The sequence below is a fragment of the Scleropages formosus genome, chromosome 20 (assembly GCF_900964775.1).
Source record: "Scleropages formosus chromosome 20, fSclFor1.1, whole genome shotgun sequence".
Lineage (NCBI taxonomy): Eukaryota > Metazoa > Chordata > Actinopteri > Osteoglossiformes > Osteoglossidae > Scleropages > Scleropages formosus.
The window spans coordinates 12,469,761-12,529,089 of NC_041825.1; the positions used below are offsets into that span (position 1 = coordinate 12,469,761).

Below are 59,329 nucleotides of genomic sequence, written 5' to 3' on the forward strand. Positions count from 1 at the left end.
GGGTATCAGTTTCAATTGATTTCCACTGCAGTGTGTGTACGGATACATCAGCATCATAATAAACAGAGCTGAGGGGCAGCCGAGGAAGGCGCTGTAATAAATGCATTGCCACGTCACCCCGGATATCCCTGGCTGAAGATACATCTACATTGCCAACCCCCCAGCACCTCCTATCACTGAAAGCACACCAGAAGCATCAATATTTTATTACCTGTTCTCATAGTTTTGTATTGATCCTTCCCCTTCCACGACTTGCTCATGTGTGGGTTACAATTGACTCTATTACCTGCGTTCAATGTTGTAATGTCAGACATCGGTGGGGAGAGAATTAGGGGAGACAGAGTTGGAGCTCCGCATTGACTGCTGTTGAAGTGTTTCTGTGGTAGAGATGAATGCCTTGTGTCAGTGGCAGGGCTCTTACTCTGTAGTCTACCGGCAGCTATGATCCTCTGTCTTCCCAGGAATGGCTGTGGGGTTGGATCACTGATGAATGGACTGCCGTCAGAATGATGTCCAGCATTAGGTCCACAGTTTACATTCAGTCTGTGCTCCTGAATTCAATATGGTGCATAGCTACAATAACAAAAATTTTTTATACACTCTCCATGATTAAGAGGATTCAATTTACTGTATCTAATTTCCACTGCGTTCAATCTGAAAAACCTGGAAATTTCCTTAATATGATATCAAGTTTATCTTCAGTTGCCAATAAATATAGGAAATGGTCAAATGCTGAAATTAAGTTTTGCATAATTTCAAAGTAGTGATTGAGTAATTAAGGCTTATGGACAAATTTGTGTTTTCTTTACAAGGCAGCCCAGACAGGGTGGACACCAAAAGGCAAAAAGGGGGTGAATGAAAATAACAGGCAGTTGGAATAAGGGCAACCAGCAGATTAAGGCAGCTGTGCTGAAACATAAAGTTATAGCTGCATGGCACTGACTTAATGGTCAGAACCTTTAATTGCATAAAAACCACTAATGCGCACAGGGGGTGAGCCAGACAAATAAAACTGGCCCCAACGGGCTGGGCACCATCAGCAATTTGGGAGGAATGCGACAGAACTGCAGGGCTGCAGGAGAGGTGTGGTCAAGGAGGTTCTGTAAGACAATTCTCCAAGTCTTGCCTTATTCATAGCCTGAAACCTTGAAGTTTTACCCACATACAACATAGTTCTCATGCCAGCTGCTCAAATTTAAAAACGAATAAAGTAGTGGTCGGCTTCCAATGCTAGCAGCAGCCCAAGAATAAATTAAGTGGCACTTTTTCTGTTTGTGTTGCTATAATTATTCCAAATGTTTAAATCATACTCCTAACTAAGATCTTTTGGCTCATAGCTTCTGGGATGTGGGTTCATAGGTGGGTTCAGATTTAGCTCAGTCACTCCATGTTCTGCATGGTTTTCCTCCAGGTGCTCTGGTTTCCTCCCACAGTCCAAAAACATGTGTTTCAGGTGAATTAGTGACTCTAAATTCTATGTGGTGTCTTACTCTCTGAGTGTGTATGTTGCTTTGCTCAGATGTGTGAATAGGTAGATACTTGTAAGTTGCTTAGTGTTGTTTATTTAGCTTTGTTAGTCACCAACCAGCTAATGTCTACAACCGCTTGTCCCAAGCAGGGTCGCGGCGAGCCGGAACCTAATCTGGTGACGCAGGACGCAAGGTCAAAGGGGGAGGGGACGTACCCAGGATGAGATGCCACTCTGCCACAAGGCACCCCATGTAGGGTTCAAACCCCAGACCTGCCACACAGCAGGCACTGGCCAAATCTGCTGCGCCACCACACACCCTTCCTTTGTTGGTCACATTGGACAAAAAAAATCAGCTAAATTTGGATGAATGAAATATTAATATCATGTAACTGGAACAATTAAGAATTTTCATCTAAACATCAGAACTGGAGGCTTTTACTTTCTTAACAAATTCTTCCATAATATAGATACTATGTCCCTGCAATGGACTGGAGTCCTGCCCAGGGTGTTCCTTATAACCTGTGCTTCTAGGGTAAGCTCTGGAGCACTGTGACCATGACTTGGACAAGTGGTTATCCATGGTGAATGAGTGAGTGGATTCTCTGAAATCCTTATGGATTTGCGAAACTCAGTGTGAATAATTTGATCATCTTTATATATGTTGTCTTTTTTGTATGCCATGGGAGCTATGCACAATGATTTCAAAATTCAGCTTTTTATGATTCATTTAAAACATTTCAAAAATAGATTTGGTCATTCAGTAAAAGCATTTGCATTTCCAGCATTTTCTGTAATTCCTTTATTCTCAGCACTAGACCAAGATGTAGGCTGCACATAGGTGCTTCGTTACAGACTAAAGCTACAAATCCTGGACGTCCTCACAACCTCTACATAACGATTTCTCGAATTTAGCGCTGTGGTCTTCGGTGGCAAAGCTGGACTCGGGGGTCTGTTGCCTCCCTGGCTGTTTCCGCTCTACCTAAACATGTGGGAATTGCCAGCACTTCCGTCTCTCACAGAGCCACAGGAAGGGAAGATTTGTCTCAGATCGGATCACTAATCACTAGAAATTACACTCTGATGCTGGCTGAGACCTGTTCTTGTCTGACTTCATCCTTTCCCATGCTTTTTTCTGCCTGGCTACTAAAATATTGAAATGTGCAAAGAGGCGATCATTAATTGATAAATAAAGTGTCAGTAGATTATCACTTTATTTATTTTTTTAACATTTAGCAGGATACTGTATTCTGGCCCTAAACATTCTAGGATATCCTATAAATTCAGATCTGGTTTATAAAACCGTTCTTGCTAAATCCTCTGACACCAAGTCATAAATTATTTTGGTAATGTATAGCAAAAGAAAGAAGCTTAACTGGTTGAATGATGCCATCGTTCGGTTTTGTGCAGTACTCCTTGAAAGCCTTGATTGGAATCATGGCTCGGGCCGTAAGCAGAATGACCTTTCCCATAATGGCAAATCACAAACCGAGAAGCAATTCCAGGTTTCCTTCGGGGGACAGAGCCCAACCCTCCTGCTGAGCAGGAAAAACACCACCACATAATAAGGGCTAGGTCTGAGATACCCCATCAGCATGGAGATGGACATTCTGATTGGATTCTGCCCCAAGCTGTAGAAGACATCTGCTAAGTGGGGTTGCGTTCAATTTACCTTTGGGGCCTGGGTAGTCCCTGCTTCCCGACAGGGGGGATTGCGTCCTTTGAGTGGACACCATACAGGTGGTGAGCGTAGGCTCCACAACTAGCCGCATAATCACAACCAAAATACATGGATGGGGTAGAGTAATCAGCACTGTGGGGAAGCGGGCCGCTCAACCGTGGTATGAAAGAGTGTGCAGCGGCTATTGTTCTTGCTTTCTGCCTATTAGAATAGGCAGTCTGTCATCGGGAATTAGTAATGCCTAGGTTTCTAGGATGAGCATAGGGAGTTTATTTATGGGCTACTGTAGGAAGGGGGTGCAGAGACTCATCTCCACCTCCTGTTCAGGCTCATTTGCTGCTAATGACAGGCCTGGAGGGCAAGTCATCTGCTACGTTTACTTCCGACTTCTCCTTACTTGGAATGATGAGGCCTTTATCATTCCATCATTAACGATAAGGCTTTTTCCCCCATTCTGCTTCATGCTTGCCACCTCTGTTCACCATCACACACTGCCCATGGTGCCTTTAACGGTGACTCAGTCAGTACCAATAATAATCCTGAGGTTAAGTTTGAACCCATGGACTGACCACTGGTGGCCAAACTTTGCATGAATGATGGCAAAAGGAGACGAATGAGATATGTTCACAGAAGGAAGCACTAAGCCCTAAAGGCAGTGAAAAATTATTTAGATATGTAAATGGTTCAAAAGGTTTATTTTTTTAAAGAATGAGCAGATGTTCCTTTCTTACCTTGTGCTCTCCATGCACAAACAAGGATGCAAAACTTATACTGAAGGAATTTAAGACTGCCAGTGGTCTACAGTCAAAGGTACTGTTCAGATATAAACTTTAATCTGCAAAATTTGTTGATACAAGTCTACATGTACATACAGTAGTGACTCAAAGAAGTGTCACCCAAGTAGGTGAGAACATTTCATTTGTTATGGCACGTTTCTACATTGACATCCTAGATGTTTTGCCATTGCCATTTGCCAATACTGCGAAAAGTGGAAATGGTTCTCTGATTCCTTGCCAAGTGATGCAAGAACACAACACTTCTTGAAAAGTACCGCTAGAGCTTGGATGTAATAGCTGCTGGTATAACCAAGAACAGTGATACAGTCAAAGCCGGTTGCCCCTGTATTTTTTAGGAACTCGGAAAAAATGTGCAGTCACCTCTTTGCTCATTCCAGAAGTTAGAAAACCATGCTACAGAAAAGACAAATTTCAACATCAGCAAAGCAATAACATGTCATATTATTATTGCAAAACATGCAAGCACTTGCTCATCACCTTTGTATCTTAACTGTAAAGCATAAGCTTTATATGCCTGATGAACTCTTCAGCCTTGGTCATCTGGCAACAGTTATTTTGGATGAATGAAATATTCATCCTGTAACAACAGTGCTAAAGCATATACAAAATTGTATTACTGTAAATAACCCCATCCTTCATTCTGGCAAAGAAAAATTTCCAGAGCATGATTTGAACGTTCATATTTTATGGTTTGGCAAATATTCTGTTAAAGGCTGCTTGCTTCTCATAGTTTAGTAAGAATATAAAGCATGCTTTAACAATCTCTCAGTTTAATTGTTGTATAAACACCCTTTTTCTGGTATGTGCACTTTAAACCTCACTTTCCTCAGACTAACAATTGCCTGAATGTATGTGACAAAAGTGAACACGGGCAAAATGGTCGGGAATGTTCTTCCACTATGACCTATTGGTTCAAACCGAGATTAGACACTCAGTCTAAAGAAATTTACTGGACAGGGCAGCAAGACAGTTGTTCGGGTCAGTGTGCAAAATATGTGTGGCAACACAATCAGGGATAAGAATGGACATATTCTTCAGCGTGGGTGGTCTGTAAGGAAGCAATGATGCAAACTCGATCCACCAATCTTTTCCCCATCAAAAAAATATAAGAGAAATGGAAAAATAAAACTATTTTGTCCAATTTGCAGGTCAGCAATCACTTTATATTTTGAGCTGAGGATTTCTGGGAAAACAAAATATTAGCCATAACTAACTTTGTTAGTTCATTTTCTGTTAAAAATGCATTTTGCTGTTTTATCTGAAGTGATTTATCTGCAGGCCCATCATCAATATTGTGAACAATAAAAGGAAAACAAGTCGGTTTCCCACAGTGACTCAATTTTTAAAAAGATCCATGCAATAACTCTATACATTTGAGATGTATAGATGGTTTATTAGACCAGCTATGATATCAATCTTATTTTTCCATTTATTAGCTGACTTTATTCTGGATCTCTGGATTTTTAAAATCAGAATGCTGTTCATATTACTTTTGCAGTGAGGAGAACACGTGTACTTTTCTGTTTCTGCTATCTTAGATGGACTAGTAGATGTGTTAATGTTACACCCTTGTGACTTCTCTTGGTTACCTTTATAAATGCTGATATGGCAACTGGCAATATCATAACATCTGCACTTTGATTTATGGATAGTATGAATCTCTGAAAATCTCCAATGACACCCTTTGAATATGATTCCTACTGTTGGCGGGTTATCTAACATGACGCTTAAAGAAGAGAAAGTTATTCATTCCAATATATATTTACACAATTGTAATTTGGAGCAATACAGAAATGCCTTAATTATGTGACAATGAAAAGAAAATCTGTATTTCTGATATTCCAGATCAATCCTTTCAGAACATCTACAGAGCGCTGTGACTGTCAGGCACAGTGGTTTCTGCACTGTAAATTTTGCATTACCACATCAAGTCTTTGTTCATCAGCGTAGAGCCAAGTCTGTCTGTTACAAGGCTGATGAAGCACATGGCAGGTGGACAATCTAGACATGGCTATTCCCCTTTGCCATGAAGGCCAATACTTGACCTTCTCAAAACGAGGTTAGCCATTAGTTTCAATACAGTTGCTCGGACAGATTTAATTAGACTACGGACAGGTTTGCTTGAACCCAGGAGGTCAGGCAGCCTCCTGCAGCGACCGAGCAGCGTACTGTCACCCCGAGGGCGTCTCTGTAGGTTCAGCTTTCACAGTGGCTCAGAGTAGCTCGGCTCGACTGAATGCCGCATGTTGTGCTATTGCTGCAGCAGCAGCTTTAGCGAGGAATGAGGACGAAGACCTGTTTCACAAAGGGAGGCTGGCCTGCAGACCCCAGGAATGCCTCTTTGCATATCAATACAGACTGGCCTGAATGCAGGCACTCAACTGATAAATAGGATCACTATCTCAATGTTCAGGCCCCTGGACCTTCCTTACAATGGATACTTTAGCTAGAATAATAACACCCCAAAGAGAGGTGACTTCAACACCCTTCTTTTCAAGAAAAATAACTTTTAAAAAATACAGTTTTCCAGCCAGTTTTTCTTAAGCCCTTTTCCATCTTGTTCCACCTATTGCTTATGCTATGTGGTGTATGGTCTGTTTTAATCAACGTAATATCAATTAATTTAGGTCGCAAAAGTAAAATTAATCCAATGTCTTAAAATCTTAATTTCAGCTTTGAAAAACCACTAAATAACAATTCAACAGCTTTGTCTGAAAAACTGACTGGCCTAGAAAAGATGCTTAATTATGATTCAGCAGGTCAATTTCTATAGAACATATGTGACTGTAATTAAACATGAAGCATTTTGTCTGGACACATATTAATCTCAACTTGCAGAGTACTATAATCTTGCCAAAAATTTAAAACCAAACTATTAAACATTCAGAAGAAAATCCATTGTAATCTAACAAGACTGACCTATAAATATTTTATGGTGTCTGGAGGGAGTTTTACCTCCGGCTTTGTGGACACAAAACGTCTAGTGGCCACTGTTACCCCTAACATACTCAACATAACCCATTTTATTACTTTTTAAAAATCTTGCATCTGTAAGATTTTTGGACCTCCAGAATGTCTGCAAGTATTTCCTTGTGAATAATTATGCATAAATACTCATTCAGTGTGGAGAGATACACATTTACATTCCATGCACTGTATGAATCCTTTTCAATGTTCTGTTTGGGACCTCAGTCGATATTAATCACCTATATATATATAATGCTTTAAAAAATGTTTTACAAATGCATAATAAACTTGGGTTTGTGTAAATCAAATTGACATTTGTGTATAGTATCTATAAGCATATATTGCACGGCCTATAAACTCAGGAGGCAGTTATCGATTCAGTCATTTCCCTCCAGCCTGAACCTGTGAGATGACTTGGCAATATTAATGGGTCCTCAAGAGGAGAAAGCTGAGCAGCTCATGTAGTTCCTGCCAGTGGTCAGCAGTTTACAACACACAGGTCAAGGAGGAGATAAGGGCCAAAGGTTGCAATCCCAAAGGTCTCAAATGACCCTAGCAAATTGATTGCTTACAAATCAGAAAGGTTCTTTTATGAGTTAACTTCAAATTTAGCCTTGTAGCCCTGACCCTATTGCTTACCTGGCTTCTTACTAAGCTCTGCTGTCTGCGATATCCAAAAATGTATGGCTCAGTGTATACATACAGTAAGTGTACATGGAGTATTTTTCTCCTGACTATGAAATAAAACATTATGCGCCCAAAATTAGCCATCTCCTGTTTCTATAACCTTTTGAAAATCAGAGCGTTTATAGTGGCCGTTTTTTTCTTCTTGTGAATTAATTGTTAAATCTGTGATCTGTGTCGATTTACAAGTTTTCAGCAAAGCCATGCTGCTATGAGACTAATCAAAGAAAATGGGGATGTGCATATTACAATGTACCTTTTACAAAAATCACCTTTATACATTAGTGTTTGCTACCATTTTCATGACATCAGATTTGCTTGTAAATGTATATGAAAGAGGGGGGTGCGGTGGCGCAGTGGGTTGGACCACAGTCCTGCTCTCCGGTGGGTCTGGGGTTCGAGTCCCGCTGGGGGTGCCTTGCGACGGACTGGCGTCCCGTCCTGGGTGTGTCCCCTCCCCCTCCGGCCTTACGCCCTGTGTTGCCGGGTAGGCTCCGGTTCCCCCGTGACCCCGTATGGGACAAGCGGCTCTGAAAATGTGTGTGTGTGTGTGTGTGTGTGTGTATATGAAAGAGGGGGGTGCGGTGGCGCAGTGGGTTGGACCACAGTCCTGCTCTCCGGTGGGTCTGGGGTTCGAGTCCCGCTTGGGGTGCCTTGCGACGGACTGGCGTCCCGTCCTGGGTGTGTCCCCTTCCCCCTCCGGCCTTATGCCCTGTGTTGCCGGGTAGGCTCCGGTTCCCCGTGACCCTGTATGGGACAAGCGGTTCTGAAAATGTGTGTGTGTGTATATGAAAGAATAAAGGAATAGCTTTTAATATATAAAGAGACCAAATTTTGAGCATGATTAGCTTTTAACAGTATTAGTCCTAGAGAAATTCATGATTGGGCTACTTTCACACAGATTATAAATATGCTTAACCATATTTTCATTTAATATACGTATAAATAACAGCAGATGATTTACAGCACAGACAAGCATAAAAATCTTTATTTTTACAATCTTATAGCGTCACACAAGGTTAAGGCAAACTCGAAAGCCCAGCATTAATCCCAGTCTCTTTTGTGTTTTCATAGAAAAACTAAAGCATAGGAGAAGGCAGAAGTGTCTCAAAACACAGTATTACTAAAAGTAATCCTATGGAAAATATCTTCAGCAAGGACGTTTTGCCACATTTATTAAACTGTACATACCTGAACCAGACAAAAATATATAAATTAAAATGTTTCTCACCTTTGCACAGAATTATCCTATAACATGTTCCCATTTTTCCAAATAATTTAATTGAGAAAATTTTCCCAGTATGGTTGAGTTATGTATCAAGAGTGGCTTATTGAAATGATCTTGGTATTGAAAAAAACCCTTCATGGTGTGTTCTTAATAGTCATGTCTAAATACTGTGTGTAATCCACACATTTATACTACCACCTTTAGATTACTGTACTGCCACCTGGACCAATGACAAGTATTTAATCTGTCCAGTGTAAATGTCACATCTGGTTTAACTGCATACTGTAGATATACACTTGCAAAGCCCCAGAAACACTTTCCCAAAAGAACTCCACAAACAGTTTCGGAACTGTAACTGATTTCTATCTCCTATTAAAAGAACTTTTTAACTTATTTACTTTCTATAGTCCAGATTGTAGGAATTAAATAACTCCTGATCCAAATGAAGCCCATTCCTTTTCATTTACTGGGATTATGTTTGTAAAAACGAGACCGTGTGATCCTACCCAAGAGGAGATTAGTGACGACTTTAGTTGCACCAGACTTGATGTGTAATTACACCTATAATGACTGGAAGTTCTTAAAAGGAGATGAGCGGGAGACATTGAAACCAACACGGTCAAGTTGCAACCCAGGCTCTTTGGGAATTTAAAACAAAAAAGTCCCCACAACCTTAAGTACAAAGTTAGTGACATCATTTCAGTCAGACTACTTTGTGTGTACTTCTGTGGTTACTGCATTTAAAATCAGTATGCATTTAGTAACTCCAATGCAGGATGAATCACATGTGGTGAACACAGCTTGCCACTGTAATTTATTGCTTCTGTTCCTTGAAATTATTACCATTAAACAGCTGTAGATAGTTAAAGCTACCATAATCTGCAATGTATTAATTTGACCATCTTGTTATAAGACAAGGATATCTTCCCTTTTTTAAAATGGTATCCAAAATGTCGATTAGCAAGCAGTGATACTAGTTCATTATGATATTTCTTCACCATTATTTATGGGCTATTGTACATTGTTTTTGGTATTTAAAATCATATGGGGGTACAAAAAATTCTTACAAACACTGATTATATTGAGTACCTCTGGTCAAAGAGATGGACTCAAGCCATGTTGTAGCCTTCGTTCTACTGGAGTTCTCATTTCAGGTGTACTTCTTGAATACATTCCTACAACTACTGTGTGAGCACATCAGATTCTGTCACATGTCTTGAACATTTTGATTACAGAACAAAATTTTTTTTAAGTCAAAATAATGGAGACACTGTATTCTGATCTGAAACAATAATGGGACCAAAGGGATTTCCAATGGGCCTTTAGCTACTTACTAAACCTCTATAGCTTCTTTGAGTTTCCTTTCGTGTGGCATTTTCCCAGCTATTTTCCTAATAACGGAAAATCCATCCATTCTCTGTCAGTCCGTTCCACAGCCTCAGTCCCAACCAAAATCCTGGCCCGTCATTTGGTAGAACTTGAGGTTGAAGGGTCTATAGAAGTCTCTGAGCCTGAGCAGCACCTCCGGGGGGATGTGTGGATGGGGGCGGCCTTTGGACTTGCCGAGGCAGCGTGGACGACTGCTCCCCTCTGGCTTCTTCAGGCAAGGGAAGCCCTTGGTCTCATTGAAGTAGAAGTGCTTGTCAGTGATGACCCGCTTCAGGCCCAGGAAGTCCTGCACGCGACCGATCTCTCCAGCTGGGTCGGTCACCAGCCGCTCGCCACTGACAAAAAGCAGACTGGAGAGCGGGAAGTACTGTAACCAGTTCTCTAGGTGCTTGGCATAGATTCCGATGCGCACAGCACTCCAGGAGGTGTCCACCAGGCCTCTGGTGGAGTTTCTGAATGCCAGGTTCTGGAAGGTGGGCAACCCCAGGTTTTTAGACAGAGTTTGTGTGTAGTCAGACACTGCCCTGGTCACAGGGTCACGCACCACCACTATCAGTTTGGTGTCACGGCTCATGTCGAAGACCCGACGTGGGGCCTCCTTAGTGACAAAGTAGCTGGGTGTCTTTTCCATGGTCACCTGTCCGTCCAGTGTCCGAGGCATCAGATTTCTGACATAAAGAGAGGAAAAGCATAGGTTTACAATCAGATTTTCATATATGTTTGAAGCTCTGTGGCTCTGTGGTGGGTTTTATAGATGGGATGATATCATTCATATATCTGCCACATTCTGCAGGTCATTAGCAAAAAACTGTGTGGTTATACTTCATTATTAGAGAAAGCTGTTCATAACTTTGAAAGCAATAAATATCTGAATGATTTTAACTTCTTGAGATTCACAGAAAAATGAAGCAAGCCTTTAGAGTATATTAATGCGATATACAGTATGTGTCAAATTACACGAGGGTCGGGAAAATAGTGATGGAGTGGAACTCAGCAAAGAGCTACTGACAAAGTCCTCAAAGCCATTTCAAGCAGCACTTCTTGAAAATGTCCTCCCTTATTTCCATGTTTGTGGTAGGAAGCAAATGCTTCATAAGCGGCGGAGCTTTCTGCACCATGTTTCAGCTGAGGGGTCTCACAATGCCAGGACTTGGAGGTGGTTCAGAGAGATATGGCAGAAACGCAGTTTTTCCCCTCATCAGACGAATACGCCTTGTGGTGCACAAGTACACATGGTTTAGTGCTTTGCTGTTGGGATTACGGGCTTCCTTCAGCTTTCTTCTTTGATCTGGAGAAGAACAGCTGTCCCAAAAGCTCTTTCATAATCTCTTTTGTAAATGGTCTGATGCATCCTGTTCCTGCGCAATCTTTTATATTACCAGGGCTGTTGTTCCCATTATCTAAAAATATACTTTTATTATGTAGTAAGTAGGTGGCACTTCCTCAGGAGCTTTGAGTGAGGTTTGTGGACATCAGAGACATCATCGACATTATGAGGCAAGTGATATATTCTAAAGTCTGCTTTTACTGTGTCATGTTGGACATTGGAAAAAATTATAAGAGTTCCAGTGTATGAATGATGAATGATAATCAGCCAAAACATGCATCTTTTTCTCTTTAAAGTACTATATAGAAAGGAAGTTATTAACGTTTTAAAACCTGAGTCCAGAACTGTAATATTCCATTAAAAAAAATAAAGCTTGGTGTGCCTGATGCCTCCAAACTTTGAGACTTGGATTTGAATATGCTAGTTTTGGCGATTGCTAAACCCCATTAAAAGCCTAATCTAAATTGTGCTGTTTTCATTATTTCCTCAATATGCTATTTTTCTAATACAAAAGAACATGTGGTCAAAACCACAGACCACAGCCTCAAAATATTTATCTGCAGATGTAAAATGTTTGTGAAATTTTAAAAGCAAGCGCTTGGTCTTAAAATCAGGGAACACTTTCAAAATGCCATATGTTCTGTTTAGTCAACTTGAACATATTTATAATAGTGCAACGTATTTAAAACAATTATGATTTCTAAAAGTGTTCATTTTTAAAACAAAGTCCAGTGATATTGGCTCTTAGACTCATTGTGCAAATATGACAGTTGTATAATGGCCCTTATGCAAACACATATTCCTTTCACTACTGAAAAATCTTGTAAATGCATCAGAAGGATGGAACAGTAAGAGAGTGGCTGACTACTTTTAGATAAATATTTCTATATTAAAATGAATGAAGAATGACTGCAAACTGTATTTCGAGGGAAGGGACCAAGCATATACTGTAGCATGATGTGTGATCTTCAGCAAATCTCTCAACAAAAGACAAAGTCCTGGACGTGAATTTAATGATGGAACAATGTTCTTTATGAAACCAAAACTCATCAGTCCGAATCAGGAACACATCATCCTTATCTCATCAGTTTCTTTCCATTCTTTTTTTGAATGGACTAAACTCTTTGACTCGACTCAAGGCTGGGCATCATAGAGCTGGGCCCCTGTGGACTGACCAAGGTTTCACAGGGGGTCCGTGCTGTAAAGATGTACATAGCCTACAAATGTACATCAGTTGAGTGGAGACCACAACACGAGGAGCCAAACACTCGTGAACAGGAACATGCAGGACATCACCAAGACAGAGTATCTGCAAACAGGGCCGCAAATTCCACTGGTGTTCAACCTCAGGATTTACGTCAAAGTTTCAGAGTAGTTGATCCACACTGCTGCAATGTCTTGTGGATCGATAGGTTTGAAGCCATAAGGAAAAATATGCTCTTCTTAACTCCAATCTAGAGGTTGCTCAACATGTTGTATTTTACAGAGCAACACTGCCGGTATATGACGTAGTCCTTGGAGGATATTTTTCCCATCACGTTATCCACAAGCAAAAGGTCAACATTAAAGCTAAGATGGTCACAAATTTACAAAACAGGCAAACACTGTCTTTGGGCTGTTCTGGTCAAAGCTTTGCTACGGTAACAGCAGGATTAAAGGTTGAAAGTGGAAATGACCCAGCAATCTGTACGACACCACCATAACAAACACAAAAAGCATTAAGTTTTCTTTTTCTAGATGAAGCAGATACGCAATCCAGCTTTTCAGAAAGTTAATAGCATCCAGTATTTTAATGTAACTACTAATATGTGTGCAACAAGACACTAGACATGATTATTACAAGATACTGTAAAGCCAATCCTTTCAACATGCTGTGGAGTCTGGATTGAAGTTTTATTATGGTACATTCCTTTAGGCAATAATTTCTCAGTCTCTTGGAAAAGAAATCTTCCAGGAGTCAAGACATTTTGGAAGGCAGAGAGTATTGGAGAGAACGTTGCAATTTCTGTGGATTCACCCAAATGAAGGAATGGCACTGTAGTCTTGCCTATTACAACAATTCCTTGTTCCCTAACACAGTAATTCTCAACAATCTTCAAAAAATAACAATGTGAACAACTATTTAGATAACTTTGAGGGCTTGCCACTAATACACTGGTAAATTGCTGTGGGTCTTACGGTGGCCGAGGTTTGAGTCTTGACACCATTCATCTGTGGCAAAAAGGCTCTGGGAGTACAAACTGGAGTATTTCCCCTTGGGTGGCCAAGACAGCCGGGGTTTCCCCCACCTCCTTGCTCAGAGTGACCTTCACAGTGTAGCTAAGGGGAAATGGGTGGAATCCTACTCTGTCCTGTCTTGTCCTGTACTATACTGTCAGTAGGAGAGCCAGTAGTGTAGTGGTTAGAGCTACTGTCTTTGGATCTAAAGGTTGTAGGTTCAATCCCCCCCTCTGGTTGCTCTACCCTAGAGCAAGATGCTTACCCTGAATTGCTGCAACCTTAATACTGTGAATTAATTTGGAGAGAAGTATTGAGTAAATGTAAATCAGGCAGGAAGTATTTTCTTCATACTTATATTGTCCCATGAAACTTGCAATCCTTGGAATGAAAAGAAAAGATCTCACAGTGGAAAGCCTTTGTGTCTCTGTCTGCTCCTCCAGAAATGATAAACTTGGCAATTAGTCATTGGCTAAACTGTGACCAAAAATAGTGAAAAAGTCTAAAATTGCATCTGAAAATTGATAGCTTTTCACCATTTTCCACTCACAGTTTGACCAATGGGCAGTTACTCGGTTCATACGAAGAACGGCTTTCGTTGGCTGTTGTACTATGCAGAATAGTTAACACTCCGCTGGACTAAGTACATGTATGCAACTAAGTGCATGTGTAATTCAAAGCAATCAAGGTAATGGAAGCCACGCTGGGTAGGACGTGCACACTGACACCGTGTTTACATTCTGGAGCGCCGGCCTGTAATCACGGAATAGTCTGGATGATATACAAACCCAGCAAGGAGGCAACTTGCTGCCAAAGGCCAGCTGTGAGGAACAAACACGCGGCATTGGGAGACCTCCTTGGTTCCATCCCAAACACGAGAACAAGACCCACATCGCAGCGATGGTCAACTGTGGTACAAGGCATGCCAGCAGAACTGTTTGTTCTTTATCGGCAGCGCTGGAAGGCTTCTTTTATTGCTTTTCAGGGAGGCCTGCAGTGGGGACTCCTGTTTGGCTGTTTGTTTTAATCGCACTTTGCAAGACACAGTTGTGTTATCGCTGCTCCGTGCTCTATACAGCATGCTGCTTACTCGCCTGAAGTAGGACTGTGGGTGGTCTCTCTTAAAACAGTCTCTTAAAAGGATCCAGGTTGGCATTTCCACTTTAATTTACATACTTGTAAATTCATCAAAAATCTCTTTCCCTGTAATTTATTCCATTTTTACCCTAGCGTTGGTAGGCGTGCCATAGAAGGATAAGAAAACAATAATTAAAGTGAATTTGGTTATGCTAATTCTGGTTTCATTCATTGAAGCATATAAATGTTTAAAGTGACACCCTTTCTCCACCAAGATGTTCATCTTTGCCCTTCAGACCATCTAGACCCTATGTCTCCAGGCCTCCATGACTGAGATCAATATGTCCATCTTGAAGGGGGGACGGAAGGATAATGGAAGGGGTGCACCGGGCTCCTGTCTTTGTACTACGTCTCCCAGCTTGAGTTTCCTTCAAGGGGGGTGTATGTCCCCTTTTTAATTACAGTTAAACACTTTAAACTGTGGTGGGTCTATGAATTTTTAATGATATGACCCTTTCCTTCCTCTGCAGTCTTGTCTTGTTTATTGTTTTAGTATCTCCTTTATTAAAACAGAGAAAATTCCATTCATTAATGGTAAAGCACCATCCTATTTATCCCTTTCCAGCACTGACACGCAATCAATAATAATAACATTTCCTGCAAGCCATTTTGGAAGGAAAAACCACACACACACACACACACTTTCAGAACCGCTTGTCCCTTACGGGGTCACGGAGCCTACCCGGCAACACAGGGCGTAAGGCCAGAGGGGGAAGGGGACACACCCAGGATGGGACGCCAGTCCGCCGCAAGGCACCCCAAGCGGGACTTGAACCCCAGACCCACCGGAGAGCAGAACTGTGGTCCAACCCACTGCGCCACTGCGCCACCGCACCCCCAGGAAAAACCATATTTCAAATAAAATTTTACTGAAAGAAGTTTCAAAACAAAATAGGTAAAACATTTACAATATGGAACTGCTACCTGGCCTTAGGGTTAGTGAGTGAGTGAGTGAGCGAAAGAGCGAGTGAGGGAGTAGGTACATAAAAAAGCATAGCTTGCATCTCAAATGACATGAACCTCCATGAATGTGAGTTATGCTGAGCAGTGAAAGTTAATGGGGGGAGCATGATCTTCCTGTCAGCAAGTCACCACTATATGGTGCCACCTGTCTGTGTATGTTCCCTGTATATGTTTTTTGTTTCCCGTGTCTATCCTGAGTGTGCCCTCTATGTGGGTGGCACAGCGGCACGGTGAATGGATCATGGAAGAGGACGTGGGTTCGATCCCCGCCCAGCCTGTGTGGAGTTTGCATGATCTCCCAGTGTCTGCCTGGGTTTCCTCCGGAAACTCTGGTTTCCTCCCACACTCCAAAGACATCCTGTTCAGGTTCCTCCATAGTGTGTGAGTGATGGAGAGAGTGTGCTCCACTGATGTATGGATTAGTGACCCAGTGTAAGTAGTGTATCTAGCAGTGTAAGTCACCCAGGTGAATAAAGTGTGTGGGCTCATAACACTACATAGAGTTCACTGGAAGACGCTTTAGAAAAAAGCATCTGCTAAATAAATGTATCTTTTGCATGTGCGGTTGTGATATTTTGCTTTGAGAAGCGACACCAGAGCAGTCGTTGCCTGATGAAGCCTGTAAGCACTGCGAGTGGCTCCACTCCATGCCACACATTTCACGTTTAAAATGAATGGATTCCTTCATAAACTGTTCTCGTGAGTCTTCTGAATGATCACACTGCTGCATGCAGTAGGTCCATACAGAACGAGGGATACTCAACTCAGGGAAAAACATACTTCCGCACTTTACAACTACAGGAAAGCGAATGCATTTAGCAAATGCTGTTTTAGCTATCATAGCTAACGCTATGCAATAGCAAATGCTATTTTACAACTAAGTAAAGTATTTGCTGTATTTTAGAAGGAAGGTTGTTCACATGTGCAAGGACATGCGGCATCCCTGTGAGCAAGGGCGCTGCGCACGGTGGGGCCGCCTGTGGGTATGGTAAACATGGTGGCCATTAACCTCAGCCCATTTGAGAGCTAATGGACACCCCACACACCGAGAGGGCCGCCTCAGGCTTTTACAGCTGTTTGTCTGCTGAATGCTGTACTTAATTTCCCCACAGTAGGTTGCAGCTCAGCAGCATGATAGTGTAAATAAAGGGCAGAAGTTTTAATTTACAGACAGCCGCCCTCTCTAAGGAACACACCGTGACGCCCATCAGGCTGACGGATCCGACTACCGCTGAGCTGGCTGCCGCACAGGACGCGTCTGCACGCCACACGAGCTGCAAGCCTAAACGACACGTACCCATAAATGTGTACGTACATGATTTCAACATGCACTTTAATCCTTTCCAATGTATAGAGATTGTAAGACCATACCCGCAAAAAACTGTCTTTTTATTCAGTTCCAGTGTCAGTCATTTAGCGAGAAAAATCCAAAAGCACAAAGTGTTTTGTATTTATTGACTGTAAAACCTTCTTTGGGTTAGGACTCAGAGACTTTTATTTCATCGAACATAAGAGTCAGTTATTAAACAAAATCCTAACATTTTAGGTAAACAAAGATGAGCCTTTTTGGTGTGATCCCTTTTTTCAACCAATCACACACACATTTTCGGAACCGCTTGTCCCATACAGGGTCGCAGGGAACCAGAGCCAACCCGGCAACACAGGGCGTAAGGCCGGAGGGGAAGGGGACACACCCAGGACAGGACACCAGTCCATCACAAGGCACCCCAAGCAGGACTAGAACCTCAGATCTACTGGAGAGCAGGACTGTGGTCCAACTCACTGCGCCACCGCACCCTTCAACCAATCAGTTTCAGGATTTCTGTTACTCTGAAAACTTTTGAGGAAAGTCCTGCTTTTCCCTTTACCTAAAATCTGGCGAGTGTTAAATCAATGAACGGAGGCAGAGCAGGTTCAAGGGTATTTGCCTGTTCTTTTCACGGGTGATTCTCAAGCTGATCATTCAGCACATGGTGCCTTCATCTACACTTTAAAGAGTCCTTTAAAAATGCTAAAAGGACATTCTGAATTACCCAACAAGTGTTTCCTGTATTTCATATATCTCAAAATCAAAATTACAAAAGATATATGGTTTTACTTGGAAAAATCATCCAGGAAGGCAATAAAACTTTGGAATGTTGCAGGCAGCCAAAAACAATATACAAGTTGAGGTGCAAGAAAAAAAAAAAACACTGCTAAGCAGCAGTTAATTCACAACTAAATCACATTTCTATTTAATAAGAAGAGTTAACTGGGAGAGTAACTACATTTTAAATGATTTTGGCATAATAGCTAAAGTTTGTAAATATGAGAAAAGTTTATATCGTTTTATATTTGTTGTTCGCTAACATTTACTCTCTTGCTGTGCTGTAAGATTAAGGAAATAAAAAGGCATGTGTGCTGTTTCGGACTGTACATTTTATGATGGTTTTGTGAAGGTTTTTCCTGCAGTAGCTATACATGTATTCTATGAGTTATAAATAAATTATTTTCATTTCCTTTCTTTCATGATAAGCAATAAGGTCCTGAAAAGTTGAAAGCAGTACTTGAAACATGGGGGAAATTATATGAGCTATTTTATTAACACAGTTCATGAGTCATATCTCAAGAAGTTTTAAGAGGACTATGGAATTTGAACATAAATATATAAAACATACTTGGTAAGGAGTGTATTTTTGGCTATTTTGATGTATCAAACAAAACATATGACAGCACCTGCTTTCCATAGCAATCTCAAAAAAAAAGCCTGATTTTAAAAGTTTGACATGTTAACATTTCACCTTTTATCTGTACATGTGAACCCCAGATTCTTTTCTTTTAGTTTAGTTGGTCCTGCGCATGAAAGGTAAAGCACGGAGGTTCTGAGTTATGGCTTCGTTGTGGTGGAACGATCTCCCCCTTTCACTCAGAACTGCTGAAACTCTGTCCACAGTTAAAAAAGGTCTGAAAACTAATCTCTTCCAGACTTACTTCATCCAAGATCTCTTAAGATCATGTATGGTGTAAATGTTCATGCACCATAACTTTATGATCGTGCCCAGATAAACATTTACGCAGCCGCTACTCCTGTAGTGTATGTAAATGTTTATATGTATCTCAACAAAAAAAAAATTATTAAGAAGGTGATCAGGAATCGTTGATATTCTGAAAGTTTTATGCAGCTACTCATCTGATAAACATTGGTTCGTATGGTGGAAAGAAACTGACCATACTTAAGAATTACACATCTGTAACTATGTCTCCTTCTCCTGATGTAATGCACACATTGTATTTTCTACGAGATGTATGTCACTTTGGAGAGAGGTGTCTGTTAAATGAATAAATGTGTAAAGTGTAAATGTAGTTCTTTTTTATTTGGAAGTTTAAAGTTGCGTAATTAAAGAACTACCAGAATAATGATATTACTTTACTTTTGAATCAGACCATGCAGCTACATTTTACATCCTATAATCATGCAGAAACACATGAACTAAGGACAGAATAATGGGAAACAACTGACTGGACTGGACAAGATTCAGAGGGAGTCCTTTCGAGTTCCTCAAAGCACAATAAAAATCGGTCCCTCGCGTTTCCAGCAAAGCCATATGTGAACTGACTGGAGTTCAGTCTTTCCACCATCAGGGTCCTGCACATCTCTGTGCCATTAACAGCTTGGTGTCATGGTCCAGCCTGGAAAACATATATAGAGGGGGATTGAGTGCATGTGTGGACTTTGGAGAAGTGCCTTTGATTCGATGCTCTGGTGAAAAGAAGGCCTGTCATTACTCAGAGCAAATGAGAGCTCTGCGAGTCTGCGGGAAGCAATCAAAAGGCAGCTGGAAGCAGCAGGCTGCCCATTAAAGGAACCCAAACAACCAGCTTGTCCAGCAGGCTGCCGGAGGGGGGGGGTGTGGGCTACGGCCAGCCAGGCCACCTTGAGCCAGCCTCCCTCGTTCACCCCGTCCCTGTGAGCACAGAGGAAAAGCCTAGATGTGCAAGCCTGGCACGCTGTCGTCATCAACAAGCAAAGGCTTTATTCATCACGGGCATTTCCGAGCTTCCATAATGAACCCTTCTGGGATTATTTTTGGAAAAGCAGTAGAATCTCTGCTGCAAAATAGCAGGAAAAATGACAGCAGGACTGATAATAGAGCACATTCACATTCAATGACCAGCATTTAAAACAAAAATAAGACTGAGAGAGTGAGAGAGATCTTTATGTTGGAGAGTCTGTAATTGCCTCTCAGCTCTATCGGATGGGAAAATCTTCCATGTCTTGCCCCTGACTCAGCAGCCTCGGAGAAACGATGTGGGTTTATCGCTGGGATTCAAAGCACTGTTGTCCACGCCCAGAGATGAACAGACAAGAAGAGGAAGCCCACGGTCACACTGCTGGGGGCTACATCCTCATCAGTCCTCACGGCTGCTACGTTCCCCTGTCAATTTCCTGTCCGTAAATCCAGCCGACCCCAGGAAATATTAAGCACAGCTACGGTTTAATGCAAGAAGTTTCATGAATACCTTAAGAGACATGTGAATGGAAGTGTCATCTACTGCAAAACTTTAAGGTAAAAATAATAAAAAAAAAAATTAAATTTTTTTTGCTATTTAGATTTCTGCAGCTTTAATTTAGGTTTGATAGATTTAACGCTCTTTAACTTAACATATCCAGTAATTTCGGAGGTAGGTAACTAATTAAATAGTTAAATCTATCAAACATTAGCCAAGTATGTCAGTAAAGCAAACTGACTTAGCACATCTTTACACTGACTGACTGTGCCCTTGGGGGCTGTATTTAAAAACTGTTCTTTACTGTTGAGGGGTTTTGGGGATGTGGATGTCTGATATTTACACTTCAAAAAAAATAAACAAAAAACTAATAAAATAAAAATGCACGCATGTTTCTTACATGAAATTGTATAGAATATATTGAGGGAAAAGAGAAATACATCTGGGTATTACTTTCCAAACTAAAATTACCCTTGAATATTATTTTCTAGGGGATATACTATATTGAGGATTGTATTTATTCAAATATCCTTTCATTTTGCCGAGAGAAGATTTGGAAGGTTTTCTTTTGCTTTCTTACGTGGCTAGTAATTAAGTAAGCAAGGGAAGTGTTGTGTGGTTATGGGCTTTTTCAAAAACAGGTCAGTGAACATCTTTGAATCCTGTACTCTGATTGGCACCATAAGGCCACCACCACCCCTCAGCAGTGCACCATTAAGGATGTTGACCGGAAGTGACACCACACCACACCTCCCAATCCACGCAGCAACTCACTGTGTGTGTGTGTGTGTGTGTGTGTGTGTGTGTGTGTGTGAGATAGCAGGAGAAATGTACTGGAAAACTCCTAGGCTTTGACTCAGAATGCAATCCACATCCCAGAAATCACTCTGAAAATTTTTTATGGAATTCTATATTTGATCCTAGAAGGTCAGTACAGGGTTGGAATTGCTGTTGCGTTGTTTTTGAGCCTTTACTAAGTGAATTTTATGAGCGTTGTATGACTTCAGCAGGTGTTCCCAACAAACAGGAAATGGCCATGTCTAGAGAGCCAGGACTGGCTGGTAAAGACAGAGTAAATTACATTTTCTGATGTTTCCCCGGAGTATTGCTGGAGTTCTACAGGGCCAGTTGCTTAAAGACTTAAAGTACTGCAGAGCACAAATTCCTCAGTAAGGCCAAGCCATTTATCACTTTATATAAAAATACAAATTTTAATTCCCAACACATTTAGATAAAATCATTCAGCTGGTTTAAACAGCCACAATTTAACCATTGTGGTTGCTTTTGATTTGACTTAAGATTACAACATGATTTACTGCAACAGATATTGTTTCACTAAGCAATCCAAACATTTGGAAAGAATTACCTAGTTAATTAAAAAGATACGTTTCACTCTTCAGCATTCGGTTATTTTAGTGTGTCCCCATCTAGGTTTATCGGTGACAGGGAGCTGATACTGGAGAATTCCGATTTTATTATACTCAGAAAACAGCAAATTGCTCCAAAAATGGAGCAAGACAAATGAGAAGATGGATAGAGCACGGACTGTGGAGGCCTCAGTCCCTGTTACACTATATTTGACAGCACTGCTGGACCACTGGGATGCGATCATTCCAAACCCGCCAGTAACCACTGTGCTTCCCAGTCTGTCTTTAGGTGCCCGTTTGGCCCCAGAGGTGTCAATGACGGTATATAGACAGTAAGAGGAAGCCTGTGGTGGTGGGACATACTGTACATCTACATACAGTCAGCATCCATCTTGCAGGCGCAATGGGAGCTCAGCATCCTTAACAACTTTCAGCTTCCTACTGTAATCTGAATCTAAATGTAATGTGGCACCTAGCTATAATACTAAATAAAACGTTTTGAAAAATTATTCGGAATGCGATTAGGAACTGTCGATGTTACAATAAAAATTTATGCAGCTACTCGAGTGATGTAGGTTGGTTCATATGGTGGAAAGAAAGTAACTGTACTTTAGAATCATGCTTTGCATCTAAGTCTCTCTTTCTGCGAATGTAACGCACTCATTATATTTTCTATGAGATGCACGTTGTTTGGAGAAAAGTGTCTGCTAAATGAATAAATGTACAAGTGTAAATAATAATAGTAAGTCTTTACATTTACCTGACACTTTTCTCAAAAACAAGATGATTTTTTTGCCAATTTTACTAGTGCAGCTTAGGGTAGGTACAGTACTTAAGGGTACTACAGCAAGACATGGGATGTGAACCAGCAACCTTCAGGTCTAAAGGCAACAACTCTAACCACTATATCACCAGCTACTCTGATGCTTTTATCCAAAGATGCTTAGAGTCTTTTCTATTTGATACACTTGAGTATTTTTATTGCAGGAAGTCCAGGTAAATAAATTACTCAGTGGCGTTATTGCAGTAGAGGGACTCAGAGAAACCACCTTCATGTTTGAAGTCCTTGTCCATAACTGCTCCGCCCCTAAAAGAAAAAAGTAAAACAGTGGAATTCGGCATAACTATGTTTACTTCTTCATCAGACAGTGGAAGGATCATCGATCGTTTGTACCATTTTAGGAATATTGTCACATGAAAATTAATGTAGTCTGATCAATAATCTGCCATGTTGAATATATCTGTTTAAAATGTACTTATTTATAAGTAAGGATGTAATATTCTGTACAGAATACTGACTGTGACTCAGAAATAATACATCTGCTAAGGATTTCCACATACAGTACTGTATAACAGTTTTAGGCAGTTGGTTGGGGAAAAAGGCTGTAAAGTGAGAATGCTTCTGAAAATAATGCTCTTAATTAATAAACATCATACAAAGCTTAGTAACCACCCATCATCAATAACTGTGTGGCATAGTGGGTTTGGCTGGATTCTGCTCTCTGGCAGGTCTGGGGTTCGAGTCCTGCTTGGGGTGCCCTGCAATGGACTGGTGTCCTGTCCTGGGTGTGTCCCCCTCCCTCCAGCCTTGCACCCTGTGTTGCTGAATTAGGCTCTGGTTTGCCATGACCCTGCTTGGGACAAAAAGTCTCAGACTGTGTGTGTACTTTGCTTTTTTTAACAACATACAAAACCCTCACTGTAATACTGTAACTTTTTCCAAAAGGAATGCTTGGAAATCTAGAATGTGATCTTTCCCGTTGACACTAATGCAGAATACATTAAATAACCATCTAAAACAAATATTTTTGTGAAATATCTAAGTGCCTAAGACTTTTGCACAGTACTGTAGATTAAACAGAAGATATTTCTATAATTTAGAAATTGCCTATTCCAGTATTTTTATGCTGGATTCATAAACACACACACACACAGTCTAAAACCGCTTGTCCCGAGTGGGATCGAGGGGAGCCAGAGCCTAAACCGACAACTCAGGGCGAAGGGCTGGAGAGGGAGGGGACACACCCAGGACGGGACGTCAGTCTGCTGCAAGGCACCCCAAGCAGGACTTGAACCCCAGACCCACCAGAGAACGGAACCCAGCCAAACCCGCTGCGCCACCGTGCCCCCCTGCATTAATAAACACTCAGCCAAAAAAACTAAATTTTTTTGAATACCTTTGCATGTCACTTTTGTGCTGTTCTATTGAAAGACCGAATGCTAATTAGAACTTCTTCAGTCATGTTCACTTACACTTTTATTCAGTGCAGCTCTTTGTTGGAGATCAAGCAAGTGGAAACATGGAGTGCCTGCAAAGTTCAAAGGTTAAAAAGACTTTCCTTGAACCTTTTTTCAGCGTCCAAAACATACAAATCCATCTTCTTTGAGCAATGACGACCCAGTCAAAGATTTATTTTGTTAATTGCAATCTAGTAGGAAAAGACAGCTGATGTCAAGGGGTAAAGGTCATCCAATTGATGAGCTGTCTAAATATTGATGACTGAGTTTGTGGATGAGTTTTTCTTCTGATTGAAAGTCATAGCGACCCTGGGCCTTTTATCGAGCCATTCTCAAAATTACATGTACATTTCAGAAGTACATTGCTAATGCAGATTTTACAAAATTATATGCATATGTATTTGTGCATTTCTAAGCAACTCTAATTAATTTATTAAAGTGAATGTATAATTCAATATATGAAATGTATTAAGTTGAAGATTCACATGTTTTGTTTTAGTGCTTTTGTTTTATTTACGCACCATTATATTTTCTTATAATGGGTTCTACAAGTTGTGGTACAGTCACATTACAGGTAGCGTTGCCACCTCACAGCACCTAGACGGTTTGGGTGCAGGTTCAAATCAAGCTCAGTTTGTATTTTTGCATATTTAATGCATAAATTGTACTTTTTTGCATATGTAATGCATACATTTTGCATATGTAATGCATAAATTGTACTTTTGCTGAGATGTACGTCGCTTTGGACAAAAGCGTCTGCTAAATGAATAAATGTAAATGCAAATATTGTCACTGTGTCTCTGTGGATTTCCTCCAGGTGCTCTGGTTTCCTCTCACAGTCCAAAGTCATGTGTTTCTGGTAAACAGGTGACTCTAATTTGCCTGTAGAGTATTTTTTGTGCGTGTCTGGCTATAATGAAATGCTTTTGCCTTATGCTCCTAGGACAGGTTCTGGGCTGCTGCAACTAACTGGGTTCCACAAAAATCAGTGAAGTTGTAACAAATACATGGATGCCAAATAAGGATCAGTAATATTTCTGAAGTACACAACTCAGCATTTCACTTCTGTCATCAGTGGATTTTTTAAGGCAGAAAACTGTGTTAATTTTCACTCCTCTTGTCATTTTTGCAGCCAAAGAGTGTGCTATAAAGCATTTGCATAACTTTCCATCTTATGCTGCACTCTAGACAGATTACGAGTGTTGTGATATTGATGAAAATGGACATTACAGGGTCATTCATCCATCCATCCATCCATCCACCCACCCACCCATCCATCTTAAGGAAGCCCTCCTCCTGTCAGGCCTGCAAAGTTAGAAGGTCTATACTGAGATGCACAGCTACATCAGAGAGGCACATCCCTCCACCCATTATCAATTACAGATTGTGCAATGAAAGGTTACAGCAGTCTGGAGCCTGTGCTTTCAGCACAGAGTTGGAGGCAGGGCACACCGTGGATGGAACGCGAGTCCCTTGCAGGGCAATCACACACTCGATCACTCACACATAGGCACACTAAGGGTAAATCAATCATCAGTTCACCAAAACACACATCTTTAGACAGCAGGAGGAAACCCCTGGTGTACATCAGGGATCATGCAGACTCCACTGAGACGGAGTTGGATTTGAACCCATGTCTGAACCCACAGACCAGGAAATGTGAGTCACCAGCGCCGTGCCACCCGTATAAGAGCAGCACGCTTTTGTCCGAAAAACATATTAAACTGTTTTACTCATTTAAACAGCAGGATCTTTCATTGAAGCAATTCACATTTCAAGGCCGTGTCGCTAACAGCTAAACCATTTTAATAATTAATGTTTAATTTCCCTGTTATTTTCGTGTGTTTTTTTCCCATTACCAAAAAAGGAGTAAGCAAGGTGAGAAGAATGTGCATAAGAAGCATTCCGGTGATACAATTTCAGGTGATGAGCACAAAGGAAAAACTTTAAGACTTCAAGAAAAGCTTGATGTTATACATGAAGGAACATGTGATATCATTTTCTGGAAGTGGACTAAAGGACTCAGCATTACGCTCAAGATATCTTCACTTTTTTCAAAGGTAGGTCCTATACTTTAGCATTTCTTTGTTAATTATGAATTTTACATCTTTTAAACTGTGCAAACATTATTAGGATTGTTATTAAAATATTTTATGCTTTGGAGACCAATTTAGGTTTTCACCGGTGTTATCCAAACCCTATTCCTCCCACAAGCCTTGTTATTTTTATTGCACAATTTTCCATAACGCAAGTTTTACAGGAACACATCTACGGTATTATAGCAGAAAATACTGTTTATTTTGAAATTAATTAACAGCTTAGAAATATATTCATAAGCATACTCGGGTTTTTTCCACCAAAATGAGACATTTTAGCATTTTTTTAATGCATCGCAGAGTGTCTCTCTTAGCAGGACTCAACAGCAGCGAAAAAAAGACTGACACTTTTGGATGGATACTTCCTGACCCTCCACTTTGGTCTGACTGTCTGCTTTCAGGAGGGGGGTGCGGTGGTGCAGTAGCGCAGTGGGTTGGCCTGCACTCCGGTGGGTCTGGGGTTCGAGTCCCGGTTGGGGTGCCTTGCGACGGACTGGCGTCCCGTCCTGGGTGTGTCCCCTACCCCTCTAGCCTTATGCCCTGTGTTACCGGGTAGGCTCCGTGACCCCGTATGGGACAAGTGGTTCTGAAAGTGTGTGTGTGTGTCTGCCTGCCTGCTTTCAGGAATAGAGTTCTTCTGGAACAGTCAACGGCAAAACTTATTAATGTCAAAATAAGGAAAATTAAACCCCTGACATTAGTGTCCAACAGCAGACTGTAATTAATTAGATCCCATCTCTTTAGGGTCTTAGCAACCACACCATGTATTATTATTCATCACTACTCCAAAGTCTCTCTTGTCACAATATCCTTATCATATTTACATTTTCAAAAATATTCATAGCAAAAGGGTTTTTCAGGCACCTCTCGGGCAGTTCTAGTTATAGCTCTCGTCTCTGTTTCGTGACGTTGAAAGAAAAGAAGAAACGAGATTTTATGAAGTAGGTTTTATTACAACCCTCCGCCCGCAGTCACATAACTCTCCCTACTCCCCTTTTCTTTTAAATGTTTTCTGTTTTATGTTCTTTTGTAACTGGAACGACCGCATAATTTATGATTTCAACTGGTCAGTTTTTTTTTTTTTTTCCTTTTTTAATCTTTTCGGCCATTAATGTCACAAACATAAAAATGTCACAAAGTAAGAAAACCTCACCAAAACAACCCCATGATGGAGTTATGAAAAATGTGAACTCAGTCTGGTTCAACAAGCAACTTTGTGCCCAAGTCAGTTAAATGACTGCGCTATGAAGGACGGAGGTTTTGCTGTTATAGTGACACTGTGTTCCCGTATAACAAGAGATCATAAAATGACATCTTGATCCTATTGAGACCAATGGCCTTTTTTCAGCAAATTCCCATGCAAACGACCTAAAATAAATCGAATACTAAGAATCTTGGAGAGTGGAGACATGGCAAAGATTATCATGATTAACAGACATGCCTCAAGGAGGAATTCAGGCTTTTGCTGTATAAAGACATTGCAGTCGGGTGCCTCTGTGCTCCGTCTACTGGAAATGGTGGGTGGACTTGTGGAGCTGGTTACTCAGTGTTGGGCACAACCCTAAACCACACACACACACACACACACACACACACACACACACACACACACACAAACACACACACACTTACTGATTCATGGGGTGAAAACGGCACGCGCAGACAAAAAAACGTTTCTCCCTCACCAGTGATTTAGAACTCACAATAAGTCCTCACTATCTTATATCATTATTATATTGACCCCAGAAGCAATCAAACTGTTCTCATCAATGACTTCTCATCTTACACTCTTTACAATGCAGTAACTAAAAAATGTAGACTGGGAACAGATCATTGAAATGCTTTTATACTGCCAAATTAATCCATGTCTGCTTCAGATACCGCTGTTATATGAGACAGTCATCTTCACAGTCATAACCATAGTCATCTTGGGCTTGACATAGTGTTATTGAACATGTATCTATATGAACAAAAATGAACTGATCCAACAACAGTTAGTACTTTGTGGCTCTTTTAAAACCAACCAGTTGTTCCTGCAAAAGAAGCAGCACTAAGATTTGGGATTTCGGTCCCTGCTGTCCTTTTGCACCTGTTTAAGGAGCTGTGGACAGAAATAGTGGAAAGTTCTTGGCCCCACACTGGCTCCATTGCCCCTTCCAAAAGCACACGGGGGTGCAGGGATACAAGCAGTCAAGATCCTACTGGAGCCCACCCTTCTCCTCGGAGGTTAATGGACAAGAACAAGTGTTGTGGAGCTTTAGACCTTGCCCCAAGAGCACCGTGTGGGCTTGTATGAGCACCGTGTGTGTTCACAGCCCCAGAGTGAGCAGTAAACTACGAAAAACACCTCTTTTCATACTGTGGTCTTCACATCTTTGGGCTTCTCATATGCCTGAGGTTTTGTTTGCCACACTTAGTAAGATAATATGTATTTAAAATAATATACAGTCAAAAGATGACAGAAAGAAAGAGTAAAAATTAACTGGGATTACAGGATATTACAGTAAATCATGATTTATTGCTTTCTATTGACTCATACATGTTTTGACTGAACCTACAGGCAATACGGTACGTTTTCATAGTAATCAGGAATAAGTAAAATTACCCAGCTGTATAAATGGGTAAATGCTGTAACTGTAAGCACCTTAACATTGTCAGTTGCTTTGGAGAACAGTGTCAGCTAAATGAATAAATGTAAATGTAAATTAATTGTTACGGTTTAAGCAAGGGATCAAATTTCGTTATTTTTCATTATTTCACAATATATACGTCCAGTCAACTGACCAATGGCAGAAGTAAATAGCTGTGAACAGTTACAGTTCCTTCACTTCCGACCATAACACTGTACACAAATTTGTCAGCAGTTCGAATCGGCTGTTTTGGCATCAAAATACAAACCCATGACCTGTTGGTACCTATCATTTGATTTAATTGCTAACGAAATACGGAAAAAATAAAGGAGAAATAACTGCACATGCATCATATTTGCAATTTAAAAGGAAACAAAATGTTGAAGTACAAATATCAGAACCTCTTTTTGGATGATTAAAAACATACACTTATAGGTAAGGCTGCCAAACAGAATATTATTTCCAGGCAAACAGTAAGCTGCATAGACCCCAGCTCCAAGTTTGTTGGGAAGTCACCAAGTTTATTAAACATCCTTCAGACTTCAATACATGTTATGTTGGTGATAATAACTGGTACCCTAAAACCATGACCAATTATGAGAAACCTAATTTTTACTTTTGGAATTGGAAATATCAGTCAAAAAAACAACAGACAGGGCAAAGCTGGTAAAATAGTGGTTAGTGCTGCTGCCTTTGGACCTGAAGGTTGGTGGTTTGATTCCCACCTCTGGCTGGAGTGCCCTTAAGCAACATATTAACCCGGAGTTGCACTGGTAAAAATTACTCAGCTATGTAAATAGTTACAAAAACACTAAGTTGCTTAGGAGAAAAATGTCAGATAACTGCACTCCAAAGGATTTATTTAGATAAAGGACTAAGTTTTAAGGATTGATTTAGATAAAGAACACACACACATTGTCTGAAACCGCTTGTCCCAAGCGGGGTTGCACGGAGCTGGAACCGGAGCCTGAACCTAGCCCAGCAGCACAGGGCGCAGGGGTGGAGGGGGAGGGGACACACCCAGGACGGGAGGCCAGTCCGTTGCAAGGCACCCCAAGGAGGACTCGAACCCCAGACCCACCAGAGAGCAGGACCCGGTCAAACCCACCACGCCCCCCCCCCAGATAAAGAACATTAAATACAAATAATTCTTGTATGCGTAGATGTCTGGGAACAGCTAATTACTAAACTGTCACTCAGTATGAAATCAGGCTGCACTTTACACATAAAATTAGCATTTTTTACTTTTTTTACTCTTGCTGAAAAGATGTTGCTGAAACCGGTGGACAAGTCTGATTACTTGAAATAACACCTTAGCAGATACCAGTTGTGTTGTACTTGGAGTATTTTTTTTCTGCTCCTGTGTACCATTACTTTGAAAAATGACTAGAAGCAAATGACCATTTTTTATTACCAAACCACTAGGTAGTGTTATAGTTAACAGTGGTTAAGGCTTGTAACCTGAAGCCTGCTGCAGTACCTCCCCGGAAAGGTACTCCACCCAAATTAACTAAGATTCGAATGGGTATAACTGTCACTTTGGGCAAAACATCAGTTCAGCAGTGTCATTAAATGAATAACAATAAACTGCAAAGTGTAGAATATGACAGTCTGCTGTCCTCCAGCATAAATCAATAAGCGGTAGAAAATTGCTGGTCTTTCCTCCCCTTTCCAGCACTTTGGTGGCACTTTAATGTCAGGTGTCGGTTTCTCACACCTGGGTGCGCTCAGGCTTGCGATCCCTCATCAGGTGGAACCGCTGGAAGGCGGCGGACAGGCGTGGACTAGCCGGCTGCTCGGCACCACGTGGGAGCACCTGCCAAGTTAACGTGGACTAATGGCACGTTTTGTGTCTGCTCTAAGAAAGATCTCTGTATCACGGAAGGCCGCCGTCGCCCCAGTCAGCTCGTCTACATCTTTGTCTCGTTAGACAGCCGCATGGGAGGGCTGGCAGTCCAGCTCTGTCTGTGTCTTCCCGCTACAGTGCTGCACAAGCAATTTTCCAATTTGTACCAAGCAATGCCTCTTAGAAGCCAGGTCCGCCACAGGCATTTCCAGACAAACACTTAATCTCTGCTTCCCATGTGCTGCCAGAGAAAGCACGCACACACGCGCATGCACGCGCGGGCACATACGTCAGATACAGGAGGGACCCTTGCGGAACAAAAAATAAGTGGAAAAGTGCTTTCATGCATCTCCTTATTGTTTTTCAGACGGACGCCGTCGAAAAAAAGAAGGAGGAAAGAGAAAAATATTCTAATGTAGCTGCGAATGTTTATGTTTGAGACACAAGCACTAGGGGCTCCAGTGAAATTTGAGGGACACCCCCACTGTGGGGTGCTCTAGAATCTTCCACTTATGCTCTCTACAGAACTCAGTCCAGGCCTTAGCAATAAAGTCATCGCGATTTAAAGAGCCCAATATTTTATTCAAGTGAAAATACTATTTTGTAGGCGGATGAAATTGATGACAATTTAATTCCTTTCAAAAACATTGTTCAGTGTTAAATGGTTAGTATAGCTACAGTTTTTAGGACAAATATTTTACTACCCACTAGACCAGTTTCATTAAGACGTATTGCACCGAGATCGCCGATGTCCAGCCTTGATTGTGCTTCAGCGACGGTGCTGGCTGGACGGGACAGTCTTCGGTGGCCCAGTCCTGCTCCAGTATCGCCTTAAATACCATGCTGATTAAATCCCTGCTATTGCAATGTCACGCCCACAGTGACAAAGCAGCAGGGTCTTAATACGGAACTCCTATCAATATCTCCCATCACATGGAATAAACACCCGAGTGTCACTGCCAAGGCACAGCTTCCTTAGTGTTGACGAACCACATCCTCACTTTGGCTTTACAAAAGCACAATTTTCTGTTGCACCGAGGAAAATCTATGAGCCAGAACAAAGTGTTAAATTGCTGCTGTTAATAGCCCAGAGGCTCCGTGTGACTGTGGCAGCTCACAGTAGTGCCAACAGCTTCGGCTTCGCAGTGACTCATTAGAGCATGATTTCGTGTACTGCCTCCTCGCCTCAAGAGCAAGTAATGTCCAAATTTAAAAACACGACCACGCTTCTATAATGTTCTTTCTCCAATCTCACGTACCTTGTCCCATAATGATGTATGGCTTGTGGTTATAGATGTTTGGATTAAAATGTAAAAATTTTCATGTACTCACTACTCTATATGATGGTCAGTATCTGAGCAAAGTTTCTGACATTGATAAATAGTAAAAAGAGAAAAAAAAAAAAAAAACTGAATATGACGCTTCACTTGATAATTAAGTTTTTTCGTCATTTTCTCTCCGGAAGGTCGGACAGGGCAGCCTTACAGTGCAAAGGAGAAAACACAAATTATTCAATAAAAAATCCTGGTGAATTATGAAATGATAGCATCAGCAGAGGACTGGCAATGGCATTTGCATTTACTTTGCGCCTGACTGATGAGTGTAGCTGGGAGGGCCGGCATATCCTTGACAGATTCTAACTGTCTACTGGCAACTAAAAGAGAACGAGGATCGTGGCTTCATTATTCACTTTCATCAGATCATCACCTTGGTGATGTGCCTCTCCTGTGCTTCATGCTTTAAATAGCGGGGAGATTAATCATGACTCTTCCACTGCCATGCCAACAGTGAAGCCCCCTGTTCTTATTCCACTTATCTTTAGGTGTTAATCACATCAAACGGTCATGATTGATGATCCCATACACTTTCCGGAGCCAGGAAATCATCCTCACAGTTATCGGTTTTTCATAATAATCAGGTAATAACCTTAATTACTCTAAAATTAAACTTATAGAACAGTTCCAGTCTTACACTGCTACAACTGCCTTGCATGAGATTCGATCTAAAATCAAGAAGCCATACTGAGTCGGTTACAATTGTAAGAGTGAGAACGTCATTTTCCGACATGAAGTTTTCATTCATTTCAGTCATGTTTAAATCATAAAGGATATAACAAAGAGTGTATGTGACCCATTTGATATAGCAAACTGCCAATATAGTGCTATCGTTCTGAGTTATGGGGAACATTAGATCGTGGCAATCCTATGGTGCAAGGAAGACTGATATTAGCCCCGCTGGGGAACACAGTGCCACTTCTCCAAGGTGACCGTCAGGTCAATAAACAGCATTTTATTGGCAAGGGACTGACTATCCTGCCAATGGGTGCGTCTCTAAGCCACGGTGTCTATTGACAGGTCATATTAATGACTGAAGGGCTGACAAGGTAGAACGCAGCTTTGGAGAATGATCAATTGCACAGCACCCCCCTCCTGCCCCCCCACACAAAATCATGTCCCTCCAGCCTTCAATCTCATATGCAAACATCCACTAAGCTTTTAGTCTCTTAGGATATGACTTCTGACAGAGTTTCAATACTTAATAAACTCAAACTGGGCTTCTGGATACCTGCACTTCACAATGACCCCTTTTTCAGCCATTACAGTCCTCCCTTTAAGGGCTGGACATTGGCCTCAGACTCTACTACAACTTTACTACTTTTAGATGTGCATACATTAATATACCAGAAGGTGATGCTTTCTGATTACACACACACACACACACACACACACTTTCTGAACCGCTTGTCCCATACGGGGTCACAGGGAACCAGAGCCTACCCGGCAACTCAGGGCATAAGGCCGGAGGGGGAGGGGACACACCCAGGACAGGACACCAGTCCGTCGCAAGGCACCCCAAGTGGGACTTGAACCCCAGACCCACTGGAGAGCAGGACCCGGTCCAACCCACTGCGCCACTGCGCCACCACACCCCCCGCCTGATTATATACATGAAAGCTTATTTGATATAGCGAGCAAAAATAAACACTGGAGGACACTATATAACAGGAAAACATGAAACAATGAGGACAACACGGGATTTACTTCTTTATCATATGAAAATTATCAAAAAAGTTCAACGACCTCACTGCTGTTACAATAATAATATAAAAAGAAGAATGGAACATAGCCAATAGGGGAATTGATTGAGGTCTTCCGAAAAGACATTTCCCGGCCGCGCTGCGTTTCCAAACTTCGAGAAGGAAACTAAAAGGGGATGAGCTCCGCTCCGAAACCTTTTTAAGTGTAGAAATAGTCGGTCGTGCAAGCGAGCGCAAAGTGCGGCTCGTCCTCTTCACCCGGGAGCCTCAAACTCGCCGCTTGCGCCCCCTGCAGGAGCATCAAGTAAAATGCGTTCGAACCTCGCACCCTGTTGTGGATCTTCGTCCGCTCTACAACCCACGTCGCGCGCAAAGAGTTGCGTAAACACTTTCCTGACATCCAGCTGAAATCAGAAAACCGTACGTGTTAGGTAGTGTGCTTCGGTGTGACCCACCAGTGACCAGAGCCGCTACGTGCACTTGCATGGATGGTGGTGTAGATCAGCGCGCCAACAACTGAGTCCACGTGAAAAAGAGGGGAAGTGAAGAACAACTCAGAAATGTGAGCGCTAGTAATATCGGACATCATGTATGTTTCTAGTTGCATCCCTTGCAGAAGGAGATGAGCCGATACCTCCAGCACTGGTAGAATAACTGTTCCTCCAGCGCCGCCCCAACAGCAGTGAAACTGACGACGCCGACAAAATATTAATGCTTGCAATATACTATAACTAGCACAAGCACGAGTGCCGCTAATAACAACAACAACAACAATAATAATAATAAGAAGAAGAAGAAGAAGAAGAAATGCAAATGTAAAAAAAAAAAAAAATGTTTGACTAGTAGTAACTAAGTTTTGCAGGGAGCTGAGAGAGAGAGGGGGGAAAAAAAGGCGCAGGACAAACGAAGCGCCGACCCACCGGTACCACTCGAGCCCCCTGTCGTAGAAGCGGTCGAAGAAGTGCGGCTCGGCGCCCACGGCGCGCACGTCCGGGTGGATCCGCAGGAACTCGAGCAGCGCGCGCGTGCCGCCCTTCCTCACGCCGATGATGATCGCCTGCGGCAGCCGCTTGGTGCCGAAGCTGCTGAACACGGATATACCGGCCCCGGTGTGGAGCCGCGGGTCCGAGTCGGCTGGAGAAGTTCCGTTCCGCGCGGTGTGGGCGTGGGAGCGGTCCTGAGGAGGGGAGCCGGCGAACCCCGGCGGCGCATCGTACCTGTGGCTGTGCGCCACCGGCGGAGGGCGGTGGACAAACAGCGGCGCCGGCCCCACCGAGTCGCAGTATCCCGTGAGACAGTAGAATAAATAGGTGCAAATAATGATCATGGTAAAAAAGACGGACACTTTGGAGTGGGTCTTGAGGTGTCCCAAGTTGAGCCTGCTCCTGCATACGCTACATCCCATGAGTCGCCGTGCTGCTCACTGCCTCTCTCCGCTCTCATGCCTCACGATCATACCTGCTGCGCTCGCGCCCGCGCCCGAAAGTCACTTCAAAAGGCGCCGCGGCAACAGCGTGGCATCCTCGCGGCGGCGCGGCGCGCGCCGTGCACTGGCCAGGACATCCGTGTTGTTATGTTACCGCCTTCTCAAAACCATCAACTCAACTCCGTCGCTCATGTTTCACAGTAATCCTTTCGCCGGCCCCCAGAAGTTCTCGAGTCGTTCGTCTGGCTACCGATGTTTCGGGAAAACTTGTCCCGCCCCGACAGGTGGAGGGAAATCGGGAAATTGTGCGGTACGACGGCCGATTTCTCGGTGCTGCGTCCCTCTCTCGGGGTCTCTCCGTCTCTCCGTCTCTCCCAAGGCCAGTGGCGATCTCCAGAAGCCACATTTCCACGCGCCCTTCCCTCCCAATTTCGAGTCCACGCCCCGCTCCCGAAACGCGCGCACCCATTCGGCCGCTTCGCCCTGCGCTCCGCGCTGCGCGTATTTTTAGCGCGTTTAACGCGAAAACCTCCTACGGTTCATACACTTAAATTCCAACGCGCTGGGGATGTGAACTTTCTTCAACAGATTTCAGTTTTTTTTTTTCAGTTTTTGTTACTTCTATCAATTCTCCACCCGAAAAGCGCGCACACTTGTATTCGAAAACAATTTCAACACGCTTATGGCTGTTTATATAAAATACAATATATACAATATAGGACATCATGTGTAGTACCCGCGTTTAGGACCGCTCTTGTACGCAGTTCTTTCACATCTTGTAGCGACTTTCATGATGTGTGAACCTCGGGTGGTTTTCTCTCCCACGTGTTTATTTAAACCAGCTCTTGTAAGAATTCCTCTAAAAGTGTTCTCAATACACAAGAGCAACGGTCCTGAGATGGTAAAGCTGCGAGAGGTCCGATGGGAAATTTCCCCAAAATTAAATCTGTGCTCTGCTCTGATCAGCCGTGTGAGCCATTCTAACTGCGTTCTGCGAATTTATAATTATTTACACAAATATTTGGAGAATAGACTTGTCCACACAAAGATTACTGAAGGCGGTAGAACACTGGAAAAAAACATGCACTAAAAATATAGGTTCAAAAAATGTAAATGTTTGATTTTGAAACAAGGATTTAAAAAACTCTTAAGATGACTTAAGGACCGAAACATTTAAATTTCAAAAAAATATGCTTTTCCTTTCCACATCCAAACCTTGATTAGTTAAGTATTGTGGTAAAGTGGTACAGTAAGGTATCAGGACTCCCTATAGCTGCTAAACATTTTATTATTCTATCTGATGTCAAAGAAATTACAGAAACATTTGTGCCAACAGTGTTCGTGTTCTTTTCATTTTATAAAGATATATTATGTACATGCTTAGTTTTTCATACATGTTCATTGCTGTGTCCCATGTGTCTAGACTAGTTATAATAAATTGCACTCTGGACTATATTTACGATTTCTTGTGTGGCTTCTGCAAATTGCCACCATGTGTTTGTGAACGTGTCATCTGTGCTTTGCCACTTTCTCACATGGAGATAAAAGGGACAGTCCTGTGGGGTCTCTGTCTACCACCTGTCCATCACTGCGTTCACCCTGCACCCCCCGAAAGGCTGCACACAGGTCACTCTCTGCCCTTTATGGCGTCCAGCTAACGGGGTTAGACAGGTGCCGTCTCCTGGAAGCCGTGGTGTCCGGCAGCCCTGTGAGAGCCTGGCCTCTGCTCACAGAGAGCACAGCGAAGCTGCTGAAGGCTCTCGCTTTCTCCGTCTCGATCCCTGCTTCAAGAATTGATACCACACATAAAAGACGGAGACGGTGGTAAACAATTTAATGCTCAATGGAATTTAGCTAACGGCATTAAATTCTTTCTTTTGTGTGCTGCCTTTGCACAATAATCAGAACATATCACTACTGAAATATGAATCTCAGTAAAGAGAAGCACTTAGGAAAGCTGCTTTTTAGCTATATTTCACTGTTATGGGGAGCTTCAGTGCCTGGTGTCAGCATCTTGTAATATTGTGCAAAGGAAAGGTGACTTTTATGAGCTTGCTGTTAGTGGGTCTTAGAATCGGGGCTTAAAAACAAGCAAATCAAGCATTCCAACTCAGCCATGATCAAAGCTACAGCAGAACTGAGCAGCACTGTAGTTTGATGGGCGGCATAGTGGTGCAGCAGGTAGCGCCGCTGTCTCAAAACACCTGCTTGGGCATAGCAGTCTATGTGGAGTTTGCGTGTTCTCCCCGTGTTTGTGTGGGTTTCTTCTTACAGTGCAAAGACACATGTCTCAGGGGAACTGACCCATAGTGTGTGTGTGAATGAGGGGGGTGCGGTGGCACAGTGGGTTGGACCAGCTCCTGCTCTCCGGTGGGTCTGGGGTTTGAGTCCTGCTTGGGGTGCCTTGCGACAGACTGGCGTCCTGTCCTAGGTGTGTCCCCTCCCCCTCCAGCCCTCTGCCCTGTGTTGCCGGGTTAGGCTCCAGCTCCCTGCGACCCCGAATGGGACAAGTGGTTCAGACAATGCGTGTGTGTGCGCATGTGTGCATGTATAACTACCTGTCCAGGGTGAACTCTTCCTAGGCTAGCGCCCACTGTCTATGGGACAGTCTCTAGACCGCTGTGACCCTGACAAGAACAAGCAGATAATGAGAATTAAGGATTGTGGTTTGCACACTACAGGCATGGGGTGTGTACAAGAGGTTGAAACCAGCTCTCCCTCTTTTCAACATTGTTTAATGTAGCAGGGTTTTTCACACATAGATTTAGGGAAGGACAAATCTGTAACCTCTTTAGACAGCAATATATCTAAATAAGTTACCATAATGCATTTTTTATGCTGTAACCCTATTGTTAAATGCATATAAATGGTATTTCTCAATACAGAAGCTGGAATATTTACTAGTAAGTGAAACAAGAGGGTGACAGAGTCGGACAGTTTGATGACTCTTTCAGTGTATGATGACTAGAAAAAACTGGGAACAAAATGTGAATATGAAATCACCCTTATAAATAAGTCAGTTAACTATTATTGCAGTAAATTAGTATTACACAGTGCAACACTGGGGCATGTCCTAGAAATGTCCCAGAAGTAACTAGGCAGGAGGCTGAGATGTGTATTTTACCCAGCTGTATAAATGGGTAAATAATTGTAGGTAGCTTGACATTGTAACTAATTTTGGAGAAAAGTGTCAGCTAAATGAATAAATGTGAATGTAGATTTAAATTTATTACCTTCATGTAGATTGGGTGGCACAGTGGCACAGTGAGTAGTGCTGCTGTCTCACAGCGCCTGGGAGGTGCGAGAGAATGTGGGTTTGGTCCCTGCTCAGTCTGTGTGGAGTCTGAATGTTCTCACCATGTCTGTGTGGGTTTCCTCTGGGTGCTCTGGTTTCCTCCCACAGTCCAAAGACATGCTGTTCAGGTTCCCCCATAGTGTGTGAGTGACAGAGAGAGTGTGTTCCACTGATGTATGGATGAGTAACCCAGCGTAAGTAGTGTATCTAGTAGTGTAAGTCACCGTGGTGAATAAGGTGTGTGGGCTGATAACACTACATAGTATCCATTGTAATTTGCTTCAGAGAAAAGCATCTCCTAAGTGAATAAATGTAAGTGTAGATTTACCAGAACTGTTAACTGATATTTATCAACCAGCTAAAGACAAATTGGCACAACCAGATAAAAAAAGAACAGCCTATTACACAAAAGAAATACACAAACCATATATCTGCCTGGCCCCTCTGCTATAACAAACAGAAGCAAACCTTTCCAAAAGTCATTTCCAATCTACATATAAGGAATGTTTTATTAAGTCAGAAAGACCACATGGTGCTTGTTTCCCCTAAAAAGCCATTCCCCAGGTGTGGCTGTCAGTCTGTGAGGTGGGCGTGTGGCCTACGCTGTTACCTCTTATATGCATGGTATGTTTTTTCCATGTGATCGAGACTGTCTGTGTATCTTTAACAACACATGGGGCCCGGAACAACACAAGTCTTTGAATTGAGGCTGGTGCACAGAGCGTAACGCTTTTGTAATAATCATCACAGGCAACCTTTTAAAACCCGCTGAACCTAGTTCAACCAGTTGCACTTACTGGAGATCTGCTGAAATTCAGCGACAGTAGTAAAACGTTCCAGAAAAAGGCCCTTTTTCCTGAGGAAGAAAGCACATTTTCCACATTATGAAATATGGCTTTCATTCATCAACAACTGAAGTCGTTTCCAACGTTACCCTGATAAACAGTAAATCATTGGCAAAACAAAGGCACTGGACAGAACGCTGGGACACCACATGCTGATGGTGAGCAGGATTGCAGGCACCGGGGATTCTGTCGCAGGGGATGCACACTTATCCTTCCAAGAGAAAGTCAATCAGCTGTCCACCTCTTGATGTGTATCGGCCAAAAACACTGTTCTTCATTGCAAAACGTGTTGTTGGAGGAGTCCTTGCTCCTGGGTCCAGCTGAGAAACCTTCCTGTTTGTTCTGTACAGCATGAATGAAGTTGTTGTATGCGTCTTATTTAAATACAGCCTGCATATATTCAAGTACTCTTAGCACGGTAATCATTTGTGAAGCTGAATACATATTTTATGCATCCTTAGAAGTGTCTTGTTTTTACTATACTTGCCATGTCATGAAAAATAACAGCTGTGGCTGTTGGTGATAGACTGTTCTATATTTAGGTGTTCTTGCATCTATCCCAGATTTTTTGTTCAGAGACTGAAGGTTTGGGGCATTTTCTTATGTGCAATAAATAGACACCTCATTCAGTAACTACATTTACATTTACATTTATTCATTTAGCAGACGCTTTTCTCCAAAGTGACGTACAGTACTGTGCAAAAGTCTGAGGCACTTAGATGTTTCACAAAAATATTTGTTTTAGAAGGTTATTTAATGTCTTCTGCATTAGTGCCAATGGGAAAGAGCATGTTTTAGATTTCCAAGCATTCCTTTTGGAAAAAGTTACAGTATTACAATAAGGGTTTTGTATGTTGTTAAAGAAAGAAAGTAAACACACACACACACACACACACACACACACACACACACAGAGTCTGTAACTGCTTGTCCTGAGTGGGGTCACGGCAAAACGGAGCCTAACCCAGCAACACAGGGTGTAAGGCTGGGGCGGGGGGACACACAACCAGGACGGGATGCCAGTCCATCGCAAGACACCCCAAGCCTCACTCAACCTCCAGACCCGCCAGAGAGCGAGACCTGGCCAAACCTACCGCGACCCCCTCGGGACGAGCGGTTGTTGACGATGGATGGTTACTAAGCTTTGTAGAAAGTTCATTAATTAAGAGCATTCTCACTTTACAGCTTTTTTCCCCAACCAAGTGCCTAAAACTTTTGCACAGTACTGTATATCTCATAGAAAATGCAATGTATTCATTACATCAGCAGGAAGAGAGACATAGATGCAGACATATGATTCTTGAGTACATTTAGTTTGTTTCTTTCCACCATATGAACCAATGTTCAACACACAAGTAGCTGCATAAAACTCATTAACAGATGATTCCCGATCACCTTCCTACTATTTTTTTTTTTGAGATACACAAACATTTACATGCATTACAGGAGTAGCTGCGTGAAGAACTAAACAGAAATATTCCTGAAGACTGCGCTAATGAAACATTCATGTTTACATATCTAACACACTGCAAATTTCACAGGGTGTGTCCCATCATGGAGATTATCCTGCTAAAAAAAGGAAGCAACAGCAACTCCATTTGGCAAACACACATCTTGTGCTGTTCTTCTGAAAAACACACATCTTCTGATGTTTTCGTCAAGAGAGGAAAAGTATTTTCCCTTAGTACATTACAGGCAAATATGTGCTCTTAATCAGTGGTGGTCAAATTGCAGTTACCACAAATAAAAATAGAAAATAAGATCAAGAAGCGCTTTGAAAACCATCTCAGGAGTCCTGGAATATATCCCACAAGGAAGCAATTTTAATAAAAAGCAAAGCAATCTCAAAGTAGGATGGCAAACATTATTTATAATAAAATGTTTCGACTATGCAGTACCTTTCAGAAACCTTACCTATTTAAAACTTCAGAACTCCTCACAACCACGTACGGCATGTGAACAGAAGCACTCGTACATTCCTTTCAGATGGCGTGGTGGTGCAGTGGGTAGTGCTGCTCCCTCATGGGGCCTTGGCTGTTCAGGTGTGGGTTCAAATCCAGTTTAGGAGGTGTGAGGTTTCCATGTTCTCTTTGTGTCCGTGTGGGTTTCTTCCCAAAGACATGTATTTCAGGTTGATCGGTGACTAAATGACCCACAGTGAGTGAATTAGTGAATGTGCACCCTGTGGTGGGACTAGTGTTGCATCGGGGCTGTACCCAGGCTTATTGAACAACCTCTGTTTCTGGGATAGGGTTTGGAGCACCCTGACTTAGGCAGCAGGTTCCTCACAGAAAGAGTGGGTACACTTATTTCTTCTCATTTTTGGAAGCTGTCACATTGGGCAACACAAGTAAGTGCTTGTTCTTTTAAAAACCCTTGAAACTGTCACGGCTCGAGAATAATCGAAACGGCTGAAAATGTACAAACGTACGCTTTGATCATGGTTCGTAGGCAAATTAATTGCTAAAACAGTAGAAGTTATTCATACAGGAGACAGGAGAGCAACACAGAAAGTTAATTTATTTCAAATTGATATATCCCTTTATCCTTCACAGACAACCTATCAATCTGTTTCAGTCATACTAAGCTGCTTTTGTTTAATTTTAATATTTGAATGGTCCTCTGCTGCTTATCTTTTGTAAGACCAAGAATGAATATTATTTAAACACTGAAATATTGCGCTGATTAAACTTTCCCATATGACCCTAAATCCGTAGTGTATCTAAAGCTGAAATTCATATTTGTATCCTGTTATAATAAGCATCATTTTAACTGCCCTTTTCCACTTCATTTATCAGTATGACTGTGGAGTTGGAACTTCACAGCATGGATTTACTCATTTTAACTCTCATTCCTTGCATTTCAACCCCTTTCATAAAATGAAATCGCTGACCTTCTGCTCTCACACCGAGCCACCATCTGCTTTCTTGATTCTATTCCTTCTCTTCAAGTCTATTTCCCCAGGGCTAATTTCTTTTATTTCTTCTATCTTTCATTTCTCAGCCTCTTCTGATTCCTTCCCATCTACCTTTAAACTTGCCAACATCTCTCGACTGTTAAAGAAGGCTTCTCTGGCCTCAAACTTGGTGGAGAATGACAAGAATCACTTTCTCTGCTCTATTTTCTTTGTAAAAGTCTGGAATGCGCAGCTTATAATCAGGTATCTATATTACTTGACCAGAATGATCTCCTGGACAGTTATCACTCCAGATTCATGATGAGCCATTTCACCGAGATTGTCCTTCTCGCAGTGTCAGAAGCTCTCCAGTCAACTTCAGCAGCTTCCCTTCCCTCAGTCCTTATTGTACTCCATCTGTGAACATCATTTGACAGTTTCAGCTACTCGATGCTGCTTTCCTTTGTAGAGCAGCTTGGAGTAAAGGGATCAGCAGTGAAATTATTTCAGTCTTAACTACCAGGTAGGTCTTGTGCTCTGGTGTGGCTGTCTGTCTTCCCCTCAGGCTCTCTCATCTGGTATTCCCCAGGGCTCAGCCCAGGGACCTATATTTTTTTTCATCTATGCCTCTTCTCTTGGTTCTGTTATTGCCTTTCGTGGATTTTTCTGTTTCTGTTATGCTAACAAAACCCAACTCTACTGCTCTCCCCTCAGTCACCACAGACTTATACTCATGTATTGCAGCTTGGCTCTCAGACATATGCGCTTGGATGACAGACCACCATCTTCAACTCAGTCTCTCCAAGACCAAGATCATTTGTCTTCTGAGAGGTCCAAAAATAAAAAATCTGTAGACTCTCCATTTTGGCTTAAATGACCTCCCACTCTCCCTCAGAACTGCTCGATCCAACTTAACACCCAAGAAGCATCACAAAATATATCTCCTTTGAACCTGCTTCTCTCCAGATCTCCTAAGTTCTGTATAAACATTGCATGGTGTCAAATGTAATCTTTGTATTTACAATCAGTTCTATAGTCAGATGCTCATGTGATGTACACAGGGAAAATACTGGATTTGGAGAAACTGACTGTGCTCTAACAATTGCGTGTCGGTACCTACAACTCTGTTGTGCAATGCACTTTTGGTTACCCTGTCACTTTGGACAAAAGTGTCGGCTAAATTAACAAAAGCAAACGTAACTGTCTCCAACAGTCAAGAAAAGGAATGTGTATCATGTTGTGCTTTGCACGTTGGAGTGGCAGTACTTTCAAACTGCCATGTATAACACCTTTGAAAGGGCCAACGAGAGCTTTTCTGAGAACCATTAACCCACAGAGTCTTATACAAAACCTTGCCACAAAACCACTGACCCCTTTGAAGAGGATTCCGCTAAAGTCACATCTCTGAGGGTACAAGTCAAAACAGACCCTTCAGATGGCTGCATTTTGCAGCAATACGACCTCAACACCCTGTTTACAAAAATGAAAATTGTCGGTTGAGTTTCCAATTGGTGTGCCAGTAAACTATAATTAGCTCATCTTTGTCTCCTCACAGCTGCTGGCATGAGCAGAGAGCGAGCGGCAGACCATGGGAACTTTGGTGTGTGCCGACTGACAAAACACGCACTCATCTTTATCACTGTGGTGAGGAAGTACGCATTCCAGAGACATTCCAGGGCTTTGCACGTTCTACTGCCAATTAAGGCTGCATTCGCATAATGCAGCACAGTATGGAATGTGTCAAGAAAGAGGTTACAGGAGACAGGGACCGGATAATAGCCCTGGAGAAGAGGCTTTGTAATTTAAGCTTTGCATTCACTAGAACAGAGACTGCTTATTATCTCAGACGGAGTTGAATTTTGACAGGCTGACAGGCGGGCGTGTTGGGCACCACATTACTGCCAGGGTTTCCTGCTGATAGTTTCAGTCAGAGTTAACCGACTGCAGCTGGACGATGCACTTGCCCGGCTGTGGTGCGAGGCTGCTGTGCAGAGCACTCGTCTTAGTGAGATAATACTGGCTTTGTAATATGAACTGGAAAAGAGCAAACGACATGTCGGATCAGATTTTACCTGGCTGGTCAATAGTACATACAGGTTCTGTTTAAAAAAAAAAAAGAAACCCAACCTGGAATTCTGCCTACTGTAACAGAAGAAAAAAAAAATCCACTTTCACTCATTGGGCCTGATGTACTAGTGTCTGAACCTGTTTTCCTAAGGTATTTCATACTTTCTGCAGTAGTTACCTGAAATGACCACAAATACTATTAAAATGTCAAAGAAAAGCTGAAGCGTTACAGTTTTATTGCTTGCATTTATTTGGGATGTTTCCATCTATCAGGACAGCCATTCCTGCAGAAGGGAAGCAGATATCATGCCGCCTTGACCTCTGAGCACCAAGGTTCAAATCCCCCTCCTGCTATAGCCCCACTGAGTAAAGTACTTACCCTGTTGTTCTCCAGCTAAATAAAAGGGTAAATCATTGTAAGGAGCTGACCAATATAAGTCACTTTAGAGAAAAGTCTCAGCTAAATAAATAAATATAATGTATGCTGAAATGCCATTACTACTACAATAAGCTGCTTTTTTTGTTGTGCTGAATGTTCCAAAAAGACCGCATGTGATTTTGTTGTATTTTTTAGGTCTTTGAAAGCAAAACAAGAAAAATATCATTACAGAAACAAAGTAGCCACATTTACTGGCACAAAAAAAGAAACTAGAGATGAAAATATGGGCTACATGACCTGAAGGATTTTCTTCACTGTCAGAGAAGTGTTACAGAGCAGAAACAGCAGACTAGAAAAAAAGCATTCAGATTTTAAAGGATTTCTTTAGAGATACTGCATTGCATTTAATTTATATGCAAAGCTCAAATTAATGCTAGCAAATAAACCACAGCATCATAGACTCATGAGATTTACAAATGTACAAAGGATTACAGGTTTCCCACTTTCAGTAAGAGCAAAATACCGGGGTGTGAGCATTACAGGTTCTCTCAAGGAGATCCTTCTGAGCCAAGGAATAAGTGTTTATGAAAGCATTTATTGACTCATTACGAGATCCACATAAAGCATTTCTGGATAGTGCTGCCTGCCTATTTTGAGTGTAGTACACAACAAGAGTTAGAGCCTTACAATAACAGTTTTCACTTCCAAGATTCATAGAAGAAAACATCTGGCAAATGTGAGTTATGTTTTATATGCTCGTGGACAAGGGAGATTTCCTTAACCTTAGGTTTACAGATGCTGTGTTCATGTTTCTGCAGTTATGGAAAATTGCAAGTGTTCTCCACTAAAGACAATTCTCCACTTGTGGTTTGTCATTTTCAGACCTATATGGAAGGTCTTTAGTCGTTCTTATAAAACAGCAATGGCAAAGGCACACATTTATCTGCCGAATCAAAATTCCTTAAAAGCCAGTGCCAACCATTTCTAAGTATTACTGTGATTTAATATAAATAAAAATGTTTTTTAAACAACATTTTTTTTTATTTTTGTTAAATAGTCTTTGTTAAACCACAAAGGCAAATATATGTTTCCAAATTAGCAGTGAATCTTGGGGACATTAATAATTTACTTTCTGATGACACTTTGTTTACAAGCTCAGTTTTGTCAAAGGAGGGATATAAAAAATCTTACATGTCACTGGTGGCAAATGATTCATGGGAGAAGAAACAGCACTCATGGGGGAGGAAATAGCGTTATATTTTCCAAAAAGATTTATATTTCATTCAGACATTTCCCAGACATAGGCTATTAGCTAACTCTGATTGAACGTCACTGAAGCCACTTTTAATATGTTCTTGTTTCATAAGCCTGATGATTTGATTATTTTGATTTCTGAGCTAATTGCAAAGTAAAAATGAAAGGTACATTTGTAACACATTCGACATCGTTCACGTGACCCTTTTCCTCCTATCCTAATTTGCAGCATTTCAAAGCTCTTCTCATTAATGCTCTTTAAATTATTAATAGCATGAATTGTACAGTTGTCCAATGGGATGGGTTGCTTCAAAGTCTGCATTTAACATTTCGGATAATCTATAATATTTAGGCAAGAGATTAGAACTGCCAGCTGGCTATAAGTGGAGTGAGAATGGCTAAACTAACTAACTAGCTAACTAACTAAATAAATAAATAAATAAATTTTCAGAACCGCTTGTCCCATACGGGGTCACGGGGAACCGGAGCCAACCTGGTAACACAGGGCGTAAGGCCGGAGGGGGAGGGGACACACCCAGGACGGGACACCAGTCCATCGCAAGGCACCCCAAGCGGGACTCGAACCCCAGACCCACCGGAGAGCAGGACTGTGGTCCAACCCACTGCGCCACCGCACCCCCCTTTAAATAAATAAATAACAAAGAAAATTATACACATATGTATATTTTCACTTGTGATTACCTGGGTGATTTAGGATGTCAGCAAATAATATGAAGACATACCAGCAGCTTTCACTTCTACATGTTTAACAGAAGGGAGATTGTACATTCTCAGTTTAATGCAGATGTTACGGACAATTCATGGCTAAGAGTCCAATACAAGGATTGCTTTATGTTTTAGTAAAAATTAATGTAACGTACAAATCCAGTGAGCGAGGCCCCTTTGCTCGTTTAATTCTGCTCGGTTGGTGGTCCCACGCACGAAAGGCAAAGCTCGGAGGTTCTGGGTTCTGGGTCCGTTGTAGTGGAATGACCTTCCCCTGTCACTCAGAACTGCGGAAACTCTGTCTATATTCAAGAAGGGTCTGAAAACCCACCTTTTCCAGATCCGCTTTGCCCAAGATCTCTCAAGCTCATTTACGGTGTAACTGTTCACGCATCGTATCTCCATAAGCATCCCCAGATACAACTTTTATACAACCTTTATTCAGCCACTACTCTGGCATTGTACTTGCTTATTTGTGTACCTTATAATATTAAAAAAAAAAAAAAATGGTGGGAAGGTATCAGGATTTGTCTATCCTATTTGTCTATGTGTTTTATGCACCAACTCAACCGATGAACCTTGGTGCAGCAAGTGGTAGGGAATGAACTAGGTTTGCTTGAGACTTTCATGTCTGCAGCTATGTCTCCTTCTCTTAATGTAATGCATAAACTGTACTTTTGCTGAGATGTACATCGCTTTGGACAAGAGCGTCTCCTAAATGAATAAATGTAATTGTAATGTAAATGTAGAGTCTCAATACTGGTGTCTTCCAACGGCACAGTTTCATGATGTGTGACGCACTATGGCTGAGGGATCGTGTAAATGTTCTCCAGACAGATAGCATGAAATTACCTGAGATGAAAGCACCGTCTGGCATCACCCTGGGGCGCAGGGCCCTGCAGACTGTAAGTGTGGCGACCCCGGGGGCGAGCCTGCTGTCGGGCTGATCTCAGGTGGTGTCCCACTGCGTGGAAACGCTCCTCATTTGCACACCCCGAAAAGTAAAGGCAGACTAAAGCATTGAGCGGAGGTCTTCGATCCGGTCTTCGATCCACTGAGCGAGGGGTCACAGCTGAACTTGACAAACGGTGGGGTGAATTCGGGGAAGTTTTGGATGTGGGGTAGCTTGACGTGGCCGGCCGCACCCTGAGGTACGCGGCATCTCCTGAGCTGAGGGCCGAGCAAAGGTGTAAACCTTATTGTGACACGTAAAGAACAGCCCGTTTGCCCTCTTCTCTTTTCTGTCTACTTAAAGACACAGGGAGGCACTCCAAGAGCTCGGGTGAAATCCAAGAATTCAGCATCGTTTCAGAAGAAGTGTAAAACAATGGTTTAATGTAAAGAATAGCATGTTAAAAAATTATTCATATAATACTGACAGTATAATTTAATTTAGCTTTAGGCACTTTGGCTCGACTAGTTTGTGCATTATACTGCGACGCATCCTTGGCTGAGCCGAGGCCCCCATGTGAGGTGAGGCCAACACCAAATGGCCCTGCTGGCCCCACATTTGTAAGGCCTGGAGAATGGCTGTCTTTTTTTTTATTGATTTTGTTCAATGTCATTTTGGTCATTTTTTGAGTTATGGGACAAAGAAAATCATAAAGACCGTCAGGAAATAATAAAATATTAATGAATAATAAGTCCACCCACTGACGCCTTATATACAGTATGCGTTCAGAATGAGGCACAGCATGGTGTGCCACACTAATCTTTCTCCACCATTACAGCCATTCCTGAAAATGAGTCAATACTGGGTTAAAAGAGCACAGTCCCCAGTTCTGCAGATCCAGTGCTTGACAGAATAGAAAGAGCAGCGTGTTCTCTGCTGCTCAAACCGGAATTGCAATGCATCGGCGAATAAGAGTTGTCTTCACTTCATGTTTGCTAAACATGGAAATATTGTGGTGTTGACATGTGTCATTCATCAGTCGCCGTAGGATGTGGATTCGTCAGTCTTAATTCTCCGATTTAACAAAGGTCCAGAAAAAAAGGAGAGCAAGACTCAATCGCGCCTTTGTATTTCAACACACATTGTAAGTGGCACCTTCAAGACTCCTCAGGCAATGAGGGTGCCAGAGATGGTACATTTAGTTAAAGATTATAATTGCCGTAAAATTGTTATTACCTATATAATGTGCAAATATTAGGTTTTAGCAATTGGCAATTGAGGCATTTTTGGTTCTGCATGAGACTCAGGAGTCGACAGTACACAACATGCCTATGCAGGTACTGGAGACTACGCTGCTCTAACCCACATACACCCATCCAAAGTGTCTAAAGAAAGACTATTATTTTCTTTGCACACTTCAGGTCAGGTTCTGAGGAGTTGAGGTACTGCAGCGGTGATTAAAGTGTCACATCTCTCACTAATAGCAGCTGGATGCCTCTAGGCATCTGATGGTTCTTGAGGAAGTATCATATGCAGTAGCAGGGTGAAATAGGTTGGCTGACATCATCTCCCCTCTGCCCTGTCTCAGTGAAGGATGCCAGTGGTGTTCTGATGCTGGAAGCCTCCCACAGACAGTCAGATGATATCCCAAAGAAAACCATAGCTCCAGCAACCCAATAGCTCACCTGCACTCGGAAAGAGCACCTTAGAGGTGCTTCAGGGTCTTCTGTGTCCTCTGGAACCCATGAGACATGTTGAAGGTATATGCTGTAAAACTTCATCTAACAGTCCCTCAGTGCTTTATAATTTCCTCTCAAGTTGACTATTTTATTAGATAATGCCATATTTCTATAACAAGGGTGCATTGTGGCATGGTGGGTTCAGCTGGTGTCCACTGTGTGGTGGGTCTGCTTCAGGTGCCTTGTGATGGACTGGCGTCTTGTCCAAGGAGTGTCCCCTCCCCCTTCCGGCTCACCGTGATCCCCACTCAGGACAGGTGGGTGTTGATGATGGATGGATATTTCTATAAAAGTCGGTGAATTCATGGAAGCTCTCGGCTTCAACCGGGAAAAGTGTTTACTGTGGAAATCGCTTTTGAGTACACACACTGACTGAAACCGCTTGTCCCAAGTAGGGTCGCGGCAAGCTGGAGCCTAACCCAGCAACACAGGGCGCAAGGCTGGAGGGGGAGGGGACACACCCAGGACAGGACGCCAGTCCATCGCAGTGCAGCCCAAGCTGGAGTCGAACCCCAGACCCACCAGAAAGCAGGACTCAGCCAAGCCCACTGCACCACCGCACCCCCCGCTTTTGAATAGCTTACTTTATTTGTTTAGACACACCTACCCAACACGGTTAGTTCTTGTTTGAGCTTAAGAAACCCTCCTTAAGCTTTTACCCTATACTACATGGCTGACTTTTACAGAACACATAATCCTGTTTGCTGTAGATGTTCCAGGGCTAATTTCACCACGGCCTGTGAGACTGTCCATAGTGAATCGTGTTTCACCATGATTGCAGAAGACCATCAATGCTCACCTTGTCAGAAACGGGCTTTCGCAGCCGTCACATTGCATTCTTATGTCTGCAGCAGCCGTTTTGTCCCCGAGGAAGAGAACCTTCTTAACATATCGAGTTAATTAAAGCCTCGTGTCCCAGTATCTGCAGTAACTGCATGTAGACCTCAAGTGAGATTGCAGGATTTGGGTCCAGATTTATTTGTGTGGAGCTGCGAATTCAGAGTTTCATATTTTCTGAATGTGGAACCACACCCCTGTAAGGACTCAAGACATCTCTTGGTTTCTTCTGCAAACACTCCAAAATAACATTAAGGTCTTTGTTGTTGTATCTTTTGCAACCATCAGCTTACACTGTTATCCCAGGAGGGAAAGTCACAATAGCTTTTGGAATATAGTGTGGGTTTACCACAAGGTGCAATTTTGCCAATTTTTGAAATTCAAGTAACCTTAATGACTTATAATAATTTTAGGCGGAACATTTGTATGATATCGCTCCATGCAGTTGTTCAGCTGAGGCCACAGAGTAATTATGATGGCACTGAAACATTTCCATCGTGTAATTAACCTGGTGATGACACAGTTACGGTGTAGTCTGAATCGTGTGCACATATGCAAAAAATAGGATTTTTCTACTTTAACGTTTGACATAGTGACAGTATCTCAACTACACACACACACACACACACACACTGTCTGAAACCGCTTGTCCCAAACGGGGGTTGCAGCGAACCGGAGCCTAACCTGGCAACACAGGGCGTAAGGCTGGGGGGGGGGGACACCCTGGATGGGACGCCAGTCCATCACAAGGCACCCCAAGCGGGACTCGAACCCCAGACCCACTGGAGAGCAGGACCTGGCCAAGCCCGCTGCCCCACCACACCCCCTGTATCTCAACTAACTTGACTAGATTTTCGCAAAACGACAGAATGTGAAAGAATAAGTCCCACACAGATCAAAGCACAATTCAGTAACTATACGGGCATTCGAAAGCTGTCTATAAACGTGTCCCTCTCTGTACTGGTGACAGTTTGCGCTCCTCCACCCTGAATGCAGGGTGTGTGGCTCTTGTGTCCTGCCGAGCGGAAGGCACGGTGGCCGGCTGTTGTTAAATGTAGATTCAGCTGAGAGCAGCAGTTGTGCGCATTATCAAATCGGGGTGGCAGAGCAGCAAAAAGAGATATTAGTAATTAAATAAACAGAAGCTTGAAAAGGAGAACAGGATGCAAATTCTGGACTTGTCTGGGCAGGAATGCTCTTTCAACATGGGAGAACGGAGAGTAAAAACACTCGAGAGGAACCGAAGTCGAGATACTAAAGTGGAGGACAAAAATGCAATGAGAGGTCTAAAGAACACAGAGCAGATGGCTGATCACACATAAAATGTTTACTGAAGTATAACTTACTTTGTTAAATGGCATCTTGGTCTCCAATAAAACCGTACTTGTTTCAACTCTCTGAGTCGGCAGAAGGGTTCTGCATTTTTACATCGCGTTTGTTTTTTTTCCTGGGAACTCTGCTTGAAGCATGTTTAGCTGTGTTTACAAGACGCGTTTCCATAAAGAAAAATAAACATTAGAGTATACATTTTCTTGAAGCATAAAACTTGCACATCATTTTCTCGAAGCATGCATACTTGCACAACTTCTGATTGAAAAAATGTGTACAGGCTAGTTATATTTATATTGTTGAAAAATTAAAGATAAATTCAAAAAAGCCCTTCGACGTACCTTGGAGGATACTGGCAAGTCGTAATGCATTTCTAGCCAATAGCTATTTCAAACGTAACATGCTTCTCTCATTTTCATATAAATTATTCTAAAATGTCAAATAGTGGTTGTGGTTTGCTGAAGGCATAACATCACAGAAGCCAAGATGTAGCAATTTATTCATTTGCCAACAGTGTCTGCAGCAAGACAGAGAAATAACAAGTGTGTTTGTGTGTGTGTTTGGCACACACTACAAGTTTCAGGTTTACTCGGTGTTTGTGGTCACGGTGAACCGGCCTTGAAAGGTGCACTTGTGTGTGTATTTAGCAGACCTTCTTTTTCTGCATTTTTCAGTGGACTGTGTGTGTGTTTTATTTATCCTTTTATTAAGAATCATGGCAACAAAATGGACTGAAGTCATGCCATAGTTTCAAATATCTTTTAAATATATGTAGCTCATTCATTTATGAGGACAAATTCGGTTCCCTTTTATTATTCTTCGATTTATGTCTTCAGACTTGGATGCCATCCTCTGCCCATTGTCCTTGCATCATGCTGGATTCATTACATAAAGCAGGGGTTGAATTGGATGGAAGAGAAGTGCATCTGCGATTGTCTCACGTCGAAGGCCACGTTTCGTCCCTGGTTAAACGTCTCCAGTCCTGCAGGGTTCACAGAATCATCAAAGTCAAAATGAAACGTATTGAGAGACACTAAGTGTCTCTTTACACACATGTTAGAACAGCATACAGCTGCACTGGGGCTTCCGTTGACCTCTAAGAGTAATAATGACAGAAGCGGATAAAGTTACTGGGTAGGTAACAGCTTCAGGGGTTATGAGGTAAAAGTACTTTTTTTTGGAGCATATGCAATGCAATGTCTACAACCACTCGTCCCAAGCGGGGTCACGGTGAACCAGAGCCTGACCCACCACACAGTGGGCACAGGCCAAACCCACCACACCCCCTTGGAGCATCTGTCAAACAGGAAATAGCAACTACACCACACACACACACACACACACAAACACACAGAGTCTGAACCGCTTGTCCCATACGGGGTCGTGGGGAGCCGGAGCCTAACCCTAACCCAGCAACACAGGGCATAAGCTGGAGGGGGGAGGGGACACACCCAGGACAGGACGCCAGTCCATCGCAAGGCACCCCAAGCAGGACTCGAACCCCTGACCCACCGGAGAGCAGGACCCGGTCCAACCCATTGCACCACCACGCCCCTGCGCTCCCTGCAATTACACCACGAAACATAAAATTCCGTTTTTTCGGCCAAAACCATCTTTTATGTCACTGACACAATTTAACTACCCAGCTGATGATTTCATTCATTTTTTTAAACACTGTATCACATTAGAGCAACTCAGTAGTCCGAGGGGTTTTTCCTCAAACCAGTTTTTCGATCGAACCAGTTTCCATGTGCCCAGACCTACCCGGCAGTCCTGATCAAGGTGAATCTCACTTATGGCAATGTACCTGCAGCTAACCAGACAGGTACTGTATGTTTGAAAGAATGAAAGGACAACTCATGTTTGCTGGGTGCGGGATAATTATGCCATATTTATTTACTGTCTCTTCTGACTTTGGCTTGGGCAATCTTCTGAAGAACTGTCTCACCGCTGCTACTGTGTGCTGTAGCAATTTCCCAAAAACTGTCCGAAATCTCTGCCAAATATTGGGTCTCTTAACCTCGTCTCTTGAAAATTACTACACAAATCAAAAGAATTGGTGTGTAGGTGTAAAAAACAAGGGCAGGTGCAGCACCATTGGCTTGATCGTCACTTACACAAGGTCATCGCTGTACCAAATAAACCGAGAAAAAAGTGAGATCCCGCTTACTTTTTAAAAGTGAACTGCTGATAAAAATGAGCAGAGATATATTTAATTGTACCGGAGATTATGGTTCGTTGACATGATTGGCACCACTTAGATACAGATAGCAGTGTGACGACAGCTATTGCAGAGACCAAACTGATAAACGAGACATAAGACCGACACACCTTTACCTTGTATTTGTTCCCTGTGATATTAATGTTTCCGTCTCGATAAAGAAAACAAACCGGTAAATGCAAATCACTGGTGGTGACGATCACTGAGAGCAGCAAACCTTTTCTTGAGTGAAAGTTCCAAATTACAGTGGAGCAGAAGTCTTATTCCTAGTGCTTATTGAAATAAATACAGTTCAGGCACAATTTACTGTGGATGAGATGAATGTGTTTGATTGACAATAGGGAACAGCTTACTTGCAGTTTGTAATGTCTCAAACAGTAGATGTTCAGACATGTAAAATTCCCCTGTCTGCAAAAGTGTGCTCCAGGATCTGGTTTCATGCTGTGAAGGACAGGAGTGATGTTCTGTAGCTTTTGCCCCTTGGAGGCACACGGGGTACGAAGGGCCGAAAAGATACCCGGTAGCTCCAGGCCTTGCAGATCCGCTTTTCGTCCTTAAGGTCTGATGTGCTCTGATCTGCCGCTGATGTTTCATAACCATAGACATGTTTACGCTGCAGAAAGGTTGTGACTCCATAACTTGCACGCAAGTTTTTTTTTTTTTTGACAAAAAGCTAAACAGTGTTTCTCTTGATAAAGAAAACTGCTCAAAATGGCTCAATGTTTTCCTCATGTGAAAAGGTGATCAAAGTAAAACATTTGTTTTCGAAAAAAGAACGGTTACAGGAATCTTAAGTAACAGAAGCAAGTGTTTGGAATTACATCACCAACATCCCAGAAGCCTTGCATCCACAGCGGTTAACAATCAGCTGGCTTCTGATAGGTTATCTGCACGAGCAAGACCACCCATCAAAGTCGGCTTTAGCCTTGACACATGTGGCCTGAGCTGTAGCCTTTTTGCAAGCACTGCATCTTCTCTTTACTTGCCTTATACTTAAGCTGCTATCGCGCCGTTTGCCTCTCACATGTGGCCTTCGTGGAGAACTCACACCGCGAGATGGAGATCTGACATGGATCATTTAGCCCTCTCACATGATGTCACAGAAGAAGAATTGATGCCAAGTTACTGTACAGGTAACGGGAAATATTTCACTGTATCCTGTTTTATATGCTTTTGTTTTGCTTTGGGGGAGCACGCAGTGGCATGGTGGTTTTAGCCGGGTCCCGCTCTCTGGCAGGTCTGGGGTTCGAGTCCTGCTTGGGGTGCCTTGCAATGGACTGGTGTCCCGTCCTGGGTGTCTCCCCCTCCAGCGTTGCGCCCTGTATTGCCGGGCTAGGCTCCAGATCACTGCGACCCCCCCCCCTTGGAACAAGCGATGTGTGTGTGTGTGTTTCTTTAATCAAATTTAAAATGTAAAGGTCTGTCAATAGACTCTTACTATGTAAATTTCATTTGCAGAATTTACTGTTTGATTATTGATCATACATACTGTACATTTGTCAGTCATAGCTTAAAAAAACTGCTACATCCACTGCATTTATGTCTGAGAACCAGGCACATTCAGCAGTTCAATGAATTTATCTGGTTATGCAAGCGCCATGAATGTATGGTACTGTCGATGCAGTTTAAAAAAACAAAAGCACGACCTCAAAACAGCAAACACTCTGTTCCAATGAATCATTGCTGACAGACTGACTCAGTCTAGTAGGAGCTTAATTAGAGTCACTTGTTTTTTGCCTTTTGATCTGTCCTTGGAGACAATGAAAGCAAACATGAAAACATAAACTAGGATTTCTATTTTTATGCCAGACTTTCTTTTGTAGGAGTTATCAAACTTTCACGTCTTCGTGCAACAGGACAATATGCAAAGAGATGCTGATTAAATACAGTAGTCAGAGGACCTGCACTGAAGTTCTCCGCAGCATATTTGCTTTGCTGCTATCCAAAAAACACCAGTTCTGTGTTTGCCTCTATCTCCACAAAGACAGATAAGACTGTTTCTCCACAACCATCTACATTTGTACACTGTCTATCTCGGACTGTACGTGGCTCATGAGAAATAACTTTTTCAGCAACTAGACACACAAGCATATATTGTCATGCTTACGCTTTCTTCCAGGTTAAGAAACCCAAAAGGGTACAATCTGGGATCTTCATCAGATTTCAAATATAGAACACCATGCAGATAATGTCTGAGGTTCACCTCTGTGTACTGTTGCGCTGTTTTTCCCCACCTTACAATAACCCATCATTACGTGCACAATTTGAAATGATCCAGTAGCGATAGTGAAACAGCAGCAAAATTAATCGAAATGAAACACCAGTCCAGCTGTTGCCCGGTGCAATCGCGCACGCAGATGTGAGAACAAAGCGGCAATGTGTCCCCCGATGGTATCTTCAGCACCGAGGAAACTTGAGGCTTGCAAAGCTGTGAAATGAGAGAATTTTTGCTAGCTGTCGATGAGCCAGGAAGCTGTGACACCCACCCTTTTGGAATTTCAGAGTAAAGCACACTTCAGACTTACATTTATTTATTTATTTATTTATCAGACACTTTCCACCAAAGCAACTTCCAATGAACTCTATGTAGTGTTATGAGCCCACACACCTTATTCACCAAGGTGACTTACACTGCTAGATACACTGCTTCCAATGGGTCACTCATTCATACATCAGTGGAACACACTCTCTCTCTCACTCACACACTATAGGTGAACCTGAACAGCATGTCTTTGGACTGTGGGAGGAAACCAGAGCACCAGGAGGAAACATACACAGACACAGAGAACAGGCAAACTCCACACAGACTGAGTGGGGATCAAACCCACATCCTCTCACACCACCCAGGCGCTGTGAGGCAGCAGTTTTACTCACCGTGCCACCCGAAGACTGAAAGACTTGAGAAATCACTCTCACTCACTCACTCACTCACTCACTCACTCACTCACTCACTCACTCACTCACTCACAAAACGTCTACAACCGTTTGTCCCGAGCAGGGTCACAGCGAACTGGAGCCTAACCCGGCCACACAGGGCGTAAGGCCGAAGGTGGGGGGACACCCCCAGGACGGGATGCCAGTCCACCACAAGGCACCCCAAGCAGGAGACTTGAGAAATATTGTGATCAATTGCATATTTTCCTTATGGTGTTAGAGAGATGCTTGATGACACACATGACAGCACATACAAGCTTCCAGTGAAAACTCAAAGATCACAACACTGTTACTGGAATCAATGTGTTCGTGGTCACCCGCATGCTGGGGATGGACATAAATTAAAATTCTGAGGACACAGCAAGAAGACAGATAAAATGAAATATGAGGAAAATCTGACTTTATGGCGGGCATTGAGAAGCACCAGTTGCACAGATACCAAACACCGATTACCGCACCTTTGGTTTGTAAAAAACTGGAAAAGAGTTCTTTGCACTGCTGCTGGGAGAATTGGGTCCTTGCCCATTTTTGTTGGTCTAACGTTTTGTTGGAAACTTGCTGTGCGCATTTTATGAGATCCCATAGTTGAAGTGGCTGACTTTCCCGCTGGTAGCTGCACAGGCGGTCTAGCGGCGGGATGTCGCGATGCAAATATCGCCGTGCTGAACCTCCAACAGGACACCGAGGGGACACCGCGGGACCCGGCGGCAGGGACGCAGCGGCCTGCTGGATCAAGATGGATGCTGCGATTACCCGGCAGCGAGGTGGAACCCGGTGCCTAATTTGCACCAGATGTTAGGTGGGTCTGTGCCACTGACAGATGTGGTTTTGAGGAGGCCTTAATGATGCAGCAACAGAAGTGGCGCTCTTAATCTAACTTGGGCTCCACTCTGTCAGCAAGCAGATTGTGCCAAGGAGGTCAGTTGTGGAAAATGAGAGGAACATCAACACGGTTCCCACTCAATTTATTATCCCCCCCGCCGGCCGGCTTGGACGTGTATCCGCATGGTGCTGGCCACGTCTTCCTATTTGCATTTTTGATCCTGCCTGAACAGTAGCAATTGTTTTCAGACAATGCGGGGCTTTCTGGGCTGCACAGAGCACTGTGTCTGCCTCTCGGGTGTTTGCGTGATGCAGCGATGGGGTGTGACGCTCTTTAACGTGGCCATAGCGTTTTCAGCTGAGAAAATAAAGTAATGAAGGTCTGCTAAATAAGTGCCCGGCTAAGACGCGGCTGGGGAACTGCGGCAACAGTCTGCCATAGTTAACACTCTATTATGCCCTCACCAATAAATCACTTCCCGATGAGAAATTAAATAAATATCTCGGAAATTGAGTGCAATGCAGCTTTAGTTACGCGATTTAGAATAAATATCCACACAGTAAAATAACATAATCGCTCCAGAACAATGCTTTTCAAAAGAATATTCCAGGCCAAAAAAAAATATGCACAGTGTTCCAGCAAGTGTTTCCTTTATGACTTTTTGACCATGTGAATCAGCCATCTGTTTGGCAGAGATAAATTGGAGGACTCGCACTGTATGTTATTTATGGCCCATTAGTTAAATTGTTCTGAGGTGCCGTACACCGAGTGGTCTCTGAGTGGGTTTTTAATGTGTTGGAATGAATGGGTTTTGCTGTACACCTGTCATCCGAGTCCATGTCTTATTCATGGTGGGCAGCCGTGAGCAGTGCGCTGCGGAACAGTCGGTGTGCGCAGCTCTGAACGCGCGCACACACACACAAACACACATGCATACACTAGCACACGCCGGCTTCTCAGATGGCGGGGCAGCGGTGGGAGCAACCCTGTGGTCACCACCGCAACGCCCCTGTCGACACCCACCAGACAAAGCAGCTGCTGTTTGCATGCACCATTAACCCTTACTTTCCTGCTTTTAATGTTGCATAACTAAGACTGATTACTTACTCTTTCTCACCTCTTTGTAAGCGATAACCAGTTGGGTACTACCGAAGCAACGCCTGCTGCACGGCAGAACCAAGCAGGCACACGCTTACAGCTGTCAACATTTCCCTTCTCATCAGCGTTCAGGGAAAAAGGACAAATATTTAAAGAAGACGATGTCTTTATTTCAAAGAGCAGCTTCTCATAAAGAAAGATGCACGACTTGTACACTTCAATACATGAGATGTTTTAAAGGAATCTGGGGTACATTAAAGGCCACATTCAAGGGTTAGAACCACATACTCATGTTAACAAGTCAGGTCTCTTAACTGGTTTGCCACTTGCTGGTAAAGATACTTCCCTTCTTTTAACATAATTCTGTCAATAGCTGCAATCAATAACTGTGCTGGACCAGTTCTTTCAGCCTCTTAAAGTAGATCCTAACCTTACGCTTTCCGGTGTTTTAATAACTCCACTGCATTAAATTCCACTCCACTAGACAACAAGAAAAAAGGCTTTCAAAGACCAGTCAAACTGAAAACAATACAAAACCAGTTTTCTGTCACATTTGGTAAAAAAATCACGGTGACACTATGGTACTAAACAAGGTTTTTTAGTGTACATTTATGTATTAGCTGTAGCACAGAATTTCCTTAATATACCAGAGTAAGTCAAAAAAAAAAGTTTTAAAAAGTCTATTATTTCTGGGAACTGATGACTCAGTTTCAAGTTTATCCCACTGTGATTACATCATGAATATAACGTGCGGCATTAATTTGACTTAATCCATCTTTGGCCGGTTATTTCAGCTCAGGTACTTTATATGCATTTAAAGACTTTTCATGTAGTCCAAACAATAAATAAATGTCACTTGGGCTACTTGGGAAATTACCTCTCATGGTGAATCACAGCAAGATTGCCATTCTGCAACAATAAAGTTGATTCAGTGAAACATGACACTGATAGGTACAGTAAATTGAAGGATGACACTCTTATAAATGCTTTACTTGCTGGTCGTGCTGA

General features: G+C 42.5%; 1 protein-coding gene across 1 annotated transcript; it reads right to left on the reverse strand.

Annotated features, from left to right (window-relative positions):
* Positions 1–10,095: 10,095 nt before the first annotated feature.
* On the reverse strand, positions 10,096–35,641 carry LOC108939844 (heparan sulfate glucosamine 3-O-sulfotransferase 6-like). The gene is made up of 2 exons (XM_029246836.1): positions 34,481–35,641; positions 10,096–10,882 (listed from the first exon to the last, which is right to left on the reverse strand). The coding sequence occupies exons 1-2, from the start codon at positions 34,963–34,965 to the stop codon at positions 10,264–10,266; spliced, it is 1,104 nt and encodes a 367-aa protein (XP_029102669.1). The 5' UTR covers positions 34,966–35,641; the 3' UTR covers positions 10,096–10,263.
* Positions 35,642–59,329: the final 23,688 nt, after the last annotated feature.

Coding starts and splice junctions, on each gene's coding strand:
- LOC108939844 (XM_029246836.1), bottom strand. CDS start 34,965: ATGGGATGTAGCGTATGCAGGAGCAGGCTCAACTTGGGACACCTCAAG. Junction 10,883..34,480: donor AGGGGGCTCGAGTGGTACCG/GTGGGTCGGCGC, acceptor TCTTTATGTCAG/AAATCTGATGCCTCGGACAC.